Below are 72,089 nucleotides of genomic sequence, written 5' to 3'. Positions count from 1 at the left end.
ATAAGCCCCTTGGGCATTTACAAAACAGAAGTTCCCAGCCCGGAATACATTTAAAAATATCGTTTAAGTTTTCAACACTTAGAATTATGGCTGAGTTTGCAAAACAGCATTTAAAACCTTGGACTGAAATTAAATGATATGCAAATCATGCTAAGCAGTAATATCAATCCTCGAAAGATTTTACAAATCGGCACAAGGCCCCAAACATGGCATCAAGCCCCGTAATATCAATGAAGTATGTGTATCAATCACCAGTATAGTATAAACATCACACGGGATGGACCAAGTCACAATCCCCAATAGTATCCGACCCCACACTCGCCATGGAGTGCGTGTCATGCCTCAATATAGCGTTACGATGTGAAAGTCCGGGGTTTCAAACCCTCAGAACAGCATTTACATCTATTACTCACCTCAAGACGGCCAAAAGTCTACTCCGCGATGCCCTTTCCTTTCGAATCGACCTCCTCGCGCGTCGAATCTTGCCAAAACCACAAGGAATATATTACAATAGGCTAAGGGAATATAACTCAATCGAAAAGACTCGAAAAATATCGAAAATCACGAAATTTGCAAAACCCGAGCCCCGGGCCCACTTCTCAAAAAATTACGAAAGTCATATCACCGGATTCCTCGTCTCTCCACGAGTCCGTACATATAAAATTTACCAAAATCGGAGTTCAAATGACCCCTCAAATCTTCATTTTAGAATTTCAATCTCAAGCCCTAATTTCTTATAATTTGGCTATGTTTTCATGGATTTCAAGGATGATTCTTCAATAAAATCATGTATTTAACTCATAAAACTTACCTCCAATCGATCTCAGTTGAAACTCCCTTCAATCCCCGTCCAAAAGCTCTCAAAATCACTGAAAATGGTGGAAAAATGACCCAAAATCGGATATAAACTCACTGCCCAGATTTTTCGCAATTAATGTTCACCCGCGCGGTACTGTTCACGCGTGGGATACTGTTCACTGCTGCTAAAAAATGCACCAACAGCCAATTTAAATTGCAGCACAGCCATTTTTCACTAAAATGGCTCTAACTCCATCATAAGAACTCGGAATTAGAGGATTCTTGTTCCTATGAGTCACAAATAATAATAAAAACACAACCCTTCAATCGAAACTCAATTCGAAGTTATTTGCCCAGTGTGATATCCATTTCGCTCGTTAAACAATTACTCATGTTTCGCGTCAAAAACCTATTCGCGACTTGATGAAATTAGACCAAAATTTCCATATCAGTCCTATAATTCATTATCAAAATTCCGGAAGTCTCGGAATCAAATTTGGATCTCTAGAACTAAAAATTAACCTTTAGATTACATTTATGCTCAAAACGGCAAAAATCTTCCAAAAACTCTTCCAAAATTTGTCCGAGCCTCATGGGATCCCAACAAGTATACTAACAAGTCCCATAATATGACACAAACTTAGTTGTTCCTTCGAATCACCAAAAACAACGCAAAAATACTAAATTCACCACGGATTCAAGCCTATGAACTTTGAATCTTCAAATTTTCACATCCGATGTCGAAACACGTCAAAACTAGTCCGAATGATCTCAAATTTTGCAGACAAGTCCAAAATGAGATAACGAAGCTACAGCAACTCTCGGAATTCCATTCCGAGTCTCGGATCAAAATCTTACCTATCAACCGGAATTCGCCAAAACACTAACTTTGCCGATTCAATCTTAATTCTACACCGGTCATCACAAAAATATTCCGGACACACTCCTAAGTCCCAAATTACCTAACAAAGCTATTCGAACCATAAAATTTGCATTTCGAGTGCTCTAACACATAAGTCAATATCCGATTGACTTTTCCAACTTAAGCTTCCTTAAAAGAGACTAAGTTCTCAAACCTTACCAAAATCATTCAGGAATGACTTCAAATTTTGCACACAAGTCACATTCGACATTACGGACTTGCCCCAACTTTCAGAATCACATTCCGACCCCGATATCAAAATTTCCACTTCCGGTCGAATTTTCTCAAAAACCTTCAAATTTCTATATTTAGCCAAACGGCTCCAAAATGACCTACGGACCTCCGAATTCACTTCCGATCGCGCTCCCAAATCCAGAATCACCATACGGAGCTACTCCCAGTCTCGGAATTCCAAACGGATATCAATAACACTGAAATGCATTTTAAGCCAAACTGATACAATTTCTTCTAAAATGCTATCTTCCACAATAGGCGCCAAAACGCTCCCGGGTTATCCAAAACCCGATCCGGGCATACACCCAAGTACGAAATCATCATAAGAACCTGTTGGAACCTTCGGATCCCAATTCCGAGGTCTTTTACTCAAAATTCCAATCCTAGTTCATTTCTTCAATTTTAAGCTTTCAAAATGAGAATTTCCATTTAGATTTGACTCCAAACTTCCTGAATTTTAATTTTGACCATACACTCAAGTCAATATACCTGAGATGAAGCTGCTCATGGCCTCAAACTGCTGAATGACGCGCCGAAGCTCAAAACGACCGATCGGGTCGTTACATCTAGACTGGGACCCTCAAGCAGACAACTTGAGGGGGAAAGGCGTGAAACCGTCGAACGCACCGCTGATCGATTAGTTTTACCGCAAATACGCCTTTTCGAATTTAAAAGGTGATATATAGGAAGAGCGCAAACACTCATCAAGCGTTGCTATAAGATTGATTACACACGAGTGGAATATGATGTTGAGCATGATTTATGCAACAATAAATAGCATGTTGTCAAGTATTTGTACGTTTAAAAATGATAAATGCGGTAATTAAATAATTGAAAGACAATACAAGAAGAAAATAAGGAGACAAGTCAGTTTCGAGAAATAAAAGAAATCATAAATGCTTGAAAATAAGCAATTAAAGCCAAGTAAAGGGGGGAAAGGGGAACGGTGCACAGGATAAATCATTCTCAAGACTAATTCACAAAAACAAGTTTGTTATGGTAAGAGCCTAAAATATCCCTTGCGGAGTAGCCATGCTGTCGCGCCCCTTTTTTCCTCGCGGAGTCCGGGTTTCGACATTCATTGGGAACAACTCATTTCCTTTCGGGAATTGGGTATTTGAATTTGAAGAGTCGCCACCTAATGGATTTAAGGTGCGTTAGGGCACCTAGAGCAAATAACTCATGAAACCGGTTTGCATTACCAGAGACTTGGGTAAGGGCTCGAAATGACCTTGAGGGGAAGATGTTAGGCACCCCTCGAGGTCCACAATGGTGGGTCCCAGCCAAACTCATTTTTTGTGAATTATTCATTTAACAGATAGGCAGTCTAAGCACACATATAAGAAAAAGGAGATTTAATGGATAAGCAGTCTAAGCACATATATGTAAATAAGATGAGGGAAGTCCTAGGTTTGTTAGCCTATAGGATCACATCTGTACAATACCCGGTAAACCTTCCTCAACTAGAGGGGTTACACATGGCATTAGCGCACAGGTCATCATATCCTTTACTACCCAATTACCCTCCCTTGGTCGTAGCCTAAAGCGTTCTAGCAACCTTAAGATGTATCATATACATGCACTACCCGTCCCTATTTATATAGTCCCTTAGGTATTTAGGACTTCTAGTTAAGGTGGATCTAAACTCTCTTACAGTAATTAAAAGGAGAAAACTCTAGCGACAAACAAAACACGTAAGACTAGACCAAGGATAAAATAGTTAAAAGGCTCACATTTTACCTCCACAAATAGAGCAAGCAAGTGCACGTCTCAAACAGCAGTGTTTCAGACACTTTTAAAAAAAATCCTAATAACAGGATATCTAGGTGAGCACAAATCAGAACATATACAAAGCTTTATTAAAGCGGGGAACCAATACTTAGTCAGTTGCCTACTGATTTTAGAGAAGGCTTGTTGAATCTGGACAGTTAACAAAAGCACAGTTTTACAGTTTACAGGATTGTAATCGCCCTACAGGCTTGCCTAGGTGTGTATCGGTGATGTCCTATGAGCATGGTATCTAATTAATCGGAAGTGCAGTAAACCAGTAAACAATTTTGAATAGGCAGTTCGGTTCGTTGGACCCTATAGGCATGATGTCTAGATGTGAGGACTGATTTTAGACAATGAAAACTAAATGCAGCAATTATTTTTAAAACCTCGTTGGCATGTAAAGACTGATTTTGAATTACAAGCAAAGTGTCCAGAATACAAGATTGATTTTACCCTATAAGCATGGTTTCTAAATGTTGAATATGTTGAAATCCTATTTAGCATGACTCACAAATGTAGGAGATTGATTTGAAACTTATAGGCATGATATCTAAAAGTGCAAGACTGATTTTTATCCTATAGGCATGGTATCTAGAATGCATTCAAATAGACAAACAACAAAATGATATGATTTCTGATTGCAGAAGTGGATTTGAACCCTATAGTCATGATATCTAGGATGCACATAAGTGATGAACATTGCAATGTCCTACAGGCATGGTTTCTAGAATGTAAACACTGATTTTAAAATCTATAGGCATGATATCTACCAATTCCCAATAAAATACATATAATAATCTCTCCCAGTTTACTAATTTCCCCAATATCTCTTTACAAAGTAATTAATATTACAAGCCAAATGTAAATAAATTACAGGAATGATAATAGTATACTATAGGGAGCCTGGATAGGCCCAAAGCAAAACCTGGGGAACTAGGCCTTCAAACAGTCTCAAATGCCACACCTCATAGTGCCAGGGAGGGTATCTTAGTGTGTCAAAGTTCCCAAGGGCCTCAAGGACCTAGGGAAGTGCTCACACCAAGTCCCCCTTTAAAGGTCAACAGCTTGTGCAGTGTGGAATGCTAGCCCCAGTGTGTCAAAGTTCAGAGGGGTCTCATGGACTCCAAATAAATGCTCACACTGGAGGGGTAGGACCCTAGATGTTCTAAGAATTTGAAGTGGATAGTGATTTACAATAGTAGTTTTGAGAAAAAGCAGTTTTATACTTTGAGGAAACCAAAAGCAAACAAAATCATTCAATTCCTGGAACTTAGGCAAAGGTTCCAGCAAACAAACAACATTCAGAAATGGGATTACTTAAGTTAGCTATTAATAAGTGACCAAACACAAGGCAAGGTATGTTGAGGATCAAACAGCTATATACAGAAGGGAAGCAGGGATTGGAGAGTAATGTTGGCCAGTAGTCTGTGAACATTTAGAACAGAAAAGGCTAGTGGGAAGTAACGGACATAGATCCAATTTAGACATGAATAACCATGCAAATTTATTGAAAACAGAAACCAGTAATTCTAAAAAAATAGAAGTAAACATGTTATTGTAGTAAACACATGTATTGGGCAGCAGTAGGCATACATGTGCAATAAACACATAGATTGAACATTCATTGACATGTTGGGAAACACATAGTTAGACATGTTGTTGAACATACAGATTGAACAGAAGTAACTACATAGACTAGATAGAAGCAATCATGTTGGTAAACACATAGATTAAACAGAAGTAGACATGCTAGTAAACACATAGATTGAACAGAAGTAGACATGCTAGTAAACACATAGTTTAACTGAATAGTAGTAGTGGAGGCATACCAGTTGGAAATTTGCAGTAGGAGAGTAAAGTAAATAGGATCCAAGATCTACTCTTGGCTTCCAGCCGACTAGATAGTGCAACAGACAAGTAACAGTAGATTGCATTAAAGAGAGAGCAAGAATTTTGAAGTATTTTTCCTTAGGTCTATGTGTGTGAACTATTGTCCGTGTATGAGAGGTAGATGAGAGTGTATATATAGGAGTCTAATAGTGTAAGTAAATAAGGCAAGGCAGGTAAATATTGTAAATAATGTAAGGGAAGTTATCAAATAATCAATCAAGCTTGATAAGGATAGAAAATTAGGGGATTATACCCATAAATAACTCTGATTGAGTTTTAAATAAGGCAAGAAGTGGGTTTAACATCCAATTAGGGTTAGAACCCATAAATCAAGCAATCAATCACACGAATAAGGCAATCATAGGTAATTAGAGACCAATCAAGGGTCAATCAACCCATAAATAGGCAAGAGACGTCAATTAGGAACCTCTGGATTAAGAAAAGCAAGCAGAAATCAGTGAATTATTTCAACAAACAATGAAACCCAAGATAATTTAGTTAATCAGACAATTGTTTAAACAATAACGGACAAAATATTGAAGTCAAACAATGAACAGTCAAGCAATTGAACTAGGGTCATAGCCATGCGAGAAAGATTAAACAAAACATAAGAATCTCAGAAAACCTTTTGCAAAAATAGAAGTAGTACCCTAATTTTTTTTTTAAAATACTTAGGGTTGATTAATAGTAGGAAGATCAGGAGAATCTTAAATAAACGGTCATGGAAACTCGAAACTACTTCAAACACAGAGGTCCGACCAACAAATAACGAGTAAACCAAAGCCTAATATAACAAAGTGCTTAAAATCGATTAACAATAAAAAAGTAAGAGAACTTTTAAAGAAAAGTTGTTGATGAACTCAGAATCGCTTCAGATCTACAAAGATCTGGATGGATTCATGTCCAAAATTAAGGTTTTAAAGAAAAAGGAAAGGGGTAAAGAGAATATGGCCTTGAACCAGAGATTTGAACCACAAACATCGTGATAGTAACACTCACAGATCATAGGCAGACCCTCGAAGAGTCTCGAACAAGATCTGGCTAGATATCTTCGAGATCTTTCCATGAAATAACAAAATCGGGCAACCAGGTGAAGTAGGGGGCCAGTAGAAGTCTCAAACATCCATGGAAATCCATGGAACGGGTAGGAATCGAAGATATTAGGGCTGGTTTTTGGGTGGCGGCGGCTAGGGTTAAGGTTGGGTCTCAGAGAGAGATAGAGAGGTTAGGGAATTTAGGGTGGCTGTTTTGTGTAAAATGAACTAGGGTTAGGGGTATTTGGAAATTAAAAAAGGAAAGGAATAATACGGACCATTGATCTTAGAGATCAACGGTCACGATTAATCCTGGGGTAGGGGCGGGTTGAATTTAATTGGTTTGGGTTGGGGTGGCTTTGGGTCGGTCTTAATTGAATTGGGATCGAATTTGGGATGTTTAATTAGGCTAGGTCCGAAAATAAAAAGGGTCATTTGTTAAATACCCATTTAATTGATAAAAATAATTTTAAAAAATAATTAACAAATTATAAAAATTATTTCATGCCTAGAAATACTTTAAAATAATTACTTAGTATTTAAAAAATATAAAAGGTTATTTTCTGGTAAAATAATATAATAATGCATGCATGGGCTATAATTGCAAAGTTATTGCAATTATAACCCCAAAAATGCAAATATGGCTTTTTGTGAAATAATTAGTATAAATACAAATGATAAAATTAAGCCACATTATTATAAAACTATTTGTGATGCAATTAGTAATTGTTTATATAAATAAAAATACTGGGATAAATCAATTAGAACCCTTAAAAATGCAGAAATTATGAAAAAATATTAATTGATGCTAATGCGTAGTTTTGGAAGTATATATGCATTTTAAAAAATATTATAGGGAAAAATTGGGTATCAACAAAGGGCACCCAGTCCAATCATATAGCACTGGAGAAAAAAAATAAGAATACATGTACGTGATGGATAATTAACAAATCTCATGCTCCTGGATTGGTAAAAGTGATATGTTAAGTGTAGGCATGTGCAAAGTCTACTAGCATAGCTCGAATCGGCACATCTCATCACAGAATAGCATTTATCAAGTTCATTCAGGGATTAAACCTCTATGTAGCCTCTAACATGGCTCAAATAGTTCACAACAATGTTACAAATGTGAGAAACATTATAGCTTAAAGCTTAACAGTCAAATCTAGGCATATCATAGCCTAGCACAATCCAAGCATAGATAAATACCCCCAGTGTTAGCACATGGGTTCAAACCCCACACATGTGCACACCCAATAGAATGTAACTATCACAATAATTCAGGCAACTAGTGCCTCAACTAAGTTTAAATAAGATGCTTACCTCAAGCAAACTAAATCACTCTGCTAACAAGCCCTTCCCACGCGTGTCACACCTCCTTTTTGCACGCCCGCCCCCGAAGGGTTAAATGCGCGAGGGGAGTTTTTCCAATTTAAGTGACAATATTCGAAATGGGATTATTTATTTAATTCAGAGTCGCCACTTGGGAAAGGTTTGGCTTTTGGTGTCCCAAGTCACCGGTTTATCTTGAACCCCACATCGAGGAAAATATTCGACTTTTCCAAATGAAGTCTGCGAACCAGAAATTCTAAGTAAGGAATTCTGTTGACCCGAGGGAAGGTGTTAGGCACCCTCGAATCCCGTGGTTCTAGCACGGTCGCTTAAATTGTTATAATGGCTAATTATCTGATTTAAATACATGTTGTGACTTACGTGCTTTTATTAAGTTTAAACCGCTTTTATTATTATCATTTATTTTTTATAGAATTGCAACGTCGTGAAAATGCATCTCGAACCACGTCACAATCAATGCACCCGTAGTTGTTGACCATTTCGACTCCGTTGAGATTTGGATTCGGGTCACATCAATGTGCACCCGAGTTTAAGAGTGTAATTTAATTAAGCCGCGCCTAAAGAGTCTAGCGCGTTATTATTTTTGTAGAAGGCCATGAAATTCACTAAACGGCCTATCCTGAATTCTAAATATTTATTATGGTTATTTATTGAGGGCCCCGCAATTTTGCATTTTTTATTTGGCGAGGCTCGTCTCTATTTTAGAAAGGATATCCTAAAGTGGCTACATTTCTAATTTTGTCTCTAAAACTAGAAGAAAAAAAGGTACATGCTAATTTAATTATATGCTTTGGCCTAATCCGGATTCTTATCAATTTCTGATTAATTATTTACAAAGTGGAGAGACGTCATACCTTGTGAAACATGCTTTAATTGGACAAAGAAGTTACATACGAGCTGACGAAGTACAACACTTAACCCGAACAAACATCCTTGAGTCGAATTTAAATTAAATTGCTTAAAAGGATTAATAGAATTCCTTACCAAAAGGATGCTACCTATGGTGTAAAAAAAAACTTATCTTAAACATGCCTAATAAAATTGCAACCCAAGAGTCTAAAAACTGTATTGTATTTTTTGCAAGGTTAAAAGGAACCGTCCAACCTATATATTCGAACCATGCTGAAGAACGAATTTAAATTAACAACTATACTAATGGTTGCATATTCCATGGATTGTAGTTACATCCTATATACCATTAAATCAATTGCATATTGTGGTTTAAAATCAGCATGATCTTCAATCAGATACAAACTTACTAATGTACTTCTCTATTGAACTACAAACTAAAATTTACACGATTAACAACATTTATGAAAAAGGCAGTCAGTAAACAGCGGATGATTATAACTCCTTCAGATCTTTCAATTCATGCTTTTCAATGTTACAATCAGCTACACCAATGTGAGACTCGAAATGTGTACCTGGAAATACTGAAAATGCAAAGGAGAAGAGGAAGAAGATAGGGAAATCAGCAGCAGCAAAAACAGAATAGCAGCAACAACAACAAACGAAACAATTGGAGTAGAATTAAGATCCCAGCTAGACCAAGTCTCAGAGTAAACCAACAAACAACCAGCAGACTCAGTTGGATTTAGAAGAAATCAGTATTGAACAAACAGGTCAAGACCAGTGAAATCAAGACAGCAAAGAAGAATGCAATTTCTAGTTTTGTCTGTCTGTGTTATCAAACAGAGTTCTTTCCTAGTTTTCTGTTTTTCAGAACTTCAGCTCTCAATCTCCAACTAAGTTTTCTGTGTGTATTCTCTCTGTCTCTGTCTGTGTGTGTGTATCTATGTCTATCTTAAGGTCTGTATGCCTGTCTATGTGTATATGTATGTATTCAGCTCTCTCTTCTCAGATCTATATGATGTGTCCTTAAAACTGATGGAAGTCCTCCCCTTTTATAAGCCTCAAATCAACCCTTTAACAGCCTGTTTAGACAATTAGAACACCCCTCCCATGTGCTCTCCTATTTTCAGATTCCACTTAGCTAATTAAGTATAAACAAACCCCATGATATTCCCTGGCAGACTTACTTTTGAGTAATGTTTATTATTTCTGAAACTAAAGCAGAGTATGGGTAGCAGAATGTGATTTGACAGCATGTGCTGTCAATTATTTTATTCAAAAGCCCTTATGCAGGGCACAGGCTGTGCACAAATGCACCTGTGGTGCACCAATGCACATGTTGTGCACAAGTGCACATGCCCTGCAATTTCAGAACTGTAACTAAACAAAACATTTGATTTTACATTCCTGATTCGAATCAACAACTATAAGTACTAAACTCAGTTCCTAATTGATTCAAACAAATGTGTCCAGAAGCAAATCGATTTGTTATTGTTCAGGCAGTTGAAACTAATTGACGACACCTGTCGACTCGACTATATTAATTATAACATGCACAATCGTAGCCAAAAATCAGACATTTAACAGTATCGACACATGATTTGAATTGTACTGACCAAACAGAATTGTACTCGAGGAGTCAGTTAATCGGTTCAAATTTGAGATTCAGTTAATTGCACAACACATACATACATACGCATTATCAGAACAGGAGAGGGACTTAATCAAACACGTAGGTTCAAACAAAGTGGACAGGACACAGTTGATAAAACTCAAAACACAAATTTCACAAAACATGAACAGCCCCTTAAACAACACATGGACTAAAAATAAAGAAAAAGGAAAACAAAAACTCACCTTAAATCCGAAAAATCAAAAGCCTTAGCTTGGATTCTAACAGACCTTTCTTAAGGCTGAAAGGACTTTAATCGAAGTGTTTCTCAGATGAGAAACACTTCGATTAAGGTCCATTAGACCTTAATCTCTTCGGCTTGAACAAGATACGGACCAGTGACGAGGAACCCTAAGGTTCCAAAAATTAGATCCGGGATTCATGCTTCCCTGGTCAGATTCGGACCAAACCAAGCATGGTTTGGTCACGAGGGAGGTCTGGGGAGTGTCTGGTATAAATTTAGGGCAGATCGGTGTAGATCGAGTTTTGACTCGAATCTTCAAATGAAGATTCGAGAAGGTGGGATGGGATTCGAGCTGAACGGTTGGTGGATCCATGTTCAGGGTGTCAAGGTGGTCCTAGGGTGTTAAGGTGAAGGTCACCGGCGTTCATGCCGCCGGGTTTCTGGTGAAGGGAGACAGGGGCGGCTAGGGTTTGAAGGGGAAGGGTCTGGTGAAGACGAAGGCTGGGGTATTGGATAGGGGGGCAGGGTATGGTTGTAGGTTTATATAGTTAGTGGATAGGTGGATCCTGGCCGTTGGATGAGACATGATGAAGGGCCAGGATCCTTCGACTAACAGGGAACGGCGTCGTTTCAAGGGTAAAGGGTTGAGGTAGGTCCGGGTGAGACGGGTCGGGTCTGTTAGTGGGTTCGGGGTGAGAGATCTTGGTCGTTGATCTTTCAGAGATCAATGGCTCAGATCAGCCTGGATTAAAACGGCGTCGTTTGGACGTTCTTGAAGTAGGCTGGTCACGGACCGGGCAAGCATGGGTTTTGGGCTTAGTTTGTTTGGGCCAATTTGTTTAAAATTGGACTGGCCCAAGTCCGAGAATTTTTTTCCTTTTATTATTATTTTATTTTCTTCTTTATTTTAAAAACTTAAGTAAATCAAATTAAAATTAAATAAACACTTAATACAATTATTTGCACACACATATTAAAATATTTAAAACAGGTAAAATCAAATAAAAACAAAATCACGGACAAAGATGCCTATTTATGATTTTTTATTTAACGAACGGATCCCGGTTCAAATTACGCATGACACATACATTTTTTTGTATTTTGCTTTAATAAAAATAAAATGGGCAAAAATTATAAATAATTAACAAAATGCCATGTAAAATCCAAAAAATTGTACAATAGGACCATTTGTTATTGTTTTTATTTCTTTTTGGAGCGATTGTCGCGTAAAGCAAAAATCACGTGCTCACAGCGCGTATCAACTTCAGAAGGCTCGAATCTAGCCAAAATAACATAATACTATCAATAAAAGCCATAAGAAGTGATTCCAAAAGATAAAGCTAAGGTTTTTAACTCAAATAAAAAAGTCAACCCAAAAAATCAATTCCAGGCACGCACCTCGGAACCCGACAAAATTTACAAATTCCAACACCCATTCAATTACGAGTCTAACCATACCAAAATCATCCAATTTCAACCACAGATCTCCGCCAAATCCACAAATTTCATTCTTCAATAACATAGTCCAAAAATCTCCAAATTCTAACTTAGATTCATGAGAAATAGGTGAAATGATCAATGGGTATTCAATATTTATGGACAAAAGTGATTAAAAGTCACTTACCTCTTCAAATTAGGTGCAACCCTCTCCAAAAATCACTCTAAACCGAACTTCAAAGTCCCAAAAATGAGAAAAACAATCAAACCCTCGTTTTTAACACATTACCAGCAATTTCACTTTTACAGCCTCCATTACAGCACCTGCTATTCCGCTTTTGCTAAAAACGTATCGCTTCTGCGAAGATCCGCAAGCCAGGACCCTACCGTACCTACAACACTCCAACTGCACCTGCGGCATCGCATCTGCGGTCAAGCCCACCACAGATGCAATTACACCAGTAACTCAAATTCTTCACGAATGCATTAAATCCAACTTTTGATCTGTTAGCCATATGTAAATCACTCGAGAACCCCGAGACACTATCAAAACATACCAACATATCATACAAACTTAGTCAAACCCTCAAATCACATCAAACAATATGAAAAACATGAATCACCCCCCAATTCAAGCATATTGAAACTAATGAATTTCTAACTTCTGAAACCAATGTCGAAACCTATCAAATCAACTCTGATTGACCTCAAATTTCGCACACAAGTCATAAATGACACAACAGACCTACTCCAACTTTCCGAACCAAAATTCGAGTTTGGTATCAACGAAGTCAACTCTCGGTCAAACTTCTCAACCTTCGAAACCTTCAACTTTCCAACTTTCGCCAATTCAAGTCAAAATGACCTACAGACATCCAAATAAATATTTAGACATACTCCTAAGTCCAAAATCACCATACGTAGCTATCAGAACTATCAAAACTCCATTCCGGAGCCGTTTACACATAAGTCAACATTTGGTCAACTCTTTCAACTTAGGCTTGTCCCAATTCATTCTGAAAAATCTGCGGAACCAAACTAACCACCCCGGCAAGTCACGTAACCATAGGTGAACATAGAATAAGTAATAGGGAAAAATAGCTACAATACGCAAGACGGTCGTCCGGGTCGTCACACTTTCTAATAAATACAATCAATAATTTTGTTAAAGAGCGAAAAAATAGAACTTTAAAAAATTCAAGTAATGAATCACAAGCAAAATTAAAACTTACTTCAAGTTTAGCCCACTAGTAGAATCTCCTTCCGAGGTTGTTTGTAGTCATCAAAGTGAAGAATGCAGAAGTGGAGGCCCAGCTCCAGTGGTTCACCGCAGAAGTAGGAGGATTATCGCTTCTGCGACGCTGCAGATGCAGTTAAGTTCCGTAGAAGCGAGAAAGCTTGGGCAGATTATTTAAACGAGGGTTCCAAGATTTTCACCATTTTAAACATTTCAAGCTTGGGAATGGGCGATTTCTGAAAGGATTTTTGAGGGGTTTCTTGAGGTAAGTCACTTGTGCTTATTTTTATTCGATAATCTTGTTTCCCCATTGATTTTCCCACCTAGATTATGTGGTTTTGAGGTGTAATTATGGAGTTTAAGGCTAGGGATTTGGAGAGTTTAATTAGGGGATTTGGGTGATGATTTGGTATCGGATTTTGGTAAATTTAGTATGGTTTGAAATCGAGGTTGATTGAGCTTTCAGATTTTGTGACTTTTATCGGATTCCGAGACATGGGCCCAGGGGCCGGCTTTTGAGTTGACTTTTTGACTTTTGACCAATAACTTAGTATTTTCTTATGGAATTGATTGCTTTAGCCCGTGTTGATTGTATTGAACTATTTGTGGCTAGATTCAAGGCATTTGGAGACCGATTCGTGAGGCAAGAGCGTGTTGGAGTAGGGAATTGCACTGTTTTAGGTAAGTAACATTTCTAAATTTGGTTCTAAGGATATGAACCCTGTATTATGTGTCATGTGATTGTTTTTGAAGTGTCGTATATGCTAAGTGGCGGGCGTGTAGGCGTGCACCATAGGAATGGTGACTTGGTTGATTCCATGGAACTGTATAGTTGAATACTCTATTGTTATCCGTATACTCCATGTGTAAAAGAAATTGAACTGCAAATCATGTTAGAATTCATGTTTAGGCTATGTGTTGGTACTGTGGGGACCCATGAAGGCTGTGCTACATGTTGAATTATCTGCTAAATTGTCGTTTTATACTCAGTCACAGATTTACTTGCATATTATATCTTAGCCTCTATTGTTATTTATTGATACATTATATCATCGCTATTTGGGCTGATTATCATGATTATTGTAAGTCCTAGAGACTGGAGAGATTGATGATTGAGTGAGGCTTAGGGCCTTATTGTGAAGATATTTATGGAATCCGGATGTACGTCGCAACATGTTTTTTACTAATTTACGCCATGATTGGCTTGTTATAGCGATTGGGCTGAAGGAGCCCCTCCGGAGTCTGTACACACCCCCAGTGAGCACAGGTACCTACTGAGTGCCGAGTGCAAGTGCCGAGTGAGTGGGAGAAATGAGAGACTGTGAGGAATGAGTGACTGTGAGGTTGGAGTGAATGGGAGGACTGAGTGACTGTTGCTCTGAGATTATGCACTTGATTTCATTACTGTTGTACTTCAACTTGCATATATCACTGTCATATAATTTTCTGAGAGATGTCATATCCCGTTTCAATTAAACTTGACATGAATTAACTTTTTTTGGCCTAAATTGTCGAACTTGAAAGCATGCCTATTTTCCTATGCTATAATTTCTGTGATTAAACTATATCCGTGAAGCTCGTCACTACTTTCAGTCCATTATTTAGTCTTGTTACTTATTTGGTTGGCTGTACTCACGCTACACCCTGCACTTTGTGTGCAGATCCAGGTATTTTCGGATGCGATGAGTGTTGATTCTCTGTGCAGCTTGATCGTTTGGTCGCAGACCTTGTCTCTCCTTCCCAATCTTTCAGCTTTATGTATTTTGTTTCAATCTTTCATAGATAGTATTTTCAGACTTATGTTGTTTGAAGCTCATGTACTCAATGACATCCCGATGTTGGAAATTTTCGTATTGGGTTTTGACCTTCTATCCATTTTTTGAGACTTTGATGATTTAAACATTTGTTATTTTATTTTTCATTTCAAAGTGTTGAAAGTATGAAGTGTTAGCTTGCCTAGTACCACGTTAGGCGTCATCACGACAAGCTAAGTTTTGCGTCGTGACAAAGCCTTTTTAAACTATTAATGATAGTAGAGAGACATAGACTCATTTCTGTTTTTAATAACGGTGGAATACTATTTCATGGATAACTCCACAAAATTGCATTGGTTGCCCCCTAATGGTTGATATTTAAATATTGTCCTCGTTTTTAACTTTGTTACAAAAATAGATATATATCTTCGTAGCCAAGAACAACATAGTACTTACATATTGGAAGCTTGAATTTCTTGTTTGGAGGTGCAAACTAGAAGTTAATGATTAATTTGTTAAAATTACTTAATACATATAGATAATTTGTGCTTAACTTTTTAGTTCAAACACTGTTTTAATGATTTGCTTTAAAAGTCGTTGTACTTCATTTTGGTCCTTAAAAATATTGAAAAACACAAACTGATTCTTTTTTATTTGGTCTTATTTGACTATATTGGTAATTGAAGATTGTTTGTGTTGGTATTTGGAGGTTTTATTTTAAATTTAAGATCATTTGGAGCAAATTTGGGTTGGTTTTATCGAAACTAAAATTTTAATTTCGAACATAAACGAATTATGTCAGTTGGGTAGAGTTAGGTGGACAATTTAACATATAGGTTGATTGTACAAATTTTTTGGTTAAATTTACAAAAAGTATTGGTTAGAATTCTATTTTTCTCATCATAGCTACCATTCTAATTTTTAAACACGTAACAATTTATTACATATTAAATAAAATTTTACTATTTAAACTTGCACATCTTTAAAATTTATATTTTTATGATGGTGGAGTCCGAGTCAACTTGCAAGTATTACACTATTCCACCAGATACTTGATATTTATAATCAATACATATATAAAATAACTCTATCCATCAAAGTTTAAAATAATCACCAAATATTTTTTTATTCCCATCGAAACTTCATAATTCTCCTTCAACTTCATTAATTATTAGGCTACTATTCGTATATTTGTAATTTGGAATTCTTTTTTTCAATCAGACTAGTAATATAGGCTTGACTAGAATTGTATTTTCTTGACGTAGCTACAGTTCTATATCATAAAATGCAAGCTATTTTGAGCTTAAGGAATGAAAAAGCCAAAAAAAGAAAAAGTTTATGGGAAACAAAATTCAAACGGTAAATGGAGTCAAGTTTTAGAGAAAATTTTATGCATTATCCGGATTTTTTTTAAAAAATTTGGTCTTCACTCGGTAAACTTTGTATTCGAGATTTCCCCTTCCCGGTGAAAGGAAAGCTGAAAATTTTACTCACCACCGGTTGAAAGACTGGTAACAGAATTGACAACTGTCTCTGCCCGCAAAAGAAGCTCCACCGTCACGTATTCCGTTAATTCCTTCCCACTGAACTGATTCTCGCGTTTTAAATCCTTCCCTTCATTCCCTCCTCTCCCCCTATCCCGACACTTCTCTCTCTTTCTTTTTCTTTTGGCCTCCGCTTGGTACGTTTTTCCTTAACATTCCTTTCCCCACCTTTAATTTCATCTCTCTCTAGAAATTCCATATGTGCGTATATTATAATAAGCTCCGATTTATTAACCTAAAACTAATTCCATTTTTATTTTTCTCCTCGTGCATGTGCTGATTTTCAGCCAGAGGCTGCTTCTTATCTTCATTGTCAAGCTTCGTAAGTTTCCTTCGTCGTTTCAGTCTTCACCGATTGTATAAACGTATGCGTTTTTGTGTATATAGTGATTGATAATGTACGGAACTATTTTATTTGTATGTCGTGGTGTTTTTGTGTGTGTCAACGATTGTATCCATGTGTGTGTTTATGCTCATGCTTATGGATTTACGAGAGATTTTATGCGTATTGTTGATTATCATGATCAAAGTTGATCTTCATTTTATATAGGTTCAATTGTAATTAAAATTCAGTCGGTTAAGACTAGTAAATATATATACCTGAATATACATGGTGTGTGTATCCGGTGCATCTGCATAATGCATGATGTGAGCGTAATTACATGTGTCTGATCATGATTGTGAATGTACGTACTGTAACGTGTCTGTATGTGTTTATTGATGAATTAAGTGGATCTGTGTTCAATCATGATTGTGAATGTATGATAATATGTGTGTATGTGTTTAATCATATATGTGGATGTATAAGCGTTACTTTTCGTGAATCAGTTTTATTTAACGTGTTTGATCGCGAATATTGATGATTTTATGAGTGAATTAATATGTATATTTTGAGCAGAAATTGAACGGAAGAGAGGGAGAAAGGAAAAGCGGAGCTGGAGGAGCTGGAAGGGAGCGGTGGTGTCGAAGCCTAAGCTACATTCAGTTAGCTAAGCTACCGACAACACTGACTTAGGAGAGAAAAAAAATCAAAAATGACGAACCCGGCTAGACCGGCGGAGGGAATGGATCCCCAAACACCGGTAGCGGGTGGAGCGGGGCCGTCGTCACTGACTCGACGGCCGTCACGCAGCGCCGCCACCACTACCTTCTCTATGGAGGTGTTTGACAACGAGGTTGTTCCCTCTTCTCTCCAGTCCATTGCCCCAATCCTTCGCGTCGCTAGAGAAATCCAAAATGAACGCCCTCGTGTCGCCTATCTATGTATGTCTCTCTTCACCTACTATATTACATCCATCCTATATACTGTACGTATCAAATACACGAATCTCTGCAATTAACTTCTCTATTTTTTCTGTTGTTATAGGTCGGTTCTATGCGTTTGAGAAGGCGCATAGATTAGACCCCACCTCAAGTGGACGTGGTGTTCGGCAGTTCAAAACCAATCTCTTCCAACGTTTAGAGCGTGTACGTATGATGCCATTTATTTATTTTAGAGTTTAACTAGTATTGAATTTTTAAAAAATTGTTTCTTTAACACGTATATAAGATAAACTCTTATTTTAATATCCTCTTTATTGTTTATTTCTTACTCGAGGGAGAAAATCAAGTGGTTATACATTGGGAAATGTTACTTTCTCTGTTACATAGGGGCAAGGAGAGGCATTATACCGGTTCGGTTCAGTTGTTGTTTAACAAGTTCGTCAGTTTAATGGGGGAAAATATAATATAGGTAGCTATTTTTTGATGGAAATTTTCAGAATGTAATGACGGGTTCATGCAAAATCGTCTACAAATGCTTGGACAATGTGCATAAATTTTCATATTGTACTCTGGGTATTTTAACTTTTAGGGGGTTATAAGGATTAATTACCGGTAGGGCACTGTTGCGTCAATTGTCTAGGTCCTCAATATTCCCAGCAGATTCCTTTTGTTCCCAATTGTTAAGTATAGGGTTTAGCTAAAGGAATTGGTTTCACTCAGGACAATGCGTCGAGTCTTGCTTCTCGGGTGAAAAAGACTGATGCACGGGAGATTGAGAGCTTTTACAAGCAATACTATGAGCAATATGTCGTGTCTCTTAACAAGGGAGAACAAGCAGACAGGTAACTGTAACTATCTTTGTTTCGTAAACATCCTTTTTATAGATTTGTTGCGAGGCCTGGTACTAATTTGTTTTGGCTTTTTCATCTTTTGAAAACAGAGCTCAGCTTGGCAAAGCATATCAGACTGCTGGAGTGCTTTTTGAAGTTCTTTGTGCTGTTAACAAGTCTGAAAAAGTTGAAGAAGTTGCTCCTGAGGTCAGTACTAATATTAAAAATATTATTTGTGCAATTATGAAGTTCCACTTAAACGTTCTTAACTTTTCTGGCATTCACTGGAGGATTCTATGCAAGAGCTGAATGACATGAATTATTGAACAGATCATTGCCGCAGCAAATGATGTTCAGGCCAAAAAGGAAATATATGCCCCCTATAATATTCTTCCACTGGATTCAGCTGGAGCGTCCCAGTCCATTATGCAACTTGAAGAGGTACTACAGAAACACATGCAGATAGAAAAAATAGGCACATATAGTCTGGAATAGTATGTAAAGACTCTTAGCTTTCCCTTTAAAACTCCTCACCAGGTTAAAGCGGCAGTTTCTGCTCTCTCAAATACACGTGGCTTGAATTGGCCAGCTTCATTTGAACAACAAAGGCAAAAAGCAGGGGAACTGGATGTTCTAGACTGGCTAAGGGCCATGTTCGGGTTTCAGGTAATAGTTTCTCATTCGAAGAATAAGATTAGAATTGCTTGAAACTCTACTCAGGTCTTTGGTCAGAATGAAAAATTGTTAACCCGTTTGTGTTGTCTGCAGAGGGATAATGTAAGAAACCAGCGGGAGAATCTGATTTTGCTTCTTGCAAATATTCATATAAGGCTAATTCCCAAGGCTGAGCCACTTAACAAGGCATGTATCACATATAGCTAAATTATGGTGTTTCGTGTTCACCATTATATTCAATATCTTGTATCGGTGCTCCTAAGATTTCTTATTCATTTTACCTTGGATATAAACTAGACCTTTTAGTCTAGCTCTTAAGCACATGCTTTGTATTAGTTAATCTTCTTATCAGTCTTGTCTGATTGATTAGTCTAAACTCTAGAGTAAATGCATTTGTTTATGTCTGGATTTGTTATAGCAAGAAAGCAAAGGTATATACAAGAAAGTAACAAAATCATAATCTATTCTTATAAACTATTGTTTCCCATGTAGCTTGACGATCGAGCTGTGGACGCACTAATGAACAAGTTGTTCAAAAACTACAAAACATGGTGTAAATACTTGGGAAAAAAACACAGTTTACGGTAAGATATTGGAAATACATATACTTTCTTTCAAGTGGACTCTCTCATATGCTTATGCTGTTTTAGGGTTTTAGAAGTGTATAAACCATAAATAATGAGTACCATTTCATGCAACAAATCTTATTGCTTTTAGGCTTCCTCAAGCCCCACAAGAAGCGCAACAGAGAAAAATACTTTACATGGGCCTTTACCTTCTAATCTGGGGTGAAGCAGCTAATATTCGCTTTATGCCGGAGTGTCTATGTTACATCTTCCATAATGTGAGTGGTTCATTAATCTCCTTTTATACCACCACTTTGAGTCTATAGATGTCAAAATACACTATACACCTACAGTCACACACATCTGCAGTGGAAGCCTTCCTTAAATGCGAAAATAACTTCTGAAAATTATTGATTTAGATGGCATACGAACTCCATGGCCTCTTAGCTGGAAATGTCAGCATTGTCACTGGAGAAAATATCAAGCCTTCTTACGGTGGAGATGATGAATCTTTCCTACGAAAGGTCATTACTCCCATTTATCGAGTGATCGATAAGGTAATGTGTCTCAAATATCTGCATTTTCTTACACTTCAAGTTTCCTTTTCGAGATGATCTAACGATGATTTATGCCTTCCAGGAAGCCAAAAAAAGTAAAAATGGAAAAGCACCATACTCAACTTGGTGCAATTATGATGATCTCAATGAATTTTTCTGGTACTTGAAGTTTAATTAGAACAATAAATTCTACTGTGATAATGGGAATAACAAAATGACAAATGGTTTCTTATGAAAGCATTGGATTTGATATACGTTGTTCAGGTCGCAAGATTGCTTTTCTTTAGGTTGGCCTATGCGTGATGACGGTGATTTCTTCAAATCAACACGTGACACCACACAAGTATGCCTTGTGCTTTCATCAGAAGTTTCCTCTTCTATCAGCAGAAGAGTTGTTTACCTAATGACTGCTACTACAGGGAAAAGGAGCTTCTACTAAAAAGCCTGGAAAAATGGGGAAGTCCTATTTTGTTGAGACCCGATCATTTTGGCATATCTTCCGAAGCTTTGATCGTCTTTGGACCTTCTTTCTCCTGGCTTTGCAGGTGGAAAATTCAAACTGTTAAGATTATTAAATACTGTTTCTTTTCTCCTTACTATATACTTGTTCCATTTTTTGAGACATTTTGGTAATGTACTCTTGCAGGCCATGGTCATATTTGCGTGGAGTGATATCTCTGTGTTGGATATATTTCGGAAGGATTCTTTATACAACTTGTCCAGTATTTTCATCACAGCAGCGTTTCTTCGCTTTCTCCAAAGTATGTAATTAATTATGAATTTCTTTGAAATAGCATTTTTATCTTGTGTAATTTTCTGCTCTTATTATTTCCAATTTTACATGTTAATTTGTAGCGGCTTAGTAGAAAAATAACCATCCCTTGTGTTTTATGCTAGGCATCTTGGACTTTGTTCTGAACTTTCCGGGCTATCATAGATGGAAGTTCACAGATGTACTGAGGAATGTTCTGAAGATAATTGTCAGCCTTGCATGGTCTATCATCCTCCCACTGTTTTATGTCCAAGAAAGCAACTCAGAGCTATTTACGAAGATTCGAAATTCCCTGACATTTCTGGACAAGATGAAGGGCATTCCTCCTTTGTACCTAATGGCTGTGGCTGTATACCTACTACCCAATTTACTCACTGCAGCTTTGTTTATATTCCCAATGCTCCGTCGATGGATTGAGAACTCGGATTGGCTTGTTGTAAGGTTTCTACTGTGGTGGTCACAGGTAATAACAAAAAACCTTCTGACCAATAAAAGTGCATATTTAGTTTCTTAAGAACAGTTTATTCTCCTCTGTTGTCAGTCACGAAAGCTTATGTGCTATCTGCAGTTAATCAATCTTTTGAGCTGAAACCAATTCTTTACTAATACTATCTATTCTTCTGCTTCTTCTTTCACCACGTCTGAACATTATTGTTCCTTTAGTTAACAACCAATAAAACATATCACTTTTTGGTCTGAGCCCCTATACGAAGCGTGAAGATCTTCTACAGATGAAATAATACACAGTATTTTACCAGAATTTTAAATTGAAATACTGCCGGCTCCCATGCTTTTTCAAAATGATGGCTGAAAGAACTTAAATCCTGGGGAAAAGGGAAAAAACTTAGATATCATTGGTGCAAGTTGAATGAATCTATGTGAAACTTAATATGTTTCAAATCTTAGATGAATTTGTTTGATGTGAAGTTCTTTGTACTCTGATCATATGGTTTAGCATTTGCAAAAATAGGATATATCTATTTCCATAAGACACAACAGGTCATACTTTCTGTCCGCTCATCTCGCTACTTTGTAGTTTGTATATATATGCCAATATTTTATTTTCTAAAGCTAACACTATTTAACTGTCTTCCTTCTTGTTTTTGTGCAGCCAAGAATTTATGTTGGGAGGGGAATGCATGAAAGTCAATTTGCACTAATAAAGTATGCTAACAAGTCTTTTACTTCCATCTTCCTCTGATTTATGTTTACACTTGCTCTATTGTTGCTTCACTTCTTGCATCAGGTATACTCTTTTCTGGGTGCTACTTCTTTGTGCAAAATTTGCCTTCAGCTATTTTATTCAGGTAATTGGATGCCTATTCAGTTGTTCTTATTTGGAATAGGACTGGTAGATGTGTTTGCCTTCTAATTGTGGTATATATGTGACTCCAGATAAAACCCCTTATAAAACCCACGAAAATGATAATGGACATCAATCGCGTTCAGTATGCTTGGCATGAGTTCTTCCCTGATGGTATATATTCCAAAATTCACTTCCTTTTTTTCACATTCAGTATCTTCAAATTGATGCTTATGAATATATCCTATCCGTACAGCTAGGAGCAACTATGGGGCTGTGCTTTCCCTGTGGGCACCAGTTATCTTGGTATGTCTTGCTTTTGTTTTCATTTTTACATGTTTCATGTTTATTTCTTACTAGTAAATATTGTATCCAAATTTATACAGGTTTACTTTATGGATGCTCAAATTTGGTATGCTATTTTCTCAACTTTGTGTGGTGGTGTTATAGGGGCCTTTGATCGTCTTGGTGAGGTAATGACTTTCAGAATGTATCTTGATTGACATTCAGTTTTCTGTCTATTTTGTATGGTATTAGTCTGGTCACTTTCAATGATGTTAGTGGAATTTAGTTTAGAGATAACTTGATTATTGCTGCTCATTAATCATTGTGATATCTGGGGTAGAGCACTGCATAGTGGTGATGGTCCTTGGCAAATATTAGAAGTTGGAAACCTATGTGTGCTGCAGAAATTCGATCTCCTGATTGCAATCCAATATCAGGTTTGGGGTAACAGAAGTGAGCATTGTTACAACTGGGACAACCTTAAATTATTCGTTAACCTATTTATTCAATGTGCTTCTTTTCATTCGGGAAATATTCCAAGATTAAGAAGGTTGTTAGAGAATTCGGACGAGTGATCATCAGTAGATTGCAGAAGGCATATCTGAAGTGTATCTTCTTTTATGTACAGCAACGAGATTTAGGTCAAACTTAAATGTTTGTGGACAGTGATAAAGGCTGTATTGACAAAAAAAAGATGAAGGCTGGTTAGGAAGTCAGTGGACTGCATTGCTATAATTATCATTGCAACTAATTATCCATCTATAATAAAAAAATTGAAAGTAGTAGTTCCTTTTCTGGTAGAAAAACTGTGGTTATATATCTCAAATTGTCACTACTGGGTTCTGCTGCATCAAATATCAGGGCTGGGTTGAGTTATTTTAGGCCTGAAGCAACTTTTATGCTTTCCTGAAAAGCTAGACTTTCATCTTATAAAATTGCCATTTTTACTTTGTTGAGGTTGCTAATCTTTATTAATATATGGTTCTGCTCTTGTTGTTGCTTTTCCTTTACACAGATACGAACTCTAGACATGTTAAGGTCAAGATTTCAGTCTCTGCCTGGTGCATTCAACTCTTACTTGGTGCCTTCTGACAAAACTGACAAAAAGGGAATTTCCCTCTCCAAGAGTTTTAATGAGGTTTCTCTTTCCTCACCTTTAACATGTGTTATGCTTTTAATTCTTCTTCCATGAAGATAAATAGATTACCCAAAGACTTGGAAAATATGAAAGTCTTATTAAACACATTCTTTTCGGATGTCTAGGTTTCACCCAGTAAGAGAAGTGAAGCTGCAAAATTCGCTCAGCTATGGAATGAATTTATATGCAGTTTCCGTGAAGAAGATCTTATAAGTGATAGGAAAAGTCCCTTAACTCATCTTTTCGTTTTCTAGTTGGTTGTTCTTCTTACATTGAGAATTGAACTGTGTGCACATTATTTCAGGGAGATGGACCTATTACTTGTTCCTTATTCCTCGGACCCCAGTCTGAAAGTTATTCAATGGCCACCCTTTTTGCTTGCTAGCAAGGTAAAGACTGTCGGCTGGTGCACCTCTGTTTTAATTTCTTCTAGATGGATTGACTGTATTCCTTCGCAGATCCCAATTGCATTGGACATGGCTTCACAATTTCGTTCTAGAGATGCTGACCTTTGGAAGCGCATATGTGCGGATGAATACATGAAGTGTGCTGTCATTGAATGTTATGAATCTTTTAAACTTGTTCTTAATGCCCTGGTTGTTGGAGAAACTGAGAAAAGGTTGCTGATTCATAGATCTGAGAATCATTATTTTAGCTTTGTCATCATTCAACTTCACGACAGCATGCATCTTAGTTCAAGTATATTCCTGAATATCCATCAGGATCATTTGGAATTGTTTCTTTCCTCTCTCCTAACTCTTTCTTTTGTTCATTAAGCCAAACAATGCTTTCTCTAGCTCTAGTATGTCGTAATGCTTGGTTTTCAGATACAGTGATAACACTGCTGTGTTAAAATCTCACTAGGTACTTTTATGTCATAACACTAGTCCCTTTTCTTTTACAGTTTTCGCTTAATTTAGGTCCTAATGTGAGTTCTAATTCTTCTGTCATTTATTGAATTTTTCTTTTTATCCTGTAAACTGTCTGGTTTTACTTGTGTTTTATGTCTTTGAAAGATCAGTTGCATTCTCTCCAACTAACTTTTCTTTCATTCAACTTTTTTTATCTGACCATTGTTTGGTACCTCTGTGGATGCTCATATCTGCGAATCTATATAATGTGGTGATGCAACATATCTAAATGTAGTTTGCAACCTTCATGCATTATATCTGCTGTTTACTGTGATCCTTCCAATTTTTCAATCAATTGACAATACTTCTTCATTAGATGCGTATCTTCTTAATCTGCCTAATTTGTGTGTCCAGGATCATAGGAATCATCATAAAAGAAGTTGAAAACAGCATTTCAAAGAGCACATTCCTTGCGAATTTCAGAACAAGTCCTTTGCAAAACCTTTGCAAGAAATTTGTTGACCTCCTTGAGATACTGGTAAGTAATTCGCTGACTGGTGTCTCTGTAGCAGTGGAACTTCATATGCTAGATATTTCACTTTCTTTCTTGTTGCAGAGAGATGGAGATCCATCTAAAAGGAACAACGTTGTCATAGCGCTGCAGGATATGTTAGAAATAGTGACCCGAGACATGATGGTGAACGAAATCGGGTTGGTGAATTCTGCGCATTTTAGGATGAATATTTTTGATAAATAGATGCATATCAATAGTGTTATTTAAGATATTCAATTTGATATTTTTTTTATGGTCTGTAAATTATTTTAGGGAACTAGTAGAACTTGGTCATAATGGAAGGGATTCAGGGAAACAACTCTTTGCTAATACTGACTCGAGAACAGCTATTGCATTCCCTCCTCCGGTGACAGCACAGTGGGAAGAACAGGTCTTTTGATATGTGTATGATCAGATGAATTGTCTTCAATTAATGGATAAATAGGAAAAGAAACATCATCTTGATTTATTTCTCAGATTCGGCGTCTTTATCTTCTCTTAACTGTAAGAGAATCAGCAGTTGAAGTTCCAACAAACCTTGAGGCACGCAGAAGGGTTCACTTTTTCACAAATTCATTGTTCATGGAAATGCCACGTGCACCTCGAGTGCGCAAAATGCTTTCATTCAGGTGCTGCTCATAATCCACGAAGGCATACATCCTTATGTTTATCGATTGATTGTCCGATAATTTTGAGGTTCTCCTTTGAGAATTTGACTATCCTATGACATGCATTTAATATTTGGAGTGAGCATAAGGTTTCTATTCAGTCTACATTCAATGATATGAAGTTAGCAAGCAACATTGCATTGTTATAGTCATGAAAATACACTATTAATATGTGGATAGTGGAAAAAATACCAACGGATTTGTTGATGATTAATATTCAAAAGATTCAAAATATCTCATTTGTCAAATGTGGAAGCACATCGATTCATTGTACTATCATCCAAAATTCAGAAGTTCAATTATATGCTTTAATGTGCAGTGTCATGACTCCATACTACAGTGAGGAAACTGTCTACTCAAAGGGTGATCTTGAGATGGAAAATGAAGACGGTGTATCAATCATTTACTACCTCCAAAAAATTTATCCAGGTTTCATTCTATTATCAACTACTTGAAGTCGAATTTCAACATGATGTTCCTCTTACTACTTCATTGGTATATTTTCTTGTCTATTTGACATCGCTTTATTTCCTTCTAGATGAATGGAATAACTTCATGGAACGTCTTGGGTGTAAAAAGGAATCAGAGGTGTGGGAAAATGATGAAAACATCTTGCAGCTACGTCATTGGGCCTCCTTAAGGGGACAGACTCTCTGCAGAACAGGCACCTTCAAAGACTTTTTCTTATCACATTCTTTTTGACTTAACAGTTTCCTATTGATTGTTTATCGTTACTGTATATTCTTTTCAGTTAGAGGAATGATGTACTACAGGAGAGCTTTGAAGCTTCAAGCATTTCTCGACATGGCTTCAGAAGGAGGTAAACCATAATATTCTTAAAGCCATTTTCCTGTAAAGAGATTTTCTCTTTGGGCTAAGAACCTCGACTGTTCTTGTTAATAAAAGAAATAATGAGCTAGATTTGCAAAAATCTCTTTAGTAAGAAATAGTTGTTATCTGCTCTAAATTTTTTCCCTTCCAAATGATATGTGCTCGATATAATTGGTAGTTGAAGTCTACTCAGGTGAGTTATGTTCTACAAGTAGCCATTTGAATCAACAGTAGGACCCGCAAAAATCACCCGTACATGTATATACCTTCTAATACATGTGTGGTCTCAGAGCTCGGAGTTCTTATGGATTTAAGGTTCCTTTGAGGTGGAAAAACTCGGTATACTTTTCATGCAAACACTAATAAATTCCCTGTTCTGTGCTAGTCTTATATGTCAAGTATCTCTTAATTTTTCATAATCAGAATTTCTTCTGGCGGCTCGTTCTGTTACATGGTAACAGGAGCTATAAATGAAGGAATGCAAAAGAACTTTTTCATTCTAAAACTCTCACTCTGTTATATCTAAGATTGTAGCGAGTGTTAATATGATGCAACAAGAAGAGAAAATATACTGTTGAATAGCTAACAGTTTTTTATGCTTAGTCTGTTTTACCAATCCTTTGCCTAGGTGCTTGAAATAGGGCACCAAGTTCTACATTCCTTTCTGGAAACTCACTGCATTTTGACTATTTATTTGCAGAGATTCTTGAAGGATACAAAGCTGTTACAGTACCATCTGAGGAGGATAAGAAAAGTCAAAGATCATTGTATGCTCAATTAGAAGCTGTGGCTGACATGAAATTCACTTATGTCGCTACCTGCCAGAATTATGGAAATCAGAAGCGAAATGGAGACCGGCGTGCAACTGATATTCTGAACTTGATGGTCAAGTAAGTTTTTATTCTTCCAAATAAACAAGAAAAACTACAAAGAGTTGAATTCACCTATACTCTAAATGTATTTACTGTTGAAAACCGCTTTCTCCTTTACCTTTGCAGCAACCCCTCTCTCCGTGTAGCATATATTGATGAAGTCGAAGAACGGGAAGGTGGAAAAGCTCAGAAGGTTTACTATTCAGTGTTGGTGAAAGCAGTTGATAATCTTGATCAGGTTATCATTGTTTTTTATCTTAAATATTGATTGTAATTTATTCTGTGCACTACAAGGCCTGATTTCTTCTATGATCTCTGTTTGAAGGAAATATACCGTATAAAGTTGCCTGGTGCAGCAAAGATAGGAGAAGGAAAGCCTGAAAATCAGAATCATGCAATTATCTTCTCTCGTGGGGAAGCTCTTCAAACAATTGACATGAATCAGGTGAAGTTAGACTGAGTTGAAATACTTACTGGTAAGTAATCAGAAAATAGTCGCTTAATGCTTTCTCTTGCAGGACAATTACTTGGAGGAAGCTTTAAAGATGCGTAACCTTCTTGAGGAGTTTAATGAAGATCACGGAGTGCGTCCACCTACAATATTGGGTGTTCGTGAGCATATCTTCACTGGAAGGTTGCATAATAATTTCTTATAGAGCCTGCTTAGTTTCTTTAAATCCAGGTTTTGACATGTCTAATAAGGCATCGCATCTTCCAATTGCAGCGTTTCTTCTTTGGCTTGGTTTATGTCTAATCAAGAGACAAGTTTTGTCACCATTGGTCAGAGAGTTCTTGCAAGGCCCTTGAAGTATGTTCTTCGGTTCCTTGATGAATTAAATTACTCAACAGACAGTCCTATATTTCCATATCAATGCATCAACTTTTGGCAAAAACATTTTCTGTAGTGCTGTTCAACTTTTATTCTTCTTTTGCTGAAGACTGCCATTATGTCACGACTTGAATAACTAAAGCTATGTGTGGTTGGGTGAAAAGAGGAGGAGTTGGATGATTAGATGTAAAGGTGTAGGGATACAGATCATTTCCCTTATTTGGCAGAGAAGTAAATAAATATGTCAAGTAAAAATGGACGAATTGGATAACTCTCCAGATCAGCTTTCTCAATCTATCCAAACTGGACAGAAAGAGGGAGTATATCTGTTTTACTTCCTTTCTAATTGTAACAAACAACTGGAAGTAATTCTCCAATATCTAAGGGCAAGGAAACCAGTTAGTTTCTCATTATTTTCCCCTTCCCTTAACCTTCTAAGAACTAAACATAATGTAAGTAACTTTTTCTCTTTCTCCAAATGGAGAGGAAGAAACTTAGTATATACTGGATTGCTTATGTGAAGTAGAGCCAGATCCTTTCCTGGACAAATGCACAGTTTTCTTCTGTTAGAAACTAAATCAGGAGCAGTGGGGACTTTCTTTCGCTGGTTTGCTTGCGGTTAAGAGTTCACTTGGTTTATATCTAAATAATTTACATTTATGCTATTTTCTGACTTCTGACAAGGCCATGAGATTTTTATATTCTACTTTGATGATTTTAGGGTCCGCTTCCACTATGGACATCCAGATGTATTTGACAGAATTTTCCACATCACTCGCGGTGGCATTAGCAAAGCTTCAAGGGGTATCAATCTTAGTGAGGACATATTTGCAGGTAATGTTCAGAAATATGTTTATTGATGCATAAAAAGTTCACCTTGTTGTCTCACAAAGTTTGGCTCTGTAGGCTTCAACTCAACATTGCGACGTGGAAATGTTACTCACCATGAATACATTCAAGTTGGAAAGGGACGAGATGTTGGTCTTAACCAAATCTCTCTCTTTGAGGCAAAAGTGGCATGTGGTAATGGAGAGCAGACCCTTAGCCGTGATCTGTACAGATTAGGGCATCGCTTCGACTTTTTCCGTATGCTGTCCTGTTATTTCACAACTACTGGATTTTATATCAGCTCAATGGTAAGTCCTGTAACATTTGATGTCATTAATCTACAAAGTTTTATCTCAGCAGGTATGGGCTACATGTCTTCAAAATCATAATACATTGCAATTACTTCCATTTTGAAGCATGTGCGGCAATCACTTTTGCTTCCGCGAGATGATGTAAAGGAAGATATACTTATGATATCATTTTGTTTATTCCTTGCAGCTGGTAGTCCTCACAGTTTATGCATTTTTATATGGTAAACTCTACCTTGCATTGAGTGGACTGGAACAGTCCATTGTCAAAGTTGCAAGATCCAAGGGTGATGATGCTCTCAAAGCTGCAATGGCATCACAATCTGTTGTTCAACTTGGTTTATTAATGGCCCTGCCAATGGTTATGGAGATTGGGCTGGAAAGAGGCTTCAGAACTGCTGCAGGCGATATCATCATCATGAACCTGCAGTTGGCTGCTGTCTTCTTTACATTCTCTCTTGGAACAAAGCTCCATTACTTTGGCCGCACAATTTTACATGGTGGAGCGAAATACAGAGCAACTGGGCGTGGTTTTGTCGTGAGACACGAAAAGTTTGCTGAGAACTACAGAATGTACTCAAGGAGCCATTTCACCAAAGCACTGGAAATTTTGATTTTGCTCGTAGCTTATCAAATTTATGGCACAGCTGTTACTGATTCTGTAGCTTTCTTGCTTCTCAGTGGCTCAATGTGGTTCCTTGTGGTTTCATGGCTGTTTGCTCCTTTCCTCTTTAATCCTTCAGGCTTTGAATGGCAAAAGATAGTGGATGATTGGGAGGATTGGGCCAAGTGGATCAGCAATCATGGAGGTATTGGTGTTCCGGCAACCAAGAGTTGGGAGTCTTGGTGGGATGAGGAACAAGAGCATCTGCAGTATTCTGGTTTGATTGGCCGCTTCTGTGAAATTCTTCTTGCTCTGCGCTTCTTACTTTTCCAATATGGAATTGTTTATCAGCTAAATGTGGCCAATAATGATAAGGGTATCATTGTAAGTTCATCTCGAAGTCTTTTGAGAATAGATCTCCCTTGAATTTTCAGCTTTCAATACAATATCTAGAGTGTATTGGCATCCCACTTATATGATAATCCTCTTCTCGATACGATTGCAGGTTTATGGTTTGTCCTGGTTGGTCATTGTGTTCGTCATGGTCGTTTTGAAGGTCAGCATTCGGACCTTTCTTGCATTATGAAACCATTCTTTAGAAAGATACTCTAAATTCTTGTCACATAAAGGTTGTCTTTCTGTAGCAAGTTCTGAAACTGTACTTTCTATCTGCAGATCGTGTCCATGGGTAGGAAGAAGTTCAGTGCTGATTTCCAGCTGATGTTCAGGCTTCTGAAATTGTTCCTGTTCATTGGCTTCATAGTCACACTTGTCGTGCTGTTCAAATTCCTAAGTCTTACTGTTGGAGACATTTTTGCCAGCTTATTGGCCTTCTTGCCAACTGGATGGGCTCTTCTTCAGGTGACTATTTCTTATCTTCAATGTTATTCACTGAGAGGTTTTTGTCTCAGCATTATTGCTACTAATAGTAGTGGAATTGAGGCTGTGTCAGTGAAAGAGATTCTTTACAATTTTGACAACTTCATCGCATTAGAAAAACAAAATTACCTGCCTTTGATATATAGAACACTAAAGAAGAGTGTGTGTGTGTGTGTAAAGAATCTGAAGTCTTATCGTGTGTGTGTGTGTATAATCACACAACAAACGTACTGTACCTTTGGCAAGTAGTGAAGGTGTGTGTGTGTGTATCTGAAGTCTTATCGTGTGCCCTGCAGATAGCACAGGCATGTAGGCCAGTAGTGAAGGGCATAGGTATGTGGGGATCTGTGAAGGCTCTAGCCAGAGGATATGAGTACCTAATGGGGCTCGTGATCTTTGCACCTGTGGCTGTTCTTGCTTGGTTCCCATTTGTCTCTGAGTTCCAGACAAGACTGCTTTTCAACCAGGCTTTCAGCAGAGGGCTTCAGATTCAACGTATTCTTGCTGGTGGGAAGAAGCACAAGTGAGCTTAATTGTCAATCACACACCAAACGTTCTGTATCTTTGGCAAAGCAGAAGTATGACTTCCACACCATTGTTCAAAGTTCCACATCAAGCCTTCTGCTCCCTGGTTCGGGACACATTGTAGAGCATATTAGCATATTATAGTTTCAGAATACTACAGCACAAGATGTATACTCCTTTGTTATAAATGCAAATAATTGCTCATATATGCAATATTTTTTTGGTTTATATTGAAGATAAATGAGAACTCATGAGTTGTAAATCGAGTCAAGTTTAAGAGAAATGTTATATATTACCCCCCAAAAAGGAACAATTAGGGTGTGTTTGGTATGAAAGATAATATTCGGGAAATATTTTTGGAAGAAATTTTGTTTCACTATCCAACATTCTCTAAACTTTATAACCAGACAAGGCTACTTTTCAACCAGGCCTTCAGCAGAGGGCTTCAGATTCAACGCATTCTTGCTGGTGGTGAAGAAGCACAAGTGAGTTTAGTTATAATCACACAACAAACGTACTGTACCTTTGGCAAAGCTGAAGCATGACTTCTACAAACTACAGCAGGGCTCAAAATTCAACATCCAGTTGATGTGTATCTAGCAGAAGTAAAATCATGCATGTTCATTATGTCGAAGAACAAATAGGTTTTGCAGTAGTGAACCACAAAAAGGTTTTAGACAAGTGATTTGAATGAGAAGGTTTTATACCTCCAATGTTTCATGAAAAACTTTTTCATTTAAATCACTTCACTGTTTAAGCTCTTGAACTTCAAATATTGAAGATAAATCAGAATTCAAGAGTTTTAAGTTCTATTTTTTGACTATTGAAAAGTTTTTTGTGCAATCATGTCAGTTAGGCAAGTGTTTACATTAAAATTACATTCTTTGGATAATTTTGCCATTCACTGCACGTGAAGTTCATATTTTTCATTTGTTTTATTGGTTAGTCAGTAGATGTTAAATAGGCACATTTTGATATATGTTGGGGTGTCTAATTGGAACAAGCCTTAGTAAAAGTGATAAAATGAAAATTCACGACAACTTTAAGGGGCACTTATGTATTTGAAGAATGTTTAAAGGTGTAACAAAGAAATTAGCCTTACCATATATCATGATCAACAAGTCCATATTATTGAAGAGGGGGGGCTTTTCTCAAAAATTCAAAATCCTAATGCATAATTTGAGATCTTTTATCATTCTATAGGTGCAACAACAACAACAACAATAATTATCCCAGTAATTTTTTTTACAAGTGGAGTCCGAGGAAGGTAAGATGTATGCAGCCTTATCATTACCCTGTAAGAGCACAAAGGTTGTTTCCGATAAACTCAGGAAAACGGATGAAAGAAGAGAGAAAAAAAGACATGTGAATAACAAGATAAAAAGACCAAAGCCAAGAAAGCAATTCAACTCTAGATAGTAAAAGCAATCTATAGTATAGGTACACTTAACCCTAAAAAAATCTTCACAATAAATTCCATTCTAGGTTGGATTTTTTATTTTTTTTAAAAAAAGGATTGACTCATTCAGCAACGTGTATACTACAGATATTTCCAATTTAAAATTCTCAATCATCCTTTCAACCTCTTTGCTATTTAAAGCTATGATTAATGAAATTCAATCATACTTTCAGGCCATCTCCAATCTTGCCCCCATCCCTCGTAATGGGGAAATATTTGGGGGAATTTAGCTCCAACCCTCTTCCATTTTGTCCCCAAAATGAGGGATGAATAGTGTTCCCTCAAATATGGGGTACACTATTCATCTCCCCCATTACTATTCATCACTTTTTTATTATTATTTAATCTTTTAATTTATCTCTTTATATATACCTAATTATGTTTATGTAATGTATTTATAATATTAATATTATATCTTAACTTTGGTGTATAATTTTGATAAATTAATTTTCGTGCATTTATTATTTTTATGTAGAATTGGCAGTAGATGAAAATCAACAATTTCAAGAATTTTTATTTCGACATAGAAGAATTAAGGACAAAGATGCTCATTTTGCACTTTGTAATGCATTAATAGATCATTTATGGAAGAATACTAGAGGTTGAAGTTGAATATTTATCTAGTATTTCGAATGAATTTTATCGTTATGTAATATGTATTTAATTAATCTTGTATCACAATGATTTCACTTTTATTTGAATTATTAGTTAATCTATAATAATTGCTTACAAACTATATTATTTAAAATTTTATGGAATTGTTTTAATTATGGAAATTACAAACTAATAAAAATAAAAGATGGAATTTGTTTAATGGAAATTAAAAAATGAAATTGAAATGAAAGATAATACTAATATAATATAGAAGAGAGAGAAAAATATAAAAAAGTTTGGAAAAAAAAAAATGGAGGAATGGTTGGAATAAGTTGTCTCCGAAATCCCCATTTTGGGGACAAAAAATGGGGTAAAGGTTGGAGATGCCCTCAACCTTCTTGTTGCTTCATCTTTTTTATTAAAAAATCTAGTAACAGTTGCCAGACCATTATATATTGTAAATAGCATTCAGTTCGACTGAAATATTCTTAGCAACCAAGTCTAAAACAAAGATAACCATGACATCACACACACACACACACACACACACACATATATATATATATATATATATATATATATATATATATATTAAAAGAACAGATGAAACTAGTGCTTGGTAAAAGAAGTTCCTATTTGCACTCTGTCTCAAGCACAAGCAGTTATAGTATAAAAACAAGGGAAGAAGAAAGATCTCCTTTTAATTCAAAACTAGTAAAATTATAGGAAAAAAGGAAACTTGCTTGATTAAAGTATCTAAACATGCAACTGCTACTGATCAGAAAAACACCATGAAATCATGTTATCTTGAAAGGAGAATTTCAGTCGAACTGAATATCATCGATAGGGTCCATTTCTCCGTTCCAATAAAGCAGTTTGTCATTGAATTGCTGGTTGTTGCTATGATCAGTATCATTCACCACTAACGTGCCGTTCAAAGGAGATCCAATGTGAATTCCAGAGAAAGGACTTACCCCATTCAAGTTTTCTGATTCCAACTGATCCATGTAATAGCTTTTCTCAACCATTCCATCAGTTTCAAATCCATAGCAGTACTTACCTTTATCATCATCCTTCTTCTCCTTCTGTTTCAGAACGTTACCAACAATCGCATCTTCAGCAGCAGCAGCAGCTATATTTTGAGAAGCGACAAGATCTTCTTTAACCTTTACCTTGGAGCTCAGATATTCAATAGGTTCACCTGACGTAGCATTAGATTTGACGACTCTCTCAGCAGAAGATGGTTGAGCTAGAAATGACCTAATGGAAGAAAAAGGAGGAGTTGTGGAGATTGGCTGATTCATCACAGGCTCGGTCGAAGCAAGCAGAAGAGAAGTCTCCCCTGAGTTTGTCATTTGTTTCTTTCTTTTAGATTCGACAATGTCTACTAAGTGAACCAGTCTTTTGGATGTAGCAGTAGAGGCAGTTGGCGATGTAGCATGATGGGATAAACTTGAACTTTCTGTTTCTTCATTAGATGACAAAGGAGTATAACTTATTACAGAAGAGTCCTCATCTTTTGCGTCGTCATATAAGTATGATTGCTCTTGCTCTGGATGTTGTTGAGGTTCTTCTTTTACACCTGAATTATTATGTGTCACACATGATGCAAGAGATTGACGATACAACCTGTCCATGGCTTCTGAAAAATTATAAAGAGTTAGTTGCAATCATCTCTCGACAAATGAGTTTGTATTACAAGCAAAGAATGCCTAGGGCACAATAAGGTTAAGTTATTTCATTACCTGCAGGTCCCATCCCGTATTTCTTGCTGTAGTCCATTAGATCTTTCATGCCGTTGACTATTTCTGCTGTCTACAACTCATCAAAAAAGAATAAATATGTAATTCGACACAGTCAAGTAGTTCACAGATTAGGATGTCTAACAAGCATTCACAAGAGAGTGAAGTCCCTCAAGCATGTCAAAGGCAAACACAAACAGTAGCCCAGGCAAAAGGTTAAAGAAGCCGCTTCTCTAATTTACTGAGACCTTTCCCATTTCTCACTTGCGGTTTCTTCTCGCGTCAACAGAATCTTGAGATCTTTTTCTTTTTGCCTTTCTTAAAGTTCATTGAAAGGGAATCTTACAGCAACGGTCAAGTTGTTTCCGTTTGACCTATAGCTCACGGGTTTAAGCCGTGGAATCAAGCCACTGATGCTTGCATCAAGGTAGGATGCCTACATCACGCCCCCTTGAGGTCCTGCCCTTCCCAGACCCTGCATGAGATGCTTTGTGCACCGCACTGCCCTTTCTTAAAGTTCATTCTAGAAGTTGGTGTCGTAATGTAAGTTTACATGTTAATAAAACTATTGGATTACAGTAGAGATTTTTTTTCTATTGAATGTCAGTAGTTTAAAGCAATTGAATTCCTTAAGCATCTTGTTAACAAACTGTTACATTTTGCATCTGCAATCTCAAGTAATTGAAATGACAACAGAGATGAAACTATCGTGCATGCTTTTATATTGAATCAGAATAAACAAGTCTTTCTATTGAGAATTTTAATATAAATCATCGTCGCCATTTTTTATCTGAAATTTCAATTCCACACAGCATTCTGACATGCACATAATCCAAAGACAGGATGATTAGACCGCATAAATGCCTAATACCTGGAGGCATCGGACATAGCGCTTGGTATAACCAAGATCATTGATCAAAGACTTGTCCAAAACTCTTGCTAATTGTCTTATTGATGAAGTAAACCTGCAGCCGTCCGACAGATACAGTTCACAAAGGGTCAAAAGTAGAACAGTATGGTTTCACTAAAGTGTAAAGAATAACCTAAATGCATATAACGAGCACCACAAATATGAAATTCTAAAGTGAAAATTTCAAATATTATACAGGACTATTTGAACGAAAGCCTTGGCGTAACCGGTAAAGTTGTTGCCATGTGACCAGGAGGTCACGGGTTCGAGCCGTGGAAACAACCTCTTGCGGAAATATAGGGTAAGTACAATAGACCCTTGTGTCCGGCCCTTCTCCGGACCCCGCACATAGCAGGAGCTTAGTGCACCGGGCTACCTTTTTTACTGTTGTACGAATAATGTCGTCAAAGTCAAGGATAAAAGAAAAGATATGTGGGGTTTATCACCTCTTTCGATGAACTACACTATTGAATTTGAACATGAAACAATTGGATAGACAACTTACTTGTTGGAGTTTCTTTTAAATTCTTCTGAAGCAATCCCTGAGCAACTCTTAACAAAAGCTTGGTATTTCTGGATTGCTTCCCTGAGTTGATGAACCTGGATAAATGATGTTTTACAATTTTCAATGAAGTATGTTCTTTTCAAACTCACAAAAAAGCAACCTTAATAAGGACAACAATGAGAATGATGATCTAATACCATATATTCAAAAGTTCAAGTATTTAAGACTAGTTAAAATCAAATTATTCCAATAAGATACTTTAAAAAAAGGGATAATTACTTTATTGGGCAGCCATCCAAAATAATAGCCGGTAAATGTATATATTTTGTATATTAAGCTGGTGTAATGTTATATACCTGGGGAGTAACTGATCTTCGATCGATAAGCACCTCGTGAGAAGAACAGCAGAATTCCCAGATACAAATCTGTCACAGTAAAACAGAAGAAAGGATGTTCTTTCATCAATCATTTTGGTACAAGTTCAAATACTTTACAAAAGAGAAACAAAGGACTATATCTTATAAACACTTAACCTTTAGATCTGAAGAAAACACAATCTTGAGCCGGCCTTCACGGACCACTCGTGCTGCCTCATATACACTTTCTTCTGTTACTTTTGTGTAGTTCAAAACAATGTGACCAGATGGTGTGCAATACTCTTCAGGTATATCCACATAAAGAAGCTCCTCCAGCATACCGGTATCATACTTAATTTTGCATACCCTAGGTAGAACTTCTGCGCTGAGCTCTAAAATCCACAAAGACAAATCAGAATTTCAGACAGTGAGCAGCAAATTCTCAATGTAATCATCTTCAACTGGCGGAGCCAGGATTTGAAACTTATGGGTTCGGAATTCTAGTCCTTTTAAACTACTGAGTTCTAAATTAATAATTTGTATATAATTCAATAGATTTCTTAAGGCACATACAGGGTTTGGACCAAACCTACTGGGTTCGGCTGAACCCCCACCGAAAGGCTACGTCCATCCCTACCTTGCATATATAGCTTTTTCCATCGACTTTTTGACAGTCTCACTATTTAATACTATGATATAAACCCCCAAGTCAAAAATTCCATAACTAGTGCTGCCACCTTAAATAAGGCAGCCTAGTGCACAAGGCATCCCACATTCACGCAGGATCCGGGGAAGGGCTGTATCGCAAGGGATGTGATGTAGATAGCCTACTCTAATGCAAGAGATAGCAGTTGCTTTCACGGCTCGAACCCGTGGCCTATTGGTCACACGGAGACAACTTTACCATTGCTCCAAGGCTCCCCTTCTGCCACCTCCTTAAATATTTATTATAAAAGTAAATACAGATCTACCATAGTAAGAAACCAAAAGGAGCCTATGTTAGCTAATAACTTATAGGACTCAAAATTATCCAACCATCACCAATTTAATAAAGAGTACATACCAAAACCAGCAGTAGGCCTCACTTTGCAGATCTCACAGTACCATGCCTCCTGCAGTTAATCTAATTAGAATCTGAAAGGAAAACCAGCATTCCAAAGACTATATTCATGCTAGATTTATTTCAGATAGGATACTTAAATACTTTATAAACCATATAGAAAATGATGTCAAATCTTGAGATCACATATTTCAGTGTAAAAACTCTAGTCATTTTTGGATATTCCAAATACGGGATGGTTAAAAAAAGGGACAACAATTTCTCACAAGGACAAAATACTCCTATGGAAGAAAACTTGATAATGATTGAATCACAGTGTTTGCCACTAGGCGTAGGCGGAATCCAGGCCCCAAAAAATTGACTAGAAGATTAGCCAACAAACCTGAGGGAAAAGACAACTTATTCGTTGCCTATTTTTATTCAATGAAAAGCATGTTTTTATCTTGGCATTGGGAGCAAAGAATTCTGCAACTAAATTCCTCCAAAACTCGATATCATTGTCCTGCATTTTCAGGTACCATAAGATTCTATATATGAATTAGCAAAACAACATCCTATATAAAAAGAACTCATGTTTCTTTTACTTGGAATATCTTACTCTTGGTCTTTGCTTCTGAAGGTACATGTATTGTTTCAAACGTTGAACACATATTCCTGGCTTATATACTGATCTTCCATCAGCCGCAATTTCTGAACATTTCTCATGAGCTGTCCTCACTAGTTGCATTTGCTGCTGTAAAAGCCACATCAATGCATTTGGAGGCTGAGATGCTAAGTTCATTTGAGGAAAAGTAGGCGGAAACGAGTCTTGGATGAGAGGCTGTTTGTCCTTCCTCAAAGAATGTTCTGGAATCATCGGTGGAACTGAACATTCACGTTTTATTATGACCTTAGTTTTTTGTTGCACTGGTGACTGAAGCACACTCGGACGAGACTTGCTCGTCGCCTTATCCAAGTCCTCCAATAATTTTGGATTCTCCTCATGAAATGGTTTTGCACTCACTGAGCTGTCCTGAATCTGTTGGAATTTCTGCGATCTGCGCCGTGACTTTGGCTCATGCTGCTGCCGAACTACCAGTTTCTGCTCGTCTAACAACGGGGTGGAAGGAGCAAGTTTGATGTTATCAGAGCTCATTTTGATTCCTTCCAATTACCACAAACTTCATGAATCAGACAAACAACATTTAGTCAATCATTTCAGAATAATAATTTAACCACAAATGGTATGATTATTAATCGACAAGCAACTTTTCACCTCTATTTTAATGTTCAGGTGAGTAGAGTGTAATTTGTTGGATTGCTATGAGAACTTCTAGTTGATGAAATGATGTACATTTTTTGCATAAGATAGTGTCCTAAAGCAAATAAAGCTTACTCTAGGTGTCGGAAAAAAGTCCCACTCTAGACGTTAATAAGAAAAAGAAGCTACTTATAAGGTGGCGTGAGGCCTTTTGGGAAAAACCCTACGAGCTTGGCCTAAGGCAGAGAATATCATGTCATGTTATAAGTATCTTTAAGCTGGCTTAGCCCAAACCCGAATTTAACATGCATACTCATTGTTTTTAGTACTCAGCTAAACTCTTGCTTCATAAACATGAAACAATTTATTCTACTCTTCCACCTAAAATTTTTAACGCTTCAGTGACTTATTCACAAATCTAGACCTAGCAGATTTTTCCACTCTCCTTTTTGAGAGAATGTATCTTAGTTAAACTCTCCCCTCGATCTTCTTCAAATGAATGCGAATTGTCATAAAAATTATTTTTCATGCAAGTCTAATGAATTAAGCAATGCACTAGCATTAACACCAAAACCTTTTTCAATGAACTAATGATCTACTCATCTGAAATAACATTAATAAAGATAATCAAGACTCAAGTTTAAGTAACAAAGTCATTTATCTAGCAATGATCAGTCAAATATGGAAAGCATCTAAAGTACAACACAAAGAAGTTGGTGGTCTGAAATGTATGAATATCAAACTATAGAATTTAGATGGTATCATCAAAAAGTTAGCGAGTTAGCAAAATTTCATTAATTCCATTAAATTTTATAAGATTATTTACCACTATCAAATGAAGTTTAGGCATCAACGCCATGAAATTAGAAGTCAATGTTGATATAAACACCTTACACTTAGCTTAAATGCCAAATTTGGGAAATCTATACTTGGATCTAGAGCGAACAAACTTAATCCAGTCCGGTAATCCTACTTTGCCAAAAGTTCAAAGTCTATTTTTTAAGGATGAATGTCGATCCATAATGACCCAAAATCTAGAATTAGTTCTAGATTAAATTTGTTCAAGTGACAACTACTTGCCTTTATTAAATATAGGCATGTATTTTGCCAAACAAGGATTCATCATAATCATAATTAACTCCCAACATTTTAGCAAACAAAAAATCAAACTTACATTGAATCGAACTAGATGTAGCCCCGTTAATCTTCAAACATGGATTTTAATTCCATAAATGCTAGGTGAGTCATTTTTCCCGGTGCTGTAGTTCACTAACTATCACTAGATTGTTAAAATAACATAAAAATAAAAACCAAAAGACAAAAGAAAGGAATAAAAGGACAAAACTCCACAACTTTTATTTTCCTTTTTTGCTTTAGGGTATCTGAAGCCCACTGGGCCGACTAATTCAGACTCGCGCCTTCCTACCAAAAAGTTCTCGAACTGAGAGCATCGGTGATAAACATCATTACGATTGAGTTTAATGTCAGGGTTAGAACTTCGCATTCAAAATCCCAGACCTCCCCCCTCCAAACAAGATGTCACAGTCCGCTAATTAGCGACTAATATAGATTTAATAAGGATAACATGGAATAAACTCTCATTTTCAATTCTCTATACCATTAACAAAAAATAAAAATAAAAACAAGTGCTAAGTTCCAAAAAAGCTCCAGATTTCATCACAAAGATTAATTAGAAAATCTGAAAAAGAAAAAAATGTACCTATAAATGCAGAGTCACCACCTTCAAATGCTGCAGAATTCAAGTAACACCAAAATCATTCATCTGACTAAATCAAAACAGAAACTGATTTTTTTTCTTTTTTCCCGAACGAGCTATTAACAACTAATTACTACTACACCTCAATCCCAAACTTAAGTTGGGGTCGGCTATCAATATAAATTGGCTAGTTTTACTCTGGTTGCCAGCCTTATCGCGACCAGGGGCGGAGCTACCATAACACTTGTGGTTCGGCCGAATTTAGTAACTTTGGTCCAAAACCTGTATTTGTATTAAAATATTCATTGAATATGTATAAATTGTTAATTTAGAACTCAATAACATAAATGAACTAGAATCCTGAATCCACAAGCTTTAAATTCTGGCTCCGCCTCTGATCGCGACCTTCCTCTTTTAGACGAGCTATTAAATAACACATAAAAGAATTTCAACCAGATTTATTCAAAAAAAATTTATAGGAAAATGAATGTATATAAACACAGAATTCACCACCTCAACTGCTGCAAAAATTTCAAGAAACAGCAAAATCATGCATTAAACTTAAACAAAGCATAATTAAAAAAATCTGAAGAACATTTCAAAATAAACAGAAAGAGAACTTTACCAAGAAATTAAATAAAACTCTCTAATGGCTTTGCATGTAACAACTTCTTCTTCCTTCGATCATTACTAGGAATAAAGAAAAATGAGCGGTGAAATGCTTTATAAAGAAGTTTGCTGTGTGTTGTTCTCTGTTTGTACGTAGTATTTTGCAACGTGGACTAAGTGAAGCATCCATTTGAGCGTTACGTTTCACACTCATAATTTTGACTTTTAGAGAGTAATGCCAAATTAGTGAAAAGTTTGTTTTACTGGCTTCTGTTAGCATTTATAAACTGTGGTGGATTTATTATCATAATTCACAACTGTAGATATAGATGTATTTAATGACTTTAACTAAATTATCAATATGAGAAAATGTTCAAATTTAGGGTGTGTTTGGTATAAGGGAAAACATTTTCCAGAAAATATTTTCCAATTTTTCCATGTTTGGTTGGCTTAAATGTTTTGGAAAACATTTCCTTATAAACTCATTTTCCTCCAATTGGAGGAAAATGTTTTCCTTATCAAGAGAAGGGAAAACATTTTCCACGGAAAACATTTTTTGTTATATCAAACACACGCTTAGTCTTCTACTATTGAATATTTTTATAAATACGCTCTATTGTACTTTATGGTCACTATTGATGTTAACAAATTATCTCGTATTTGATTTTAACTTCGGACGTGAAATATACAGTAGTCAAACATAAAATTATACGTATAGTCAACTATTTTTATTAACTTCTCTGCCAGATAAACCTAACTAATATATAGTCAAATACAATAGCAAAGAACAATACAAGATTATATAAACTTCTCATTCGGAGCAGAGGCGGACCTAGGATTTGAGAAAGACGGGGGCACCACTGTATGCTAATATATACATATACATATACATATACATATACATATATATATATATATATATATATATATATGAGAGAGAGATTTCTTCGCAAAATGAGTACTATGGGAAGAGAAAGAATAAAATTAATTAAGTTGACTATTATGCATTAGTACTAAACTATAAATGAAATAAAAAAGAAGAAGATAAAAGCAACAAAAAAAGCAATTTGTTATTAAATATAAATTATATTGTATTCAAATAACTAAAATATTAATAAAGTTGACTATTATATATTAGTACTAAATTATAATTGAATTTAAAAAAAAAAAAGAGATAAAAGTAAAGGGTTTCGAACCAACGTCCTCATTATTGTTTGGAATTAAAGGGCCCAAAGCAACCACTTTTCCCATCCACCTCTTTATTTTAAGGGGCACACTTAAAATATTTAAGGGGTCCCATATATATGTACAAATATATATAATATGTATATACAGAATTTATGTCGAGGCTAACGGGGTCACGTGACCCCTCAAGCCACCATGTAGGTCCGCCTCTGATTCGGAGTATTTAATAACTTTCACTCGAAGTTATATAGATATTATATTTGTAGTCAAATATTTTCAGAGATTCTTTTGTTCATTTTAATATTTGTACTGATGTGGGCTAGTTTGTGTAGTTAGTGTATTTGGGCTCGGCCCACATTTTTACTTATAACTTCATTGGACTGAATCAGTTCATATAAAAAGTGTGGACCACATTCTATTTTGTACAGAAGAAACATTTTTTATTTTACAGAGATGAGAAATAAAGCTCTGCTCGTTCTTTCGATCTCTTTCTCTATGAAACTTCAAGCCCTAGTTAGTTTTTTTCTCAAAGCCATGTCGATTCCAGCTTGTAACATGGTTAGAGCTTGGATTATGGTAGAGTTCGTCCTTGATTATCATCCGATGTTACCCCTATAATTTCTCGCCGAAGTTTTGTTTGAGTTTTCTCATCAGAGGCATTTTCTGATTCCTAGGATTTTGGCGTTTGATTCTTCAAATTTTTCATTTGTCCGTTGTTATCTGGTCTTATCCTTCTGATTCCTACAAGCGATTGGGACAGTACGAACTTATCAGCTGAACTCTCATCGTATTCTAGGGTTTTGGTTTCCGCTTGCTATTTCCTTCGTTTTTTTCTCATTCAAGGCCATGTCTTTCCGGTTGCGAAAGAGTTGGTAACATCGTTTTCATCTCTATTCATTTTTTTCATTGTCATATTATATGATCTTAGTTGCATGTCTAGCTAGTTGATATTGTTTGAGTAAAAAAAAATGATGATTGGTATTGTTACTCCTGTTGCAAACAAAAGTGTTTTTGAGTCCGCGTCCGTTCCAGTTAACTCCTCTGCTCGCCACACTGCTTTTCATCCTGGTGATTTTACTCATCCTTTCCACCTGCTCTATGTTCATCCCTCAGATATCTTAGGGGCTTCTTTAGTCTCCGTTTCTTTCGATGGTACTTGTTATGGTAGTTTGAGAAGAAATATACTAGTTGCCTTATTTATGCGCAATAAGCTAGATTTTATAAATAGCACTACTGAGAGACCTCCTGTTGGTTCTTCTCTTGCTAGACAGTGGCAACGTTGTAATGACTTGGTGGTATCCTGGTTAACCAATTCTCTCACTAAGGAAATCTTTCGTAGTGTTGAATACTCACAACTTGCTAAAGATATCTGGAATGAACTAGAAGAGAGAGATATATGGGAAAGCTGATGGTGCTAGGATTTTTGAATTAAAGAAAGACCTAGCACATATTTCCCAAGGGTCCTTAGATGTTGCCTCCTATTTTAATAAAATCAAACAGCTATGGGATGAAATAGCCTCTATCTCTATCAATCATCTGAGTGTTTGTACTTGTAGAGGAAATAAAAAGGTTGAAGAGGGGCAAAAGGTGTATCAATTCTTGATGGGACTCAATGAGACCTACCTTTAAGTTAGGGGCAACATCATTATGTTAAAGCCTCTTCCTTCTATGAACACTGTATACAGTATATTGCTGAGTGATGAAAAGCGGAGATAACTTTCTTCTGCCTCTCACTTTTCCTCAAGTTTTGCCTCATTCGATGTTCGTGTCTCCAAGCAGAATTTTCATTCAAAAGTCAGTTTCGATTCTCCTAAAACTTCTCTTATCTGCAGGTACTGTAAAAAGCAAGGCCATACTATTGAAAAGTGCTACAAATTTCATGGTTTTCCTCCAAACTTCAAATTCTCCAAAACTACTGGTCCAAGGAAAATGGCTGCCAATATTGAAGTGGAAAAATCTGGTTTTCTTGGTGCTTCTGGGGGCTCTGATGTCCAGCCCCAATCTCAGTCTGAACAATTGTTCGCAATGCCTGGTTTGACTATAGAGCAGTATTGCGAGTTAATGATCATGCTGCAACAGTCACACCTGTCTAGTTCAAGCTCCACTCTAAATCTCTTGGCTTCAGCCAACTTTGCTGGTGAGTTACTGCCTGAAAGTGGTCTGTTCAGAACTTGTTTGCTTACTAAAATAGAGAACATATTATGGATTATAGACTCTGGAGCTTCTGATCATATGACTTCTAACAAATCTCTTCTTTTGAATACTCAAACTCTTCCTATTCCTTATCTTGTCTCACTTCCCAATGGGTATAAAGTTAAGGTCACTAATATTGGTTTTTTGACCTTGTCGCCTAATTTAATACTCCACAATGTCCTATATATTCCTTCATTCCATTATAATCTAATTTCTGTTTACAAATTAGTTGCTAGACCTGGTCATATTGTTGAGTTTACCAATGTTGGCTGCACTTTTCAGGGCCCTTCACTGAAGAAGCCAGTGGTACTTGGTAGACCAGAAAATGGACTTTACAAGCTCTTTCAGCTTCCTGCAACATCCTTCTCTTGTAATTCTTCTACTTTCAGTATCATTCCTTGTTCCATCCCTTGTAATGTTTCTCCTGTTGAATGTTCTAATATTTCTAGTGTTGATGCAAATATGTTTTCTGATGCACATGTACATACTGATCATGCACTACTGAATAAAGTCAATAAAGAGGATGTTTTTTGGCATTATAGACTTGGTCACTTGACTTTTTCTAAGATGAAATGTATTTCTAATTGTAATTCCAAATTGTTTTCCAAACAATCTTTTACTTGCCCTATTTGTCCACTGGCTAAACAAACCAGATTACCATTCCCTGATAGTTCAATACAAACTATTACACCATTTCAATTAATCCACATTGATACCTGGGGCCCTTACCATGCCTCCACTTATGATGGATCAAAATATTTCTTGACCATTATTGATGACTATACTAGGCTACTTGGACTCACTTACTAGGTGCCAAGAGCAATGCTTTTGACCTTTTAAAAGCTTTTATTGCCATGGTAGAAACCCATTTTCATTCTAAGGTGCAAACTGTCAGGAGTGATAATGCATTGGAGTTAGGGTCTAGTTTATCTGGATCTCAATTTTTCTCTGCTAAAGGCATTGTGCATCAAACTTCTTGTCCACACACTCCACAATAAAATGGAGTGGTGGAAAGAAAACATAGGCATTTGCTTGAAACTGCTGGGGCCCAATCCCACCTACCTATTAAATTTTGGGGAGATTGTGTCTTGACTGCCACTTATTTGGAGGGTGTTTGGATTGGCTTATAAAAAGTATCTTTTAAGCTAAAAGATAAAAGACATAAGTTGGTAATACCCAACTTTTGGTTTTTGGCTTATTTTTGCACTTTTTATGCCTAAAAGTAAGTACTTTTAAGCCTTTTTTATCATTGCCAAACACCACACAAACTAAATAAGTGCTTAAAAGTTAATAAGAACTTAAAATAAGCCAATCCAAACAACCTCTTGATCAACAAGTTCCCTTCTCCCTTACTAAATCACAAAAGCTCTTATGAACCTTATATGGTAAACCTCACAGCTATTCTTACATTAGGGCATTTGGCTATATTTTCTACTCTATTGTTCCTAAAACACACAAAGACAAGTTTCAGCCTAGAGCTTTGTCTTATGTATTCTTGGGGTACGTTTTTGCTAACAAAGGCTACAAACTGTATAACTTGGAAACTAACTCTTGCCTTGTATTTAGAGATATTGTTTTTCATGAGCACATTTTTCCATTTCTTCAATCCTCTTCTTGTGCTCCCAGCATTTGTCCTTTTCCTTTTTCTGCCTGTTCTAATGACTTTCCTCTTACCTCATCCTATGTTCCTTCTTCATCTCCTATTTGTAATGGTTCTCCTTTGCTTACTCCTGTTTCTACTTCTTCTGCTCCTATCTCTCCCCCTTCATCCTCTTCTATCTTTTCAGTTTCTCCTTCTTCATATGTTTCTGCTCCTTCCTCTTCTCCTCCTCTACCTCCATCTTCCCCTTCTCCTCCTACACTCAGAAGATCTACTAGGGTGCATAAGCAGACTTCTTACCTTCAAAGTTATGTATGTCACTCTTCATCCTTAGACTCCAGTTATGTTTTCTCTAATTCTCCTTTTAGTCAACAGCTTGTTCCTGAGCCTTTCACTTACTCTCAGGCAGCTCTTATCCCTGAGTGGCAGGATGTCATGAGGAAAGAGTTTGAGGCTTTGGAAGCAAATCAAACTTGAGAAATTGTTGAATTGCCCCAGGGTAAGAAATTCATAGGTTGTAAATTGGTGTACAAGGTTAAATATAAAGCCGATGGCACCATTGAGAGGTACAAAGCTAGGTTGGTAGTTAAGGGCGATACTCAGGTTGAGGGGGTTGATTTTCATGAAACTTTCTCTCCTATGGTAAAAATGTCTACTGTTAAGACTCTTATTGATGTAGCAGTCAACAGGAAATGGCCTCTTTTTCAACTAGATGTAAACAATTCATTCTTGTATGGTGATTTGGATGAGGAAGTGTATATGAAACTTCCTCCTGGTTTGTTTGTTCCTTCCACTTCCTTATATGGTACCCTCGTGTGTAAGTTGCAAAAAAATCTCTCTATGGGCTAAGGCAAGCTTCCAGACAGTGGTATGCCAAACTTTCTCACGCTTTACAGTCTAGGGATTATGTTCACTCCTTAAATGATTATTCTTTATTTACTAGAGGGTCTGGGATTCTCTTGTTATCTTGGTTGTTTATGTGGATGACATAGTTCTTAGTGGGACTGATTTAGATGAAATTTCTGTCTTGAAAAACTACTTGCATGATCAGTTCAAAATCAAAGACTTAGGCTTGTTGAATTATTTTCTTGGTATTGAGGTTTTGTACACCCCATCTGGTGTCTTACTCCATCAGTGCAAGTTTATTCATGATCTCCTGAAAGAATTTTGTTCTGATGTATCTTCTCATGTGGTTTGCCCTCTTGAGTTACATGAAAAATTGAAGGCCAATATGGGTGATCCTTTATCCGGTCTTGAGTTGTATAGGAGTTTGATTGGCAAGTTAAATTTCTTAACATATACCAAGACATGTTTGTCATTTTCTGTACAACATCTGAGCCAATTCATGCAGCATCCTTGTGTTCCTCATATGAAAGATACCTTGCACCTCTTGAGGTACTTGAAAGGGACTTCTGATTTTGGGTTGTTCTTCAACAACTCCTCTGATCTCTCTCTTCAAGTTTATTGTGACAGTGATTGGGGTTCTTGTCCTGATAGTAGACGGTCAGTGACTGGTTTTTGCATTATTCTGGGTGACAGTTTGGTCAGCTGGAAATCCAAGAAACAATATGGTGTATCTCTATCCTCCGTTGAGGCTGAGTATAGGTCCTTGAGCAAAGCTGTGGCTGAGGTTACCTGGCTCTCTAGACTTTTATCTGATTTTGAGCTTACTAATCTTTCTTCTATTCTTGTTTACTATGATAACCAGGATGCCATATACATTGCTAAGAATCCTGTTTTCCATGAACGGACCAAGCATATAGAGTTGGATTGTCATTTTGTGAGCACCAAGCTGGGTGATGGCTTGATTTCTCTACTACACACTTCCAACTCTCCCCAAATGGCTGATATTCTCACCAAAACTATACCTGGGAGCAGTCCATCATCTCCATATCATCAAGTTAGGTGTGTTACCACCCTCCAACTTGAATGTGGGTGTTGAGTTTAATATTTATACTGATGTGGGCTAGTTAGTGTAGTTAGTGTATGTGTGTTTAACTCACGTTTTTATTTATAACTTCAGTGGACTGAATCGGGTCATATAAAAAGTGCGGACCACATTCTATTTTGTACCGAAGAAACATTTTTATTTTACAGAGATGAGAAATAAAGCTCTGCTAGTTCTTTCTCTTTCTCTATGAAACTTCAAGCCCTAGTTAGTTTTTTTTTCTCAAATCCATGTCGATTCCAGCTTGTAACCTTCCTCTAGATTTGTCTTTGTAACATTAATTTTTGTGACGAACCGGCCAGTCGTCTTATGAGTTACCACTCTGTTTCCCCCATTCCTGCTTCTTTATACTTCGCCATCCAAGTTTTTATGTGATCGGATTGATCAGTTTGAGTTCGGAGAGGATTTGGTAATAAATGAGACACTTAGTCTCTTTTGAGAAGGTTTAAGTTAGAAAAGTCAACCGGATGTTGACTTATATGTTAAAGGGCTCGGATGTGAGTTCCGATGGTTCGGTTATCTTCGGGAGGTGATTTATGACTTAAAAGCATGATCGAAATGGATTTTGGAGGTCCATAGTAGATTTAGGCTTGAATTGGTGAAGTTGATATTTTGGCGATTTTCGGTTGATAGGCGAGATTTTGATATAGGGGTCGGAATGGAATTCTGAGAGTTGAAGTAGCTTCGTTAGGTCATTTGGGATGTGTGTGCAAAATTTCAGATCATTCGAACGTGGTTTGGTTGGGTTTTTGATCAAAAGCGTAACCATTTTTGAACTCGGAATTGGGAGCTTTGGGCGATTTTGAAGAGGGAAATCAAGGAGACTTCATTGAGGTAAGGATTTTGGACTTAAAACACACTTCTATGGTAATATTTCATGGATTGGGACTGAAATTTAAGGAATTAAAGGACTAAAAATGGAGGTTTAGGGCTTGAGTTCAAGAGGGCTTAAATTGAGGATTTTAGGGGTCATTTGAACTCCGATTCTTGTGTTTTTGATATGTATGAACTCGTGGGGAGACGAGGAATCTAATGATGTGAAAATTTCTGAGTTTGGATAAGTGGGCCCGGGGCTCGGGTTTTGCTAATTTCGGGATTTTTGGTGTTTTTCGATTGTTTTCGCTTGGGCTTTGTTCCCTTAGCATATTATGATGTATTCGTTCCGATTTTGGATAGATTCGACGTGCGTGGAGGCCGATTCGAGGGACAAAGGCATCGCTAGCTAGAGAGTTAGCCGGTTCGAGGTGAGTAATGATTGTAAATGATGTTCGGAGGGTTTGAAACCCCGTAATTGCACATCGTAGTGCTATATTGAGGTGAGAAACGCGCTTGATGATGAGCGTGAGGTCGTATACTATTGGGAATTGTGACTTGGTCCGTTGCGATTGATGATTTTACCGCATATTTGATTCTAAAACTGTGTGTTGTCATCATTCTTTGGGTTGAATGTCATATTTGGGCCTAGTGTCAACTATTTGAAACCTTTAGGGCTATTTATTGATATTTCCTCACTATTTTGACTTGTTACTTGAACTCAGTCATGATATTTTCCCACTTTTTTTACTATTCAGCCATTCTTTCTCAGTTTTCAAGACTTAAATGATATTTTAAATGATGTTTGGGCTGAAAATACTGTTTTACTACTGCCGAGGGGCTTGTGTTGATTTTTGGACTGAGTAAGGCTGATGGCCTATATTGTGAGGAACATTGATACTGATATGAGGCCGAGGGCCTAAGATACATATATTCGCCACGAGGTGGCTTGATTGATATGAGGTCGAGGACCTATATTTGATGACACGAGATGGCTTGATATTGCGCTTGGACCGTAAGGGGCCCCTCCGGAGTCTATACACCCCAAGTGAGCACAGGTACTCATTGTGATGTGAGATTGAGCTCGAGGGGCAGAAATTATTGATACTGTGCCCGAGGGGCGAACTTCTATGTGTTTACTTTATCTTAATTGTCTGTCAATTACCTGTTTGTTTGTTGTAGAAGTACTTTATTTTGTTTTTCATTGGTTTGCTACTCACAAATTACCCATTTAATTGCTTTATTATAGAATACCTTGTGTATACGTGTTTTCTTACTTTCAGTCATTATTTACCTTTATTACTCACTGGGTCGGAGTACTCACATTACTCCTTGCACCTCGCGTGCAGATATAGGTGCCCCAAAGGCTGAGTGAGTTGACTCAGAAGGGTGCTTCATTTGTATGGTCAGACGAGTGTGGGGAGAGCTTTTAGAAGCTCAAGACAGCTTTGACCACAACTCCAGTATTGGTTTTGCCATTAGCTTCAGGTTCATATACCGTGTATTGTGATGCTTCGAGAGTTGGGATCGGTTGTGTATTGATGCAGAAGGGTAGAGTTATTTCTTATGCTTCTCGTTAGTTGAAGCCCCATGAGAAGAACTACCCCGTTCATGATTTGGAGTTGGCTGCCATAGTTCATGCATTGAAGATTTGGAGGCATTACTTGTATGGCATATCTTGTGAGGTGTTCACCGATCATCGCAGCCTTCAACATTTGTTCAAGCAAAAGGATCTTAATTCGAGGTAGCGGAGATGGTCGGAGTTGCTTAAGGATTATGATATCGCTATATTGTACCATCCGGGAATGGCCAATGTGGTGGCCGATGCTTTCAGCCGAAAGGCAGTGAGTATGGTGAGTTTGGCATATATTCCAGTTAGGGAGAGACCTCTTGCAGTTGATGTTCAGGCCTTGGCCAATCAGTTTGTGAGGTTGGATATCTCGGAGCCCAGCCGGGTGTTGGCTTGTATGGTTTCTCGATCTTCCTTAAATGATCGCATCAGGAAGCGCTAGTATGATGATCCGCATTTGTTTGTCCTTAGGGACAGAGTTCAGTATGATGATGCCAGAGATGTGACCATCGATAATGATGGGGTGTTGAGGATGCATGGCCAGATTTGCGTGCCTAATGTGGATGGGCTTCGGGAGTTAATTCTGGAGGAGGCCCATAGCTCGCGGTATTCCATCCATCCGGGTGCCACGAAGATGTATCAGGATTTGAGGTAGCAATATTGGTGGAGAAGAATGAAGAAAGATATTGTGGGATTTGTAGTTCGGTGTCTCAATTGTCAGCAGGTGAAATATGAGCATTAGAGACCGGGTAGCTTGTTTCAACAGATGGTTATTCCTGAGTGGAAGTGGGAGAGGATCACTATGGACTTTGTTGTTGGACTCCCACGGACTATGAAAAAGTTCGACGCTATTTGGGTGATTGTGGATCGGCTGACCAAGTCCGCGCACTTCATTCTTGTGTGTACTACCTATTCTTTAGAGCGGTTGGCAGAAATTTATATCCGGGAGATTGTTCGCTTGCATGGTGTTCCGATTTCCATCATTTCAGATAGAGGTACTCAGTTTACTTTGCAGTTTTAGAGAGTCGTGTAGAGAGAGTTGGGTACTCAGGTGGAGTTGAGCACAACTTTTCATCCTCAGACGGACGGGCAGTCCAAGTGTACTATTTAGATATTGGAGGACATGTTGCATACTTATGTCATTGATTTTAGAGGATCATGGGATGAGTTTCTACCGCTTGCAGAGTTTTCCTACAATAATAGTTACTAGTCGAGTATTTAGATGGCTCCATATGAGGCTTTGTATGGGAGGCGGTGTAGATCTCCAGTTGGTTGGTTCGAGCCCGGTGAGGCTAGGCTATTGGGGACTGATTTGGTGCAGGATGCTTTGGAGAAGGTGAACGTGATCCAGGAGAGGCTTCGTACAACGCAGTCGAGGCAAAAGAGTTATGCTGATAGGAAGGTTTGAGATGTGTCCTACATGGTTGGCGAGAAGGTTCTATTGAAGGTTTCACCCATGAAGGGTGTTATGAGATTTGGGAAGAAAGAGAAATTGAGTCCTCGGTTCATTGGGCCTTTTGAGGTGCTTCGGAGGATTGGGGAGGTGGCTTATGAGCTTGCTTTACCACCCAGCTTGTCGAGTGTGCATCTGGTATTTCATGTTTCTATGCTCCGGAAGTATATTGGGGATCTGTCTCATGTTTTGGACTCCATCATGGTTCAGTTGGATGATGATTTGACCTTTGATGTGGAGCCAGTAGCTATTTTGGGTCGTCAGGTTTGGAAGCTGAGGTCAAAGGATATAGCTTCAGTGAAAGTGCAATGGAGAGGTTGGACCATGGAGGAGGCTACCTGGAAGACCGAGCGGGAGATGCGGAGCAGATATCCTCACCTATTTGAGGCTTCAGGTATGTTTCTTGACTCGTTCGAGGACGAACGTTTGTTTAAGTTGGGGAAGATATGACGAACCGGCCAGTCATCTCATGAGTTACCGCTTTGTTTCCCCCATTCCTGCTTCTTTATGCTTCGTCATCCGAGTTTTTTATGTGATCGGATTGATCAGTTTGAGTTTGGAGAGGATTTGGTAAGAAATGAGACACTTAGTCTCTTATGAGAAGGTTTAAGTTGGAAAAGTCAACTGCATGTTGACTTATGTGTTAGAGGGCTCGGATGTGAGTTCCGATGGTTCGGTTAGCTTCGGGAGATGATTTATGACTTAGGAGCTGATCAAAATGGATTTTGGAGGTCCGTAGTAGATTTAGGCTTGAATTGGCGAAGTTGATATTTTGGCGATTTCCGGTTGATAGGTGAGATTTTGATATAGGAGTCAGAATGGAATTCCGAGAGTTGCAGTAGCTTCGTTAGGTCATTTGGGATGTGTGTGCAAAATTTCAGGTCATTCGAACGTGGTTTGGTTGGGTTTTTGATCAAAAGCGTATTTCGGAAGATTTTTAAAACTTAGGCTTGAATTCAATGTGATTTGGTAGATTTGATGTTGTTTGAGGCATTTTGATGATTGGAACAAGTTTGAATAAGGTATCGAGTTATGTTTGTGCTTTGGTTGAGGTCCCGGGGGCTTCGGGAACATTTCGGGTGGTTATCGGAGAATTTGGAACTTGGTTGCAGCAGCTGATATTGCTGCTTCTGGTGTTTTCGCACCTGCGGTTTGGGGAATGCAGGTGCGGTGCCGCACGTGCGAAGGAGAAGGCCGCAGATGCGAAAGTTAGTTTGGCGAGCAGTTTCGCAGAAGCGGTCAAGGTGGCCGCATCTGCGAAGCCGCAGATGCGGAATTTCTATCGCAGATGCGATTCTGGCTATTAAGTGAGGGACCACAGAAGCGGTTGTTTTGACTGCATATGCGGTACTGCAGCAGAGAGTTTTGGACCGCAGATGCGGAAAAACCTTGGCAGAGGGTATATATTTCATCCTTCGCAATTTTTGAAGGGTTTAACCATTTTTGAATTCAGAATTGGGAACTTTGGGCGATTTTGAAGAGGGAAATCAAAGAGACTTCGTTGAGGTAAGGATTTTGGACTTAAAACACACTGCTATGGTAATATTTCATGGATTGGGACTGAAATTTAAGGAATTAAAGGACTAAAAATGGAGATTTAGGGCTTGAGTTCAAGAGGGCTTAAATTGAGGATTTGAGGGGTCATTTGAACTCCGATTCTTGTGTTTTTGATATGTATGAACTCGTGGGGAGACGAAGAATCTAATGATGTGAAAATTTCTGAGTTTCGAGAAGTGGGCTCGGATTTTGCTAATTTCAGGATTTTTGGTATTTTTTGATTTTTTTCGCTTGGCCTTTGTTCCCTTAGCATATTATGATGCATTCGTTCCGATTTTGGATAGATTCGAGCACGTGGAGGCCGATTCGAGGGGCAAAGGCGTCGCGAGCTAGAGAGTTAGCCGGTTCGAGGTGAGTAATGATTGTAAATGATGTTCGGAGGGTTTGAAACCCCGTAATTGCACATCGTAGTGCTATATTGAGGTGAGACACGCGCTTGATGATGAGCGTGAGGTCGTATACTATTGGGGATTGTGACTTGGTCCGTCGCGATTGATGATTTTACCGCGTATTTGATTGTAAATAGTGTGTTGTCATCATTCTTTGGGCTAAATGTCATATTTGGGCCTAGTGCCAACTATTTGAACCCTTCAGGGCTATTTATTGATATTTCCTCACTGTTTTGACTTGTTACTTGAACTCAGTCATGATATTTTCCCACTGTTTTTACTATTCAGCCATTCTTTTTCAGTTTTCAAGACTTAAATGATATTTTAAATGATGTTTGGGCTGAAAATACTGTTTTACTATTGCCGAGGGGCTTGTGCTGATTTTTGGACTGAGTAAGGCTGATGGCCTATATTGTGAGGAACATTGATACTGATATGAGGTCGAGGGCCTGAGATACATATATTCGCCACGAGGTGACTTGATTGATATGAGGCCGAGGGCCTAGATTTGATGACACGAGATGACTTGATATTGCGCTTGGACCGTAAGGGGGCCCTCTGGAGTCTATACACCCCAAGTGAGCACACGTACTCATTGTGATGTGAGATTAAGCCCGAGGGGCAAAAATTGTTGATACTGTGCCCGAGGGGCGAACTTCTATGTGTTTACTTTATCTTAATTGTCTGTCAATTACCTATTTGTTTGTTGTAGAAGTACTTTATTTTGTTTTTCATTGGTTTACTGCTTACAAATTACCCATTTAATTGCTTCATTATAGAATACCTTGTGTATACGTATTTTCTTACTTTCAGTCATTATTTACCTTTATTACTCATTGGGTCGGAGTACTCACATTACTCCCTGCACCTCGCGTGCAGATCCAGGTGCCCCAGAGGCCGAGTGAGAACTTTTCAGTCGTTCAGCATTTGCCGGGGATTTCGAGGTAGTTGCATGGCGTCCGCAGCCCTGATTTCTCCCTTCTATCTTATTACTTTTCCGCATTCCTAGACTATCTATGTAGTAGGTTGCTCAGACTTATATTATAGGCTCTAGACTTATAACACCAGATCAATGTGGGCTGTGTAGTTTTTATTTCTTATTGACTTTCGCATATCTAACTTGTTGTTTTACACACTTATTATGATAATTGGTAATTAAATTGTGTTAGCAAATGATTCATCAAAAGTGAAAATGGGTTGTGGTTTGAAAGTTGGTCCGGCTTGCCTAGTAATGTGATAGGCGCCATCACGACCGGTATTTGGGGTCGTGACAATTTTCTATTATTTTAAGATATTACACTTGCCTCCTCATAATTTTGATTTTTCTTCTTTGGATAATGAAACTGATTTTGACTTGATAGATGTTGTATTTATTCAAATGCTACTATTGGTAGCTCTTATTTCCCTTATAAAATAAAAAAGATAAATGCTGCTATATTCTCAATATCGTGGTTAATGTTTCAGATCAGTAGCATTAACCATGTATAACTGTGCAATTATTAATCGAGAAAATCGTTCTTATAAACGAGTCTAGGGGTAACCCAAACTCATTTGACCCATCAGCTCACCCAAATTTTAGTGGGGTTGGGCTAGAACAATTTTTAAAAGGGATTTTTATGAATACACTATTTGAAACCTTTTTACCCTTCTTACTCGAGTTTTAATTTAATTACATGGTCATATATAATTTATCAATTTTATACAAATAAGTTTTAAATGAGTATTCCTTGATATTAGGAACTGAATAAGAAATATCAATTATTTCCTTATCCCTTTATCTTACCCACTCTCTCTCTCTCTTCGTCTCCCCCTTTCTCTCTCCTTCTCTCTCTCTCCGTCTCCCTCTCTCTCTCCTTCTCTCTCTCTCTTTTCATCTCTCTACTCTACTTCTCTATTTTTTCCCCAATTTTTCTTCATTTGATATTCTCTGTTTTTTATGTTTTCTTGTTGTATAGAGTTTTAATGGAATTCATCAATGGATTTCAATCATTTTAGCTTAGCAATTTTCTTTCATATTGCACAGTTAATGTTCAAATTGAAATTGTCAATCAATAAATTTTGAAGGTGTTTGACTCTCCAGCATTGACAACCATTAAAAAACTTTGAAGCTTTAAAATCAAATTTGGATTTTTAAATACCATTATTTGTTTAGATTGGGTGTTGTTGCAAATAATTGGGAATATTGTTTGGAGTTTATATCTCAAGTTTGAAGATGTTTTAGAAGAAGAAGAAGAAGAAGAAGAAGAAGAAGAAGAAGAAGAACACATGACATACAATATACTTACAAAATTATAGTAAAGTTGTATTATAATGTATGTAAATTGTATTCTTTTATAGTTATATATATTTTTTATTTTAATATTGTATGAAAGTTAAAAAATAGTTGTATAATATATGAATCGTTGTATGAAATTTGTATTTAAGCTAGCAATACTATATTTTTACATAAAGTTATTGACATGTATCAAAATTTTATTAAAGAGAGTAGTTTTTTATTGGAATTTTACAGAGGAAGAAACACACACCACAGACAAAATATATACAAATCAGATACAAACTATATACAAAAAATATATTGTGTAAAATTTGTATAAAAAATATATTTAAGTTGTATGATATTGTAATTGTATTTAACTGGGTAAAAATAATGTATGAAAGTTATAAATAAGTTGTATAATATATAATTAGTTGTATGAAATTTATTTTTACTATGTATGTTGTTGTAGATATTCAAATTTACATTAAACTTGTACGAAATTTGTTTTAAATTTGTATGTTGATGTACCATATATTGTTCTCTTTTAGATTGTGCTGATGAATAATTGTTGACTCCTTGGAAAACATGATTGTTGTGATTTAGTAGTGTAAGTGTTCTGTAACATGTTAAGCTTAAAGTAATCCAACATGTCACTCATATTGAACTACCATTGACTGTCATTGTACCTCCTCTTTTGGAATTCCTGCTAGTGTATAAAGTGTAGTCTTGTTCACAATAATTCTTATGATGGCATAAAAGAAAAAGAAGTTATAAACAACAGAAATGATATTGTAAAAAATACTCCTAGTAAGTGTGGAATAGGGTTATTTAGCAATTGGTTTTCAAGTGCAGTGCATGACGATCAGCTTCGTAGTACGTTGTTTAAGAAATGGTACTTGTGTTTTAGTTGAATACAATATTCTTCGTAAAGTTGGCTTATAAATTCTCTTACATTATTTAGCCATTTTTGGCTCCATAGTTTCATCCATCTCCACATATGTAGCATGGGCATATTGCAAGTATCATTAATATGAAGTCCTATAAATAGAACCATGAGTATTGGACTATCATCAATTTTAGTTGGTTGCATATCTTGCTATCACTAGGGGTGTTCAAAACTGATCCGAAATCGAAAACCGAACCGAAGCTTAATGGCTTACTGGTAACGGGTTAACGGACGGGGAACAGATTGAAGATTCTTACTCTCTTTATTTTTTTCATTATGCTATTAGATTATTACTATACAACAATTGATTTTGAAAAATTACTCGTTATTTTCTACTTATATAGAAGAGCGCAGAAGCAGCTCTCCGTCGACATCTCTGCTTGCCGACCAAGGGGTATTTTAGTCATTTCAATCTAACTTTGTGTTGAATTCTCTATTATGTCCTTATATCTTATAACGCACGTTCCTTAAACTAGCGAGGGTTACATAGTCATTTTATACTAATCCAACCTGACAACACCGCTACAGAACTTTATCTCATGTGATTCTCTCTCTTCAGTATTCTCACCTTACAACAACAATAACAACAACGACCCAGTATAATCCCACAAGTGGGGTCTGGGGAGGGTAATATGTACGCAGACCTTACCCCTACCCCGAAGGGTAGAGAGGCTGTTTCCAGGAGACCCTCGGCTCAAAAAGCAATAGGAGATGATATATTAGTACCATAAAAATGCGTATTAAAAATAACAACAATATATAAGAGATATGAAATATGAAATACAGAATACGAAATACGAAATAGATGGCTGGTATAGTACAACTAGAAGGTAAAGCCCTGCATCAATAGACGACCAATGACATTCCTAGTCTAACTCCTAACTGGATAGTCTCACTCTATTGTGCTGTAGAAATATTCACACTCTCCCCTAACCTACAACTTTAATGCTCGACCTCCATAATTCCCTATCAAGGGTCATGTCCTCAGTAATCCTAAGTCGCGTCATGTCCTGTCTGATCACCTCTCCCCAATACTTCTTAGGTCTTCCTCTACCTCTCCGCATGCCCACTACAGCCAGTCGCTCACACCTCCTCACCGGTGCATCAGTGCTCCTCCTCTGAATGTGCCCGAACCATCTGAGTCTTACTTCCCGCATCTTGTCCTCCATGGGGGCCACACCCTCCTTCTCTCGAATATCTTCATTCCTAATCTTATCCATCCTTGTATGCCCGCACATCCATCTCAACATCCTCATCTCTGCTACTTTCATCTTCTGGATGTGTGAGTTCTTTACCGGCCAACATTCAGTTCCATACAACATGGCAGGCCTAACCACTGCTCTATAAAACTTACCTTTTAGTAACGGTGGCACTTTCTTGTCACACAAGACTCCCGACGATAACCTCCACTTCATCCACACCACCCCTATACGGTGTGTGACATCCTCGTCAATCTCCCCGATCCCCTGAATAACCGATCCAAGGTACTTGAAACTACCTCTCTTGGGTATTGAAACAATTTCTCACCTTAATATCTGCAATACAAGTTGCAACCCCGTTCCTCCATGGATATTGCTGTACTTTTGCATTCATAGCTTAAATTAAATCAACTTCCATTTGTGGATGCTCTACTATCTTCTTCGCAAGATATATTGGGGTTTGGACTTCTTCGTTGCCTTAACTTTGTTGCATTCGTTTCAATTTACTTCACTGATCTGTACTATTTCATCTCCATTCTTCATCTGGTAAGAATTTTCATTTTAGAGAAAAAATCTGTTTGACTTTCCCCTATTTTGAATTTGCATAGTTGTCGAACCTCTGAATAAATGGGTTTTTGTTGCTTCGTTGGAACTGAAGAAAAGGGGGGGTGCTTGCTTTGAATTTTTGGATTTTTACGGAAATTTTTTTGTGAATATTGGTGTGGATTTAAGGATTTTTACAGAAATTTTATTATGAAAATTGGTATGTGGAAATTGTTATTATTATTCTTTATGGCAGGAGGGGAAGTTAATTACGTTCTTAGGACTCTGTGTGTTGAAGATTTTCTGGTGTTTGCATTAAAACAGTGTGTTTCAATCTCTAATTTTGTTATAATTTTTTCAACTTTAGTGGTAATGCACTGGTAGGGCAAACCTCTGTATGTAAGTTTTAAATAATGAAGCTTTATAATGCACTCATTTCGAAGACTGAGGGAAAATTGGATTACTGTGATGAACACTTTTATTGGTTATTGCACATTGACACATGTTAACATAATAACAAATCTGATAGGGCCAGACGAAGAGATGACTTTCGCTAATCATGCTATAAAAGAATTATATTTTGTTGGTGTTGGTGTTCCACATGTGCCTTAACTGTCTTCAGATCTTCTTATTGAACTACCTTCTCCAAATGGTTCATATCATTATGGATTATAATTTACCTGTTTTCCCTTGGATGGACTGCTTTATTAGTAAAGCAACAGGCATTTAGATATATAAATGATCTGCTTCAAATGAAAGGGCAAATTAACCAAAGAATGAGACTTCTAAGAGGAAGAACAACTTGGAAGATCCTGTCAATTTGCAAAATATTTAGCATTATGCTAGGAAGGGATTAAGATAATCCACTTGAACTTACTTAGGAATCTTGAAACGAATTAATCCTAGAAAAGGATAGATTTAAGAAATACTTGTTGCCTTTTGTCCTAATTTCAGGAAGCTTTCGGGTTGCTTATAACAAGACTAATATTAGGTCTATCTTGCTTGGCTGCGATGGTACTAAGATGCCTGCAGATAAGGTGAATAAATCTCTTGGTAAAGAAGTCATCTCAGTTTTGAATTGGTATTATACACAATATAACGTTCTACCATTAGTTTGAAATTTGATGTCATTTTGTTTAATTTCGATTCCAAAAAAATAATTCAAAAGCACCCTATGTTTTTGTAGCATTGAAAAATGTAAAACAAATCCAAGTGGGTTTACAATACTTAAAGATAAATGTATAGTATTTAAAGAACACAAAAGTAAGGGGAAAAATTGGAACTGGTACAGTACCATGGGGTCCTAAAGCTTCTACAATAGATAATTTTCATATAATTTGGTAGATGTGGGTAGGGATTTTATAGTGAGTGGCAGGGGCAAGGATTCTTTAAGCCACTGGTTATAACATGGTTATTTTAAAAGGTTTGACATTGTTGCTACTTTGGTTTCATTAACACAGATTATATTATTATCTTCTTCTGGAACCCGATCCTGACTTTGGTGTTTGGCAAGCAAAAGAGCTTCTTGATCATTTGGAGAGTGTACTGAATAATGAGCTTGTGGTTGTGAAAAGAGTCAACACATGGTTGAGGTGAAACCACATGTATGAGAAAAAAGATGATGGTTGAATAATATTTCAAACTCGATGAACTAAAATGGATACTAACCTCATTCATTTATTGTAGGATTAAGCGAAAGCATAGTTGTTCGGAGTTTAATGGAGTCGATGAAGAGCATAGAGTGGCCACCACTTTTTTTTCTATGCATAAGCGATGACATATCCAACAAAGACACGACAAATGTTTGCATCCAATGTTGATCAAAAACCAAGTATGCCTTAATACTATCTTAATGATATAGTTGAAGTTACAAAAATACTTCAAGACCTTTCAAAAGCAACTGCAACATCATCAGCTACCGCCTAAAAAGCCAAGTCGTGCAACCTCCCTTAAATTTGTCACTGTATAGTTAGTCATACTGCTTATCTACAAAAACTATTCAAAACTGACAATTCTTTCTAGGATACCCCATTAGAAAGTAATTTAATGGTAGCTAATATGGGTTTAGGCTACAAAAAAGTATTATTTCATGACCTTAAGAAATTCTATTATAGGTTTACTTGGTTCATACTACTCTATGGTATACATTGTTAGAATACTTGATATAGATTTTGGACCTCAAGGTGCAAGTGCATTTACATTACACAGTTAATGGAGTCATTTAATCTCTGATTACTTTCCAGGTCTTCATGTGTTTCTCTTCTCGATAAAGTTCATTTGCTTGTTGATGTTGATGTGATTAAAAAATTTGGTGCTTGCTAAAAACTCTCTTTGTCAAGTCTATTCTTGCTTAACCCCGTATCTCCAAAATTTTCTATGTAAAATACAATTCATGGCAGACGGAAATCTAAGTATTTCTGTTGATAAAAAATAGTTATGATGTATTTATCAGGAACTTCACTTTTGTTCTACTGTTTAACATGTACTTTTTTCAAATTCCTCGAATTTCTTAGCAATGCTAAGGATAGTAAACAACCTCCTTATTATAAAAATGTTCTCAAATAAGTTCTAACTTGCTATAGTGCTATCTAGAATTTTGCTAGAAAACTAAGAGGTATGAATGTCAAAAACATGTAGATTTTTCCTTTTGTATATGATGTTATAGACAAAAAAATAGTAAAGTTCACCAAATTTTTTCATAGTGTTTATGTTATCTTAGACTGTTAGACAGGTTGTGCAGCTTTTTACTTCCTTTTTTATGTATGTTGGAGCTTCTTCAAAGGCTTCTGATTATGATTTGATTATTATTCAAGCTGTTGTTGATGGCTATGGTGCTGATCTTTGCGCCATCAAGAAAGTAAACCACCTTGATGTAATTCTGTGGTGGATTGAGTTATATAGGTGTTGGTCTTCGCCTCTGCTCTTAGTTGCAGAAGAAGACTTGTGAGAGCAACTACCGCTGTTTTATTTTGTTAAGATGTATAATTCATGTTCAGCTGAATATTATCCCAGTATAATGCAAATAGTTGGGCCTGTGCTTGCACGGGCCAATCCCATCTAGTATATATATATATATATATATATATTAAATATTAAAAAGACAAAAACTCTTGACTTTCTAGTACTCTGTCTATCTCTAAGATTAACTCACCTAAACCTAATTCCTAAATAATCAAAAAGACAGAATCACAGAAACCCTAACGCCTAAACCAGCAGCCACCAGTCCTCGTCGACTTTCACCAGCCACCGGTCTCCCTCTCGCCATCTCGCCTCTCCCTCTCGCCATAGCCAGAGCAGCAGTCAGCAGATGGTAAGTTTCAATGATCGATCGAATTTGATTAGCTAAATATTTTCAACCAACCTTATTGTTATTTTTTATTGATTTTCTAAATTTGCGATCATAATGAGGATAACCAAGCTCCCTCTTCTGATATCTGTGAGGAAGTTGCTGGCAGAATCGAACCATTAACTTAATATTGCCATTCCTGAATGATTTTTCATATTTATTAAATTTTAAAAAATTATTTTTTTTGGTTGATGATGGTGATGAAGCAATAATTTTTGTTCCAACACTTGGACTGATGTTTATTCAAGTGATGATACTCATATTGCAGCTGAATCACATACTGCATACTAATTGTAGTTTCTCTGTTTTATTTTATATGTGTCACATATTCTAACTGTTTTAAGTAGATCTACATTTGTTTAACTTGTTCAATATCTCCATATCCTTTTTTCTTACACTCGCAATACTTCAGTGTTTTAACTTGTTCCCGAATTTGATTTGCCTTAGGTGCTTGGTATTCGTTACTAATTTGTTGCTAAACGATTTGTTGGTTTACTAAATTTTGGGTATCTGAGTATTGATTAGCTGATTTTAGATTCAATTTGACACATTTGTTCGATGATTTCATGGGGTTTCTGTTCCAAAAGCTGTTGAAATAAGAATATGTCATTGATTGTTTCACGAAATGAAAGAAGAGGGGATCTTTCTGACAACATGGAATGCTTTGCGGTCCATTATAGCATGATGTCTTTATTCTCATTCCTTTTCTTTTCTTGTTGCAATAGCTCATACATGGCTGAAAATATATAAAGTGATAAGGTGATGATGGGTGAAAGTGAGGCTTTTAATTCAAATGCAATAAGTCAAGCGCAAACAACGGAGTCAAATATAACCAAAAAAGGAGAAAAAGGTCTGTTGCATGGGATCATTTTACAGAAATTATTACTTCTGAAGGGAGTACAAAAGCAAAATATGACTATTGCTTTATTGAGTATGTATTTAAGACCAAAGACGGTACGTCGACACTTCTTTCTCATATGCTTAAGTGTCCTAAATTCCCTGCTATTGTTGATAAAAAAACAATCAAATTTAGGCTTTCAATCTGCTCCGGGGAGTAATCAGGGTGATGTAGTTGTTTTTACTTGGAAATTTAATCAAGAAGAATGTAGCAAGGCGTTATATCGTATGGTAATAGGCATTATGTTCTTTCTCATATGCTTAAGTATCCTAGGGATTGTTTTGATATTTTTAATGAAGAAAAGCAAAAGTTGAAGAGTTTTTTTATAGAAACAAAACAAAGAGTATGTATTACCACTGATACCTGGACTTCTATACAAAGAATCAATTACATGTGTATCACTGCCCATTAGTGAATGGAATATGCATAAGAGAATAATTAATTTTTGTCCTATTGTTAGTCATAAAGGCGAAGATATGGCAAATGGTATTGGTAGGTGCTTACGTAAGTGGGGGATAAATAAGATCTTCATTGTCACAATTGATAATGCAAGCTCAAATGATGTGACAGTAAAAGAATTGTCTAAGCAATTAACAAAAATGGGAACTAATTTGATGAATGGTACTCACCCTCACGTGAGATGTATTGCTCACATCATGAATTTTGTGGTCCAAGATAGTTTAAAAGAATCTTCAAAGTCTATTGAATGTGTTAGGCAGGCAGTGAGATATATTAGGCAGTCTCCTGCGAGGTTGAAGAGGTTTCAAGAATGTTTTGATGCTGAACAACTCAATTCTAAAAAAGTTGTATGCTTAGATGTTCCAACTAGATGGAATACCACCTACTTGATGTTGCGCAGGGCTGTTGAATTTGAAAGTGCATTTTCACATTATGCTTCTAGTGAAATTGGCTTGAGACATTATCTTGAGCATTCTTATATTGATAGTTGGAATTCCTACATGTGAACTTTTGAGTAGTGATTGGGAGAATGTAAAAAGAATTATAAAGTTTCTTGAAATATTCTATCTTCTTACTTTGTAGATATCTGGATCACGTTATGTTACATCAAATATTTATTTTCTTGAAATTTGCGCAGTTGCTGTTTATTTGAAGCAATTGATAGCAAATGAAGATACCGTTTTAAGTGAAATGGCAAAGAATATGAAAGAAAAGTTTGATAAGTATTGGGGGGTGACCCGGGGAAAATGAACAAGATAATTTTTATCTCATGTATTTTGGATCTACGTTACAAGATCGAATCAGTTGGCTATGCACTTGTAAAGATGTTTGGTATAGATCCGGGGGCAACTATACAAGCAGAAGTGACGAAGTACATGGCTTCATTATTTAGTGAGTATGTAAAGTCCAGCTCAAAAGGTGTTGTGCTTGCTTCATCTTCAGATTGTTCTTCATTGGACACTTCAGCTTTCGGTCTTTCTAGCAGTCAAGCAAGCACCCAAAATATAGAACTTTTAGAATCACTCATGCAAGATATAAAAAAATATAAAAGTGGGAGTGGAGGTGTTGATACCAGAACAGAGTTAGATAAATATTTAGGTGAAAAAACTGAGGATGACACTAAAGAATTTGATGTTCTTCTTTGGTGGAAATTGAACTCAGCTAGATTTCCTATTCTTGCGAAGATGGCTCGTGAAGTATTAGCTGTTCCGGTTTCAAGTGTTGCATCCGAATGTGTGTTTAGTACGGGAGGACGTCTTCTTGATTCATTTAGGAGTTCATTAACTCCTATATTGGTGCAAGCTCTAGTGTGTCTTCAAGATTGGCTTCGAAATGAAATATTAAAATAACCCATTAGTGTTGAGGAAGATCTTGATAAAATCGAGCAGCTTGAACAAGGTAATAATATTGTTACTATATTTGTTGTATATAAGTGTTGTTGATATGCTTATATTTATCGCACGACTCATTATTTTAATTTTTTTCTTCAGATTTAGCCAGCAATGGAAAAGACCCTTCCGTAATTGACGTGTAGTGTTAATATATTTGGTAAGATTCGAATTTAACCCATCAAGGCTTCAAGTATTTGTTGTATATAAGTGTGTATTTACTATTGTAACCCATCAAGGCTTCAAGTATTTGATGATTTCTCTTGTGTTTTTCATGTAATTGAAATAGGAGAAGAAGTAGAGATGGAACTGGACAATGTAGCGCAGGAACAGTTGCAGAAAATAGTTGGATTCATGTGAAAGTTCAAAGGCTTGGCACACAACAGTTGAGAAATGCACACAACTGGTTTCATTTCGGGTTTACTTGGCACACAACTGGCATTGGATTCATGTGAAAGTTCAAAGGCTTAAGGAGCAATTTGGTCTTGTTGAGCAACAGTTTTTTCATTCTACAAGTTGCAGTAACTTTAGGAGAGCAGAGAGACATGTAATCTTGCGTGTTGTTTGCTACTTCTTATGTAAACTGTAAAGTAAACTTCTCTTGTACCCTGAGGCAATTCTAAATGCCCCTAATACTTCACTGGAATATGTGGGATAATCATACAGTTGTATAGCTAAACATTGAATGGCAGATTGTTGCTGCCAGCAGTTCAGGTTGGTGCAACCATGTTGTCTCCCTTAAAAATGTCATCACTATCTTACTTGCAATTCTTTTGTGCAGTGGCTGTGCAGTTGCTTCACGATCTTCAACTTCTGATTCATTTATGGAGGACTACATTCCAGAATTTAGGAACTCTTGGTTTGTGAATGTCTTTTTCCATTGTTCAAATGATCTCATTATATTGCTAATTTCCTTTTTATCAGCTATAGTTAACTCATGGTTAAACATTAATAGAGTTTGGTCTGTCAAATTGACTGATGGGAGAAGTGAAACTAGCAATACCCTGAAGTGTTCTGCCTTTTTAAATATGTATGTTAGGCCGATAAATCGCCTGATAAGAGCTAAACCGATACCAATTCGCCCGATATCTTATCGGGTGGCTAGCGGATTAATACATTTAAAAGTCGATAACCGATAATCCAAACCGTTAAGAGTAAATAACCGCCCAATCCGCCCGATAAGCAGTCCTAGCTATCACCAAAATAGTGTACCACTTCCGAATCTCAAGACTTAGATCGCTGACTATATTTTTTTAATAGATGAATAGTGTCCTAAGGTGGAAGAAATTACTGCAATTACTTGATTTGTTTTGTGGAAAATGTTGACTGTTGGGAGTATCTTTGGTCCCAATATTCTGGAGAGAAGAGGGGAGAGAGGAGCGAAAAAAAGAAAAGAGTGTATAACTAAATCCCTTGATTGAAGGTACTAATAATAGATTTGGAGCCTTTTAAGGTGGAATGTATATAATTTCTAAGTAATCCTTGTTTTAGGGGGGGTAATATACAAAATTAGAATAATTTTGATAAAATAAGTTTCAAATACTGTATAGGAAAGAAAAAATCCCTTTTTAAAATAGACAGTTTTGGGCTAGCCCAAGTTAATCCATAAAAAATCATCAGCCCAAATAGACCTATGATGATGTCCAACTTTGACCCATGAAAATGCTCAATCTTAGAGTTCTACCTTGACCCATGTATTGGAAAATATTTTCTAATTTTCTCATATTTGTTGGTTTAAATATTTAAAAAATATTTTCTAAAGGGACAGAATCACATTGAATTAACTAGTATCCTAAATAAAAATGAGTACTTTCTTTTCATGATGTCGAATTATTTATTTAGCTAACTGTTGTTGACAAAAATAATCATCAAACATGAAAAAAATCTGAAAATAAAGAAGAAACACATTATCACAATAGAGAAAATAATAAATAAAATTTATATCAATAAAATAAAGGAAAGATACTGAACTATTTTTAGGTATCATAATAAATTAAAATAAAATAAAATAGAGAACTCATTTTATTGAAATGAAAGAAAATACTTTTTCTACAACATGAGAAAGAAAATATTCTTTTTATTGAAATAAAAGAAAATACTTTTTCAACAACTGGAAAAGAAATTACTCATTTTGTGGGGAAAAAAAACTTTTTCTATATCTTAAAAAAGAGTATTCTTTTTGTTGAAACAAAAAAAAATTACTTTTTCTATAACATGAAAAGAAAGTACTTTTTTTGTGAAAAAGAAAATACTTATTTTATTGAAAGGAAAGAAAATACTTTTTCAAATCATAAAAAGAAAATATTCATTTTGTTGAAATTATTAGGCAGAATACTTTATCTGCAACATTAAAAGAAAGTACTATGAATAATATTTTTATTTAGGAATGGGATGGGGGTTCAGGGTTGGGATGGTGTGTGAGAAGTTCTAATTTTACTACTTTTTAATTATTCTGATCTTTAGTGGTATTATAAGATGAAAAATTATCAAATAAAATTCTAAATCCAAATTGAGGAAAGAAATCACTTGGTATTAATTGACATTTATTCCAAAACATAAGATAATTTTTCTGTATGCTTCTTTAAAAGTTGAGAGTATTGCAATCCATGTTTGAAGATTTCTCGATGGTTACTACCACGGTTCGAGGAGTATATTTCCTACTGACGTGAGGAACATATGGCGTATAGTGATTTTCTCCAAGATGAGATCAAATGGAAGGTTCTTGGCTAATTGAGTATGTAGTTGCTTGTGACTTGGAGTGGATTATGAGGTTCTCGTATTTTTCATATGATGGCATGATATATGCGATGTGTTGGGTGGGATTCAGATTTGCATGAGCAAGGTCACAGTTCAGTTTTGAAGGGGAAGTCATAAAATTCTTAGGCAGCATGGACAGTTTCAGATGACTATGTGAATAATATCACTACTTGTTATTGCCAGAGAAGCTGCACATTTCATAAGGCGCGTTGTATTTTGACTTGCAGATGCTTCATTGGTGTTGCAGTACCCGCCTAGTTGATCGACTACTAATATTCGGATTTTGCTATGTGGCAAGGGAGAACTATAGAAGTATTTCCTCATGGGATGATCGTGTGTGAGAGATGTGTTAGACGTTCGGGCAACAAAATTGGGATCGGATATGGTGATTCGTGTGTTCTATGAAATTGGAGACTAGGAGTTCTCAGAATAGATTATTTCGTGGTTGTGGGCTGTGAAGATGTGGCCAAAGCTAGCCAGATGATAGTATGCTTTATGGTTCAGTCGTTGTGGACTTTCGGAGGGTTATGTATTTATTTGTGGGTGACCAAAGTTGATTTGGGGTCTATTGGTAGGCCTAACGAGGATGTGTGTTCTACACCGGGTCGTATTGGTTGACTCTGTACTGTTGTTGTTGAGGGATGTGCCATTCGATTAGAGTTGAACTTATTCGTGTTCTGAGATGCTCTATGAGTCACCCTTCTCTGCTACGCGGGATTGTGATTCGTTGGTTATACACACACATGGTGCGGTTCTATTTGGGCCTTATGGCGGAATTTGAGCGAGATGTGTATTAGGGTATGGAATGATTGATTGCACATTGATTCTGTTCATTCTGGACTACGGTATTGAGTTATTTGCTTCTCAGTGGTTATGGTCATGCAATATTGGTACTATACATCAAATTGCGCGCGGCTGTTGATTTTGAGCATTGTGGCTTGAGATATTTCATGAGGACCAGTGTTTGTATGGGGTCACACATTGCAGCGAAGTTATGTTGGGATATGATCATTTGTGTTAGATTCGTATGTCTTGATTCTACGGTGTGTGATGGGTTCTTAGCACTGCGTTGTGGTGGTACTTGTTGAGCTTGCGGGACAGCTCTCTTATTGGAGTCATTTTCTATGTTTGAGTACGTTTGAATTGTTACGTATTGGTGCACGGATTGCACGGTTTGTGGCTCTGGGTAGTATTGGTGTGGCATGTCAGTAGAGTAGCTTATATTTGATAAGATGAGGTCGTCGAACCTAGAATGGGTGCTATCGGATTTGATTGCGGTAGATTGGAAAGGATAATGTCGCTAATCGGCTTAGAAATAGGCTATAATTCTTGTCGAATGAGAGGGAGCTCCATGACTTGTTGATATGATGAATGGTTGTGAGTTTGTGTGTGCTTATTTCGTCATCTGCAGTATATAAAGGATTTAAAACAAGGTTTTGTTTGACATGAGGTTTATTACTGGTATTGGGTGATTTTGAGCAGCTACTGTGATCGAAAATCTTGCTATGGGTATTTGAGCTATGTGGTATAATCGATGATTGTGTCTTGGGTTATGGTTATGGCTTGATGCAGCTTGTTCAGACTTATACAGTGTGTAGATGCGAGATTCAGGTCTTATAGAAAATTCTGGATGTTGGAAATTAGGTTCTAAGTTTGTGGGCTAAGATTGAATTAAGGATCTTCAATTAGGTTGTGTTGTCAGGCTTATATAGATTGGGGTGACATGGGATCACCTCCGGGTGTGTGCATGGTAAGGTTATGCGGCGGTTTGGTGGCTTTGGGAACAACTCTTGGCATGTTCGAGGACAAACGTATGTTTAAACAAGGGAGGATGTAACGATCCGATTGGTCGTTTTGAGCATTTGCACTTTGATCGTTAGTTTGCGAGCATGAGTAGCTCCGTATGATGTATTATGACTTATGTGAATCGTCGATTTTGGTTTTCAGGTTATTCGAAATTGATTTGGAAGAATGAATTTCATTATTGAAGCTTTAAGTAAAAATAGTTGACTAAGTTTGACTTTTTTTATGAATTTGACCCCGGAATAGAGTTTTGACGGTTCCAATAGGTCCGGATGATGATTTTGAACTTGGGCATATGCCCGGATTTGCATTTGGATGTTTCTAGATGGTTTCGGCACAAACTTGCGAAAATTAAAAATTTGAAGGTTTGGAAAGTTCACAAGTTTGACCGAGAGTTGACTTTATAGATATCGGGTCCGGATTGTGATTCCGGGAATTGTTATAGTTTCGTTATGTCATTTGGGACTCGTGTGCAAACTTTGGGTTCATTCCAGATTGATTTGCTATGTTTCAGCACGAGTTATGAAAGTTGAAAAGTTCAAGTTCGTTAAGTTCGATTTGAGGTACGATTTGTTGTTTCGGTATTGTTATGCATGATTTGAGGCCTCGAGTAGGTCCATGTTATGTTATTGGACTTGTTGGTACATTTGGACGTGGTCTCGAGAGGCCCGGGTGGGTTTCAGATAAGGCTCAGATCATTTTCATTCTAGGTTGGATTGCTGAGGAGCTGCTGATTTTGGTGTTCTCGCACATGCGGCTGGTTTCGCGCAAGTGCGATGGTCGCAGAAGTGACGAAGGAGTCGCAAAGGCGAGATAAGAGCTGGTGAGGTGGATCACAAAAGCGGAATGGCGGGCACAACTGCGCGTCTGCAGAAGCGTTATTCTTAGCTGCAGAAGCAGATTGTGCGCAGAAGCGGGGAGATATTTCCGCAGGGGCGATAGGCCGGGCCTTCAATGACTTCTCGCAGGTGTGAGTTGTTTGCCGCAGAAGCGGTGGTCGCAAAATGCGATGATTTGTCCGCAAATGCATAAAGTGCTGGGCAGAAGCGGTTAAATCGAGGTTTTTGGTTCTTTTATCATATTTTGAGATGTGGGACTCGGATTGAGGAGATTTTTGAAGCAATTTTTATCACAAAGATTAGGGTAAATATTCTACACTTGGTTTTGATCTTATTTCATGAATCTATCTTCATTTTTTGGCAATTGATTGATGAATTTTAAAGAGAAATTGGGGGGTTTTAGCCTAAAGTTTCATAAAGTGAATTTTTGAGTTTTGAACAACGATTTAGGATCGGATTTGAGTGAAACTAGTATGGTTGGACTCGTAGTTGAATGGGTTGCCAGATTTTATAAATTTTATCGGGTTTCGAGGCGCAGGCCCGGGTGTGACTTTTGGCCGGTTTTGGATTTTTTCTAAGGATTCAACATTTATCATTTGGAATTATTTATGTGGGCTTTATTTGATGTATTTGAGTTGTTTTTGGTTAGTTTTGAGTCATTCGGAGGTCGGAACTCGCGGGATGGCATTTTTGGAGCATCACTTGGCTTGCTCAGTATTGGAATTGGCTTATTCGAGGTAACACTTCTAAACTTGATGTTGAGGGTATGAAACCCCAATTTCGTGTTATGTGGTCGATGTTAAGGTGATGCACATACTAGGTGACGGGCGTGTGGGCGTGCACCAAGTGGATTGTAACTCCGTTATTTCTGTGGTACTGTGTAGTTACCTGATCTTACCTGTAATCATGATATTGCTGCGTACTTGAGCTATT

At 37.0% G+C, this 72,089-nt stretch overlaps 2 protein-coding genes and 2 non-coding genes across 6 annotated transcripts; 3 read left to right on the top strand and 1 right to left on the bottom strand.

The window, feature by feature from the left end:
* Positions 1-17,588: 17,588 nt before the first annotated feature.
* Positions 17,589-32,049, top strand: LOC107799387 (callose synthase 5-like). Its single transcript, XM_075224941.1, has 42 exons — positions 17,589-17,947; positions 18,051-18,151; positions 18,668-18,789; positions 18,888-18,984; positions 19,108-19,218; positions 19,315-19,443; positions 19,546-19,638; positions 19,945-20,036; positions 20,170-20,296; positions 20,438-20,575; positions 20,658-20,734; positions 20,840-20,918; positions 20,995-21,120; positions 21,222-21,336; positions 21,473-21,810; positions 22,459-22,511; positions 22,594-22,654; positions 22,743-22,824; positions 22,907-22,956; positions 23,037-23,123; positions 23,951-24,073; positions 24,199-24,294; positions 24,379-24,462; positions 24,532-24,692; positions 25,339-25,462; positions 25,541-25,635; positions 25,751-25,868; positions 25,955-26,106; positions 26,465-26,574; positions 26,684-26,809; positions 26,897-26,965; positions 27,677-27,866; positions 27,975-28,086; positions 28,174-28,293; positions 28,367-28,482; positions 28,573-28,656; positions 29,399-29,511; positions 29,584-29,813; positions 30,004-30,801; positions 30,923-30,973; positions 31,093-31,278; positions 31,593-32,049. Exons 1-42 carry the CDS (start codon positions 17,719-17,721, stop codon positions 31,821-31,823), a joined length of 5,796 nt encoding a protein of 1,931 aa, XP_075081042.1. The 5' UTR covers positions 17,589-17,718; the 3' UTR covers positions 31,824-32,049.
* A 2,506-nt stretch (positions 32,050-34,555) lies between these two features.
* LOC107799388 (uncharacterized) lies at positions 34,556-42,156 on the bottom strand. 3 transcript variants are annotated; one of them, XM_016622494.2, is made up of 11 exons: positions 42,030-42,153; positions 41,408-41,437; positions 39,046-39,607; positions 38,830-38,949; positions 38,451-38,499; positions 37,565-37,779; positions 37,388-37,456; positions 37,032-37,126; positions 36,488-36,581; positions 35,620-35,689; positions 34,556-35,516 (listed from the first exon to the last, which is right to left on the bottom strand). In XM_016622494.2, exons 3-11 carry the CDS (start codon positions 39,580-39,582, stop codon positions 34,696-34,698), a joined length of 2,070 nt encoding a protein of 689 aa, XP_016477980.1. In that variant the 5' UTR covers positions 39,583-39,607; positions 41,408-41,437; positions 42,030-42,153; the 3' UTR covers positions 34,556-34,695. The 3 variants fall into 3 exon arrangements, with proteins under 3 accessions (XP_016477980.1, XP_075081041.1, XP_075081040.1); XM_075224940.1 differs by having other exon boundaries at positions 39,046-39,590; XM_075224939.1 differs by lacking the exon at positions 41,408-41,437 and having other exon boundaries at positions 42,030-42,156.
* Positions 42,157-63,059: 20,903 nt separating this feature from the next.
* LOC142166612 (small nucleolar RNA R30/Z108) lies at positions 63,060-63,159 on the top strand. The gene has a single exon (XR_012697015.1). It is a non-coding gene; the product is annotated as a small nucleolar RNA R30/Z108 (small nucleolar RNA).
* A 44-nt stretch (positions 63,160-63,203) lies between these two features.
* LOC142166707 (small nucleolar RNA snoR31) lies at positions 63,204-63,290 on the top strand. The gene has a single exon (XR_012697106.1). It is a non-coding gene; the product is annotated as a small nucleolar RNA snoR31 (small nucleolar RNA).
* Positions 63,291-72,089: the final 8,799 nt, after the last annotated feature.

Source organism: Nicotiana tabacum, chromosome 11 (assembly GCF_000715075.1).
Source record: "Nicotiana tabacum cultivar K326 chromosome 11, ASM71507v2, whole genome shotgun sequence".
Lineage (NCBI taxonomy): Eukaryota > Viridiplantae > Streptophyta > Magnoliopsida > Solanales > Solanaceae > Nicotiana > Nicotiana tabacum.
The sequence above is the reverse complement of the archived record's forward strand: the minus strand, read 5'-3'. Positions and strand labels throughout refer to the sequence as shown.

Excerpts from the sequence above, each read along its gene's own strand:
- LOC107799388 (XM_075224939.1), bottom strand. The coding sequence starts at position 39,582 with ATGAGCTCTGATAACATCAAACTTGCTCCTTCCACCCCGTTGTTAGAC. Across the intron at positions 38,500-38,829 it reads TAAGTTGTCTTTTCCCTCAG|GAGGCATGGTACTGTGAGAT; the intron begins GTTTGTTGGCTA and ends GATTAACTGCAG. Across the intron at positions 35,517-35,619 it reads ATACGGGATGGGACCTGCAG|AAGCCATGGACAGGTTGTAT; the intron begins GTAATGAAATAA and ends ATAATTTTTCAG.
- LOC107799387 (XM_075224941.1), top strand. The coding sequence starts at position 17,719 with ATGACGAACCCGGCTAGACCGGCGGAGGGAATGGATCCCCAAACACCG. Across the intron at positions 20,297-20,437 it reads TATGTTACATCTTCCATAAT|ATGGCATACGAACTCCATGG; the intron begins GTGAGTGGTTCA and ends TTATTGATTTAG. Across the intron at positions 30,974-31,092 it reads TCGTCATGGTCGTTTTGAAG|ATCGTGTCCATGGGTAGGAA; the intron begins GTCAGCATTCGG and ends TTCTATCTGCAG.